The following is a 72089-nucleotide window of genomic DNA, read 5'->3' as shown; positions in this document are numbered from 1 at the left end:
GCCTGCATAACATTGTGATGTAATGGTGCTCAGCAAAGCAATGTTTAACGAGTGACTAGAGAGTGCATACAACTGTATGATGTATAGAGTTACATGATATTAGACCCAGAGAGAACATTCTAGAAGCAGCTGGTGACAGTTGATGGCAGTTGGTGACAGTTGGTAGCAGCATGCATGCCATTTACTGGGATCTGTACATCATTAAAGATTAACAATAAATGATTCATGTTTAAATATACTAGCCTGAAGATCTCATCATTGAAACATCAAATGAACCAATAATACAACATGTGGGTATATGAATTTCAGTGCCAGTGTGATGCTAGGTATGTAGGCCGTATGTCTGGCAGATCGTATCGAACAGCATGCCCCTTCCGTTGTTCACAACAGACAAGGTATAGACCATACCGAACCAGCCCATGCTTGCAAAACTTAAAACAGTGCCCAACATTAGAAGTGATTCTGTGATTGGACAACATTTGCTAAATAATACTCAGTGTGCTAAGAATTCATTGACAACCAATTTAAAATGATCAGTCAGGCTCACAGTGTGGCACATTGATGTGTACTGGAAGCTAAATATATTAATACACAGGACCCTGTTCTTTACAGACAGAAAGAACATGTACGCACATTATATCTCTTTCAGCTAAACTTAATAAGTGACAGCAATTTGCTGGTTCAGTACTCAGGACAATTCCTTGACCAATCAGGGTCTGCCTGGTTTAAATTTCAAATAATGCTTAGCAGTTAACTATCAGTCACCATCAACTGTTGCATTCTCCATGGCAATGCATCTACCAATCAAAGTCCACTTGCCAATCAATCAGCACTGTCTTCTCTTACTGTATCAATTTGCTGTTCTCCCTTATATTGTAGTCTTGTGAATTGTCCTGATGAGTGCAAGATGAAAAGCTTTGGCAAAATGTCTCTTTATTCAGCAATATGTAATTTTAGTTATTAATGATGACAAGCTCTTTTTTGGTTTCCAGTGTGTAACTTATTACCAACTAAGTGACTGCAAAGTGAAATATAAGTGAAACATTTACAGGATTTTATCAGAAAAGGAGTAACTGTAAAAAGAGGGCACATGAACTTTCAGAGGATAACAAAGAGCAGAGTTAGAGGACATCATGCCAGGCCTCCTCAGAGTCCAAAAGGCATTCCAGGGACTGAACCTGGGGAGGCTGCAGGCTTGTCCTTCAGGGCCTTGTCTTCTGTGCAGCAGTTCTGGCCTGAAAGCACTGAGAGGTGTATGTGTAGCTGCACTTTAAATTTGGCACCCAACATGAGGAAGCAGCGAGGTAATAACGTGCTGGACAAAGGAGAGCCAGCTCGTTTCCTTGGAATGCATGATTAGTGAGGTGGGATTGGGACAATATAGCATGAAAAGCCGCCATTACGGCCGGCAGGTGGTAAAACATTCTTTTTCCTGCCTGCTATCACACTTAGTGCAAATCTGGGATGATTCCGCCCATAGAGTAAGTGAAATCTGATCGAAACAAGGAGCATCACTGAAATAAGACCTGTGATTATAAAATGCTAGTTAGGCCACAGCTAGAGTATTGCATGCAGTTCTGGAATACGCACTATAGGAAGGATGTGATTGCACTAGAGAGAGTGCAGAGGAGATTTACCAGGATGTTGCCTGGGTTGGAGAGTTTTAGTTATGAGGAGAGATTGGATAGGCTTGGGTTATTTTCTCTGGAGCAGAGGAGATTGAGGAGGGACATGATTGATGTGTGTAAAATTATGAGGGACATAGATAGGGTAGACAGGAAGGAACTTTTTCCCTTGGTGGAGGCAATAACCGGGGGCAGAGATTTAAGGTAAGTGGCAGAAGGTTTAGAAGGGATGTGAAGAAGAATTTTTCCACCCAGAGGGTGATGGGAATCTGGAACTCACTGCCTTAAAGGGTGGTAGAGGCAAAAACCCTCATAACATTTAAGAAGTATTTGGATATGCACTTGTGGTGCCATGGCATACAGGTCTATGGGCCTAGAGCTAGAAAATGGGATTAGAATAGTTGGGCACTTGTTTGACCAGCACAGACTCGATGGGCCGGAGGGCATTTTTCTGTGCTGTAGACCTCTATGACTCTATGACAGGTGACCACATGCTCACTTAAAAAAAGGGCTGACCAATTGTGAGAAGTTCAGAAACCAGACAATAAAATTCAGGCAAGGAGATACTTGGAGTGGTGTCAGGACAATTTATTAAGCAACTGAACAAAGAAATGCAGTCAATATCCTAAACAAAAACAGAAACAGAAATACCTGGAAAAACTCAGCAGGTCTGGCAGTATCGGCAGAGGAGAGCACAGTTGACGTTTCGAGTCCTCATGACCCTTCAACAGAACTAAGTAAAAATAGGAAAGGGGTGAAATATAAGCTGGTTTAAGGTGGGGGGGTGTTGTTGGGATAAGCAGCCAGTAATAGATGGAGATAACCAAAAATGTCACAGACAAAAGAACAAAGAGGTGTTGAAGGTGGTGATATTATCTAAAGGAATGTGCTAATTAAGAGTAGAAGGCAGGACAGACGAGGTACAGGTAGCTCTAGTGGGGGTGGGGGAATACTAAAAGGTAGAGATAAACAATGGGTGGAAATACATTTAAAAATAATGGATATAGGTGGGAAAAGAAAAATCTATATAAATTATTGGAAAAAACAAAAAGGAGGGGGAAGAAACAGGAAGTGGGTGGGGATGGAGGAGAGAGTTCAAGATCTAAAATTGTTGAATTCAATATTCAGTCCGGAAGGCTGTGAAGTGCCTAGTCAGAAGATGAAGTGCTGTTCCTCCAGTTTGCGTTGAGCTTCACTGGAACAATGGAGCAAGCCAAGGACAGACATGTGGGCAAGAAAGTAGGGTGGAGTGTTGAAATGGCAAGTGACAGGGAGGTCTGGGTAATGCTTGCGGACAGACCGAAGGTGTTCTGCAAAGCAGTCACCCCAGTCTGCAATTGGTCTCTCCAATGTAGAGGAAACTGCATTGGGAGCAACGAATGCAGTAGACTAAGTTGAGGGAAGTGCAAGTGAAAAGCTGCTTCACTTGAAAGGAGTGTTTGGGCCCTTGGACAGTGAGGAGAGAGGAAGTGAAGGGGCAGGTGTTGCATCTTCTGCAGTTGCATGGGAAGGTGCCGTGGGAGGGGGTTGAGGAGTAAGGGATGATGTAGGAGTGGACCAGGGTGTTACGGAGGGAATGAACAGTCAATATCCTAGTTTGGATGGTTTTGGCTTCCCATTGACTTCCAACGGAATAAGTGGCTCATGACTACTGTTTCTTCCTTTCTCTCCCTATGTCTTCCTGATATTTGTGCACTGAATCTCTTTTCACTGTCCTTTTTATCCTCAGTAGCCAGGGGCTCTTCCTGTGTTGTCGTGTCCTGAACTTGTTATATGTCTATCAATGCTTACCTTAACCATCAATTGTGATCACAACCCATGTCATGGGCCCTGGGCTGTAGTCGCAATCCAAACATTAACAATCCATCCATACGTTTGTTCCAATTAACTCAAGCCATGCAGGCAGTACTTACACAATTGCAATTAATCCTTCATCTATCAGGAACTGTTAGAAAATGCACATTAAAAGAAATTCATTCGTCCATACAAAGGTATAAAAAAAGTATAAAAGAAAGATACAAAACATATAAAAAAGCTCACATTTCCTATACAATTTCACAATGGCCCAAATCCTATATAGATTAGGCACAGGTCTCTGCCCTGTTAAATTGTTTATTACTCTCCAGTTTTATGCCAATGAAACTGTTGCAATCATGTTAAATTTATGCTCCAATATTTAATCATTGAAGTGGAACATGATGCAAAAAGGCATGCTAGGCACCTACACTTGCTACTATGTGACCAACTATTTCTGCAAACCTTGGCATATCTATGTACCAATGACAAGGAAAATTGCCACTGCAAACTCTGAGTGAGCAAGGAGCTAGTTGAAAAGTTTTTCTGTCTGCAACATGCACCTCAACCCAGGCTGCAACAGCCATGAGTATGCCAGTGGGGGACAAGGCACCCAAATTCTCTGCCTGTAGTGCACTCTAGCACTACTGTATCAGCTGATCAAAGAAGTATCAAACTGCTGACTAATGTGATGGTCAGCATGACTGGTCCATTCATTTCTTTGCCCACCCAAAAACAACAGACACAGAAGTCGAACATCACTACATTGTTGTATTTGGGAAAGTACCGGGAGTTAATGGAAGCAGCATGTAGCCATCCAGCCAGCAGATCCCTGTTCCTCCCCTGCTTTTTTGCGATCTATGCAAGCTTACTAAATCCATACTTTGGGAAATGTGTAGCTGTGGTTGCACTTGCAAATACTACAGAGAGATACGCAGGTTACCCTGTTGCTGTGGACCACTGTCAGTGCTGTTAAGCTGCTTTTCCAGGCCTATAATAATAGAAAAGTAAGAAATGGTAAAACTTTGGCTACAAGAAATATCTTCATCCATACAGGTTGTTTTGCAATATATTGTGGCCAGTGTTCTGGGGTCATATGCATTTTTCTCTATCCGTGAGTATGATGAGGATCAAGACATGAAAGCAGGATGCTGTTAGCCCTGACTTTGTTGGAAGCCCATGGCTTCATCATTTCCTATTCTTGTATGCAATGATGCCCAGTATGGCCTCCTCCAAGGATTATATGGGCTTTTGTGTGATTTTTAAATTTTGGTCTATTTCCATATATTATGTACCATCACATCACACAAGCAGGGAATTCGGGGCATAAGTGGAAGAAGCACATACACATTGCAGATATATGCCCAGCCTACAGCCTATCCAGACATCAATAAATTGCTATACTTCATGAAGATAGATTGTATGATTATGATTTGATGATGAAGCCTTTGAAAAGTGTCATATGCCAATGATTAAAATTGTAAGTTGGAGCTTTAATCTGTGCCCTGATGAAGTATGATATGAATGAGATACTAAAAAGTTGCGTAAGAAGCAGCATCTGTTGTACCCTGCCCCACAAATGGAGCATTTGATCTCTGGCAAGTGACTGCTGTAGGACAAGGGTGTGGCAAGTGTCCAATCCAGGATTTCTTACTAAGCCCGATGGAGGGAGCATGATATAATACTGAGTTAAACAGAGCTCTCAAGAGGTTAAAGTTATAGAGAGAAGCAAGATTTGAAGTTGTGGTTTGGGTTTCAGATGGAATGTCTTCAGACAGTTTCAGACAACAAAAGTTAGCTTGTATATTTCAGTGATCATTCACATCTATTCAACATGAGTTTACTCAATCCTTTTTAGCTCAGTTGCTAGGGATAGTCTGGGGAGATTCCACTTTCTGCGGTCAAAATTAACAAAAAGGAAAAAAGTCTCATGTTCACTAATCAGTCATACCTAATGAAGGCTGCAAGAAGGCAGGTCTTGACCAGTGCTGGAAAGTAACATGTAGCATATCATTTTCATTAATCTCTTCTTGCCAAAGTGCTCATCGGCTTCTTCTACTGGAAGAATGGATGAGCACACGTGGGGGCATGTGCATGTTTACAGTTTTCAGTGCATATGCCAAGGAAAGTGCACTATAAAACCCCTTAGGTCACCTTTTCATATAATTAGATTTTGGGTGGGGTGAATATCATATTTCAGGATTTTTGACCATTTCGCTTTTAAATATTATTTTTAACACTCAGTTTTTAAAAGCAATGGGTATTTTAGGAGCTAAAGACAGGTACCCAGGTATAGAATGAAGCATCTTTACCCAAAGACTAAACAATAAATGATTCATTTGAGTAAATATTATTTGAGTAATTGGAAAAAAACACGTCTCACCCACATTTTTAGAAAACTCCTTAATCTTGGTCTGTGGGGGTTAAGAAGTTAACTGAGTGTTAAAAATAATATTTAAAAGCGAAATGGTCAAAAATCCTGAAATATGATATTCACCCCACCCAAAATCTAATTATATGAAAAGGTGACCTAAGGGGTTTTATAGCGCACTTTCCTTGGCATATGCACTGAAAACTGTAAACATGCACATGCACATGACATAGTCATCAAAAGGCGGTCAGGCATTTTGGAAAGAGGTAACCACAGGCAGTCGGCAGTAAAAAGTTGTGAAGAACAATGAACTACAGTAAAAAGGATCTACCCTGAACTGTCAGACAGAATGCAAAGGTAGTCCCTCCCGGTTAAATAAGATGACCCAGCAAAGTGGAATGGTGTTGCACTTTCATTACATTATATCATTAAGTATTTTTTTTTTACCAATTGAACAAAATTAAAGAAGAGGAAGGAAAAGTGTGCTTCTGACACTTGTTAGGTAGAAAATTCAACTGAAAACCAAACTGAATACAGAAGGTTCAGAGGAGAGGTGAAGAAGTAAATAAGAGGAGCAAAGAGAAAGAATGAAATGAGACTAGCAGCTAGCGTAAACGAGAATCCCAAGGTCTTCAAAAGGCATATAAATAGTAAAATACTGGTAAAAGAGGAGTAGGGCCTATTAAGGACCAAAAAAGGATTTGCACATAGAAGCAGAGGGCATAGTTGAGGCACTAAATGAATATTTTGCATCCAGTTTTACAAAGGAAGAAGATGCTACCCAGGCCATGTTAAAAGGCAAGATAAATCAGACGCTAGATGGATTTAAAATTGAAAAGGAGGAGATATTGAATAGGTTATCGTTACTTAAAGTTGATGAGGCTGGATGAGATGCATCCAAGAATATTGAGGGAAGTGAAGGTGGAAATTGCAGAGGCACAGGTCATTATTTTTCAGTCTTCCTTAGTCTCAGGGGTGGTCCCAGAGGACTATAGAATTGCAAATGTTACACCCTTGTTTAGAAAAGGGTGTGGTGGGGAAACTTCTAGAAACAATAATTCAGGACAAATGTGAGTTAATTAAGGAAAGCCAGCATGGATTTCTTAACGGAAAATCATGTTTAACTAACATGCTGAAGTCTTTTGAAGAGGGAATAGAGTGGGTTGATGAGGGCAACGCTGTTGATGTGATGTATGTGGACTTCCAAAATGCGTCTGATATAGTGCCGCACAACAGACTTGTGAGCAAAGTCATGGAATAAATGGGACAGTAACAACATGGATATGGAATTGGCTGAGCAACAGAAAAAAGAGTAGTGGTTAATGAATGTTTTTTTGTGGTGGAGTAAGGTTTGTAGTGGAATTCCCCAGGGGTCAGTGTTGAGACTCTTGCTTTTCCTGACGTATATTAATTGCCTATATTAATTGGTGTACAGGGTATAATTTCAAAGCTTAGAGATGATACAAAACTTGGAAGCATTGTGAACTGTGAGGAGGATAGTGTCGAACTTCAAAGGGACATAGACAAGTTAGTGGAATGGGCAGACACGTGGCAGATGAAGTTCAATGCGGACAAATGTGAGGTGATTGATTTTGTTAGGAGGAACACAGAGAGACAACATAAAATAAAGAGCACAATTCTAAGGAGGGTGGAGGAGCAGAGGTACCTGGGTCTATATATGCATAAATCATCGAAGGTGGCAGGACAGGTTGAAAGAGCAGTTAATCAAGCATACGGTATACTGAGCTTTATTAATAGGGGCATAGGGTACAAGAGCACGGAGGTTATGTTGAATATGTATAAGTCACTAGTTTGGCCTCAGCTGGAATATTGAGTCCGGTTTTGGGCACACCACTTAAGGAATAATGTGAAGACATTACAGAGAATACAAAAAAGATTCACAAGAATGGTTCCAGGGATGAGAAGCTTCAGTTATGAAGATAGATTGGAGAAGTTAGGACTCTTTTCGTTTCATGATGTATGTGCCTGCGCGACATTTTAATGTAAAGGTGCCCGGCAGGCAAGGGTTAATGTGGGACTGGAGAATAACACTGCTCATGTTATGATGAATAGGGTCACATGGTAATAAGCTGAGCGAACACTCTAGAAAGAAGCAGCCTACCTTCATAGCAGCAGCACCATGCATGAAATTAACTGGGATCTGTACATAGTTAAAGACTACCAATAAAGAGTCCATGTTTAAACACACAAGTCTCAAGTCCTCATCTTTGAGACATCAAACAAACCCATAACACAACATGGTGGCAGTGGTGGAATGAAAGGAAGCATTTTAAATGATGAACTCAGAACAGAATTCCAAGATATGAAAAACTAAAAGCAGCTGAAGCTGGACTAGGGAGATGTGCATCTCAGATAAAAAATTGAAGAAACAGCTGAAGAAGCTTTGCTACAGACTTGGCAGTTGAGGAATTCACCAGAGTAAGTGGAGGTCCATTGCAAGACCTCAAGTGATACTGAGTGAAAAATACCTGGTCAGGTCACAAAGATTAGTGAGCAAAAGTACAAAATTTACAAGACCCTGTGTGACGCAGTGTGAAGGGTATTGGTCAGTTCACAAGATGGTGAGCAAAACTACAAAAATTATACGACGGTGAGTGACACAGAGTCAAAGAGTGGAATTGTCCCAGATTTGCACTAAGTGCGTTAACAGCCGGGAGAAATGAAGTTTTACGTATTGGCCACAATGGTGGATTCTCATGCTGTATAGCCCTAGTCCCACAGTGTTAGTTATGCATTAATTATGCATTCCCGGGAAATACACCGGTTCAATGGCAGATGGGCTGCCATTCACCCGCTTCACCATCACCTTACTGCTTCCCCATGCTGGACGCCACATTTAAAGTGCATCTGCACACACAGCTCTCAGTGCTTCCAGTCCAGGACTGCTGCATGGAAGACATGGCTCTGGATGGCAAGAAGACTGCAGACCCCAGGTTTAATGATGTGTCCTTTGAGCAGCATTTGGATGCAGTGGAGGCCCACCATGATGTCCTCTACACCTCCTCGGGCTGCAAGAGGGGCTGCTACATCACTAACCCAGCCTGGGTGGCAGTGGCAGCAGTGGACAGTGTCATTGCCCCGCAAAAGAAGACAGCTACCCAGTGCCACTACAGGATGAATGGTCTCATCCATTTTCCAGGTTAATTCACTCTTCTCATCACTCACACTCCCCCACCCTCAGTCACTCATTTCCTTTCCCTCATCACTCAACTCCCTGGCATCACCTTCCACCTCCTCTCCGTGACTTACCAACCACAACCCTTTTCTTTCAGGGATGTCCAGGTGAATGTGCACATTCTCTTCCTTCCCACAAATTCAACCTCATCCACATTAACATCCCAACCCCCTCCTTCCCACCCCCAGGGTCCGTGTCTGCCTCTGAGACCCCACCAACCACCCTTGCCGTCCCTTCACCCTCATCGAACCCTCACCCTCCAACCCTACCAGAAATTTCTGGCCTCGTTCATTCTCACCATTCTATCATACCACGCCCACCCACAGTTCATTCCCCAGGAGGCAGTCATGGACTCATCAGAGCCCTCCCTTGCATGTTCATCTGGATATTCCCCCCTCCAGACTCCTTCCCCCATTGGAACTCCTTCCCCCCTTAGAACTCTTTCCTCCCCCTCGCACTCCCCCTGGGAACTCCTAAACCCCTCACCGCCATACCCCCCCGCCCCACCCACCACCCCTAGGCTTCTTGTTAAAGAAAAATACTTCTGGACTCTTGAAAGTTTAAGAGCTTAAAAAAATAAGTAAAACAAAAACAGAATTACCTGGAAAAACTCAGCAGGTCTGGCAGCATCGGCGGAGAAGAAAAGAGTTGACGTTTCGAGTCCTCATGACCCTTCGACAGAACTTGAGTTCGAGTCCAGGAAAGAGCTGAAATATAAGCTGGTTTAAGGTGTGTGTGTGGGGGGCGGAGAGATAGAGAGACAGAGAGGTGGAGGGGGTTGGTGTGGTTGTAGCGACAAACAAGCAGTGATAGAAGCAGATCATCAAAAGATCTGCTTCTATCACTGCTTGTTTGTCGCTACAACCACACCAACCCCCTCCACCTCTCTGTCTCTCTATCTCTCCGCCCCCCACACACACACCTTAAACCAGCTTATATTTCAGCTCTTTCCTGGACTCGAACTCAAGTTCTGTCGAAGGGTCATGAGGACTCGAAACGTCAACTCTTTTCTTCTCCGCCGATGCTGCCAGACCTGCTGAGTTTTTCCAGGTAATTCTGTTTTTGTTTTGGATTTCCAGCATCCGCAGTTTTTTTGTTTTTATTTTTTTGTTTTTATTTTTAAAAAAATAAGTGTCTGATCAACAGGGAGCCCACTAAAATTGGAAAAACATGAGAAATTCAGAGAAAAAACCAACAGGCTGCAGACAGCCTGAAGTGAAAAAAATGGTTACTGCACAGATAACCTTAAAAGAGCAATGACATTTAAAGCAGTAACTAGATAGAAAATGAGAAGAGCCAGCCATTTTTTGGTTAAGGAAAGGACTAAACCAGACCAAAGAGTGGGAGTTTTAAAGAAGACAATATTTAGTTTGCAGGAGAATTACAGGATTAAATCAGAAATCAGAAGAAGTACAAAATGGATACATTTTTATTTGTCTTTGGTTCATTTGTGGGTGAAGTGCTCCAAAGCCAATGTGTAAACAATAATCAACAACATTTGGTAAACATTAAAAGGCTTTGACAGATATTACAAACTCCAAGTTGTGGAGAGTGCAGATCCCAGAAGAAGGTTTAGCACACCCCCAATAAACTGCCAAGGGCTACAAGAGACCCCAGAGAGGGAGCAACCAAAGACTCCAGAGCGAGGGCAACATAAGTCCACAGAGTGAGGATGACAAAACACTCCAAAGTGAGGGAGACAATATCCATGTAAACGTAAGATAGTTGCTATCCCTGTCAATTCAATGAAATGCATGAGCCAAAGAGTTTCGTGCAGAAGAAAGAAGATGCTGAAAAGCAACCAATAGGCTTAAAAATAGATTTTTCTGAAAAACACTGACACAATACCCAAAAGTGCAACAGCAAAGAGCAGTGTGCAGTGAGCAGATAGTTATGAATGTAGGAAAGCTATCTGAGGTAACACAAAAGAAGCAAAATGTACAAAAAGTAAATGAAGCTGTTCTACAGGAAAATGTTCGCATCAGACCTGGACTAGAAGATGTGAAGCACAAGATTCAAGCTGAGTATATACACTTGAAAACATACGATAGACTGAAGTCTTTAATGAAACAAGCTGTTCAAAGTCTGAACAAACAAATTTGAGAGATGACATAAAGGTATCAGGAGGAAATAACAACCTTCAACTGTACAGTTGGCAAATCAAAGCAGAAGTTGGGAAAACTCAACCAGATGTACAGACAGGCAAAACAGCAGGCAGAAAAGGCATGCAAAGAAGTTGCAGTCCTGAAAGACTCCTTGAAGAATCAATATGTAGCCATGTAAAAACATGAAGAGCTAAAAAGGACATTAAATATTACTTCAGAAAAAGCTGTATTGTAACTATCAGTAGCAAGGAAACAATGCACCGAAGCCCAGAGTGTGTTTGCAAAAGGTCAATAAGAAAATAAACAGTTGAAAGAACAATTGATTGCCCTTGAAGATCAAATGCAAAAGGAATGCATAACCATTCAGCAACATGAAGAAATGAAGGCTGACATAAACAGTAGAATGGAAGAACAGCAGAAGAAACTCAAGGAGACTCTAGTGAATTACAGGAAAACTCAAGATGAAACAAGCGAGCTTTGCAAAGAAAAGAAAAGCCTGTTGAAGAATCTTCACATGCTACAAGGAGACCTCAAGACAAAGTTTCATCCTCTGGAAAATGGCAAAAAGAAGCAAAATTAATTTAATGTCACTCTGAACAAACTGAAGAACTAGTTGGCAGAGAAGACTCAGCAATGTTCCATATTCCAAGAAGAAACTGAAAGCTACAAAAAAAAGACGGAAGAGCTGAAGAACCAGCTGAATGAAAGTGAGGAAACATTGAAAGGAAAAGCCATAGAACCTGCCAAGCTGTGTGTGGATAATGAAGCCATGAGTAACACAATTACAGAACTGAAACAAGTTAAGACTTTGCCAGAGACAGACCTGGCCAACAGTGAAACCAAAATAAAAGACAAGGGAAAAGTTCTACTGCAGGCAGAGAAAGAAAAGACAAAAATTAGATTGGGAAATGTGAATCTGACACTGAAACGGAAGGAACTAGAAGAAGAAAAAACTGAGAAGGGATACATAAGCTGGCAAAATGATTTGAAAATAAAACAGCAAACAAATGTTTGGCTGAAATAGTGAAACAAGTGGAAATGAAGGTTCCATTTGTGAAACTTTCACATCCAACAAGAACATAGCGGACACCACAGAGAAACAAAATTCAAGTCCACTCAAGGAATGAATGGAGAGCACATTTCCTTCAGAAGTAACAGCACAAACCTACAGTGTCCAAAAAATGCAGACGGGTTGTTAATAAAGAGAAACATAACCCAAAGGTCAACAAAAATCAAATCAAAGGAGATAACCAAGTAAACACAGAGTACTACTACCACTCCTCCAAACATGACAGACTGAAATGTGGAAGAACTAACTGTCAAGTCTCAAGACCATCTGAATTTATATAGTCAGGGACTTGGGGTTGGGGAGAAGGAATAGCAAGTAAAGATTATATTACAAATAGTTATGCTCAGTTGGAAGGGAGGAAAGTTTCCTTTTGGAAGAAAGGGGATGTTTTATGATGTATGTGCCTGCATGCTACTGTAATGTAAAGGTGCTTGGCAGAGCAATGGTTAATGTGGGACTGAAGAATAGCACTGCCCACAGTTTGATGTATAGACATGTTCTGAGAGAACACTCTGCAAATAAGCAGCCTACCTGCATGGCAGCAGCATAATACACGACATTAACTGGGATCTGTACATAGTTAAAGAGCACCAATAAAGTGTTTGTGTTTGAACATACAAGTCTCAGGACCTCATCTTTGAAACATCAAACGAATCCATAATGCAACCATTTTCCTTCAAGAAAAGAAGGTTGAGAGGAAATTTGATTGAGATATTCGAAATCATAAGGGGTCTTGACAGAGTAGATAGGGAGAAACTGTTCCAAATCTTGAAAGAACCTAAAATGAGACGGCTCAGACTCAAAGTAATTAGTAAAGGAAGCAAAGTGATATTAGGAGGATCTATTTTTTATGCTACGAGTGGTTAGGGCAGGTTCAATTGAAACATTCAAAATGAATTAGGCTTATCTGAAAAGGCAGAATGTGCACATTTATGGGGAGAAGGTGGGGGAATGGAACTAGGTAAGTTGCTCAGTCGGAGGGCCAGCGCAAATACAATGGGCCAACTGACCTCCTTCTGCATTGTAACAATTCTGTGATTCTGTAAACTGAGCATATATGTTTCTTTGCATACTCATCTTGTTGTGAAATAAAGACATTTAATAAATCAAACAAAAGCCTCATGCCATTTAGTAATTCAGTCCACCTTCAAAGAGATTGAAGATGCATACCTACAAATAGTATGGAGATCCAGTGCATATCACGATGGTGTGTCATTGTTACACTCCTAGATACAGTTAGGAACAGAGTGTGGGAGTTAGGTCCCTTAAAGGTAAGACACTTTGAATGTTTACAGGAGAAACAGTCACCATAGAACCTGAGAAGGTATCTAGAACAAGCTCTAAGGCCACGTTTTTTGTGGACTCGGGTCAAGTCTTCAAAAATGGCAGGTAGAACACAATCCCAGGATCCTCTACCCTATTCCCATTTCCAGCAATTTTCATCAGCACGGTATAAGAGTGGTGGTAGCCAGCTTGCATGCAACACTCCCATCCTTGCCAGCTCTATTGTGGAGCTGGGCATTTAAAATTTACCTGCAATTTCAATCGTGTCTGTTCTGTTAGGAGCTGTGGTTTATCGCCTCTCATTGGAGTTGTGAACCAAGTGGAAACCCTAGTCCTGTGTTGGGGACCAAAAAAAAAAGCCTTTCATCATTCCCATTGAAATACATTGTTCCACTTGCCTTCTCATAAAGCTGTCACTCAATCACAGCCATTCGTTGTATCAATGACAAAAAAATGACTATCCACTTCACACCTCTTAATCTTGTACAAGTAAACAAACAGGCATCAAAAAAACACATCAAAGAAAGTATATATTTTTCCCAATTAATAAAGATGTCAATCAAACAAAATTTGCACTCCCCTTTCTGTGTCAATATTACCTATTGAGAGAAAAGCACATCAGACATTCATGGAGCTCAGCCAATCATTCATAATGAAGCCACCTGGAAGAACCAATGTCTGGCCATCTGTTCTAACTGCTCCTGTTGATACAATTGCCAGATTACTTCATTGTGAATGCTTGGCTGAACTCCAAGAATGACCAACACACTTATCTCTCAGCAAGCAATGTTGGCACAGCTGTAGAGGGAGTACAAGCTTTGTTTTTGTTTGATTGACATCTTTATTACCGTGTAATAATTTATTATTTCTTTGATATGGTTTTTCAATGCCAGTGTATTTATTTCCATAAGATTAAGAGGTGTGAAGTGGATTTAAAGCATCTTACTTTGATACTATGAATAGCTGTGATTGATTAACATTTTTAAGAGATTGCAAGCTGAGCAGTTTTTTTCAAAATATATTTCCAGAGCCTTTGCTTATGTTGCCAGTTTCAGGATCATTTCAAAGACTTGCCAGATCCACCGGTGGCTCATTATTTCCATACATGGTGGATTCTAGGACAGTGGGTCTGGAAGGTGAATGAGGGGCATAGATAAGGCATTAGGAATATGAGGGGCTATGAGGTATATGGGAGACATGGAGGGGGCATGGGATGGAGGGATGGTGAGAGGGAGTGAGGGCTAGAGGGCCTGACAGTCATGATTACAACTAGGCTCTTATCCCAGTAAATGGAGGCAAGCCTTGTAGCCTGCCAGCCTCCCCATCCACCTGTCTCCATTGCCACCACAGCCTGCCTCCAGAGGCAGTGTGCCTGACTCCATCCTGCACCTACCTCCTGGGAATGAAAATATAGCAGGCAGGGATCTCCTTAACAGAGACAGGTTTGGAGAGTCAGGAACTTTCCCAACTCATGCTTCCCATTTCCTTCATGAAAATCTGGCCTTAAATTTTCAACAGAGTTCTTGGCATTGGAGAGCAGTAAATACCAAACGTGTCAATATTTTTGCTATGGCTTAGTTGTGTGCCAGGACACCTGGTGAAGTTCAGTTTTTTTATTGTTGTTTCTTTATTGTGCCTCCCTTGGAAGAAGGGTTGGAGAGTTAGAACCTGACTATTTCTGAGGATGGACAGGGTGGGAAAGGTAGGGTTGGCAATGATTAATGTATCTTAGAAATACATTTTGCAGCCTTCATTACTTTCAGTTTCTACTAACAGTACTCTTTTTTCCTAATTGAACTGAATTATCTGTAGGTTGTAAACACCACCCAGAAACTCCTGTTCAGATTGTGTAATTGCATCTTGAAGAATGAGCTTTTGAGTTCCCACAAGAGCTCTGGCTCTGAATTCTGGGCCGACATCCAATGGGACATTTGCTTCCAGTGATTGTGGGCGTGGATGATGCTCCCTTTCACTATATGTGCTATGGGAGCCTATAAAGCTCTCCTATCAAATCAGGCTACTCACCCTATTGGCTGGTATTAAGGTGGTTCCAGCCAAGGAAGGACCATGGCCTGTCAGATTGTTAACAGCCTGAAAACATGGACGATGATGAAAACATGATTTTTTTTTAAAAATCACCTTGTAAAATTTGTTTACGACAGAGAGGGATTCTAAATAACAACCATTTCTTATGTATATATTTATTTGTGACCCTTAAGGAATGGCTCAGTCTGTCCCAGAAGATAATGCAGGGCTTTGTTGCCACCAATCTTACATGACCAAGCATTCCTCCACAATCTATTCTCTGGACAAATAAACACAAGACCTGGGTGAGGTGAGATGGAAGAGGTAACAGCAAAATATTCTCAAGAAAATAAATAAAATTGTGGAGAGGCAGGTGCAAGTTACATGGCAGTGATGTAAAGCAGGTGGCCAATTACGAGCAAGGATTTGATACAGTGAGGTCAGTGTTTGCCTACCTGTCAGTTCCTAGTGTTTAGATGAGAGTCCACACCTTAAGTAGATTTTTTACCACACCCCTAGTCAAGTCACAGTGGCTGAATTGGGAACAGCTTCAAAAATATTTCTAGACTCAGTCTCTACCTACTATCCACTTATTTATGAATTATGTCCTTCCACAATGTTTTTAAATAGCCAGAAGGTACACTCACCAAAACATTTAGTTTATCTTTAAATAAATAAAGCATTAGTTATATTTAAAGCCTATGCAATACCTAAAATTATTGTTTGTTTTATTAGTGTATGAATGCTTAACATATTTTTATGACAAAGATATTAATCTGTTTATTGGAGGTTGGCCCTCCATTAGTATGTGGTAAAGGGATGTATTTTCAATGTATTACTGGTTCATTCACTAATAGCAAGATCAGTAATTTCCTGATTTATTTATAAAATTTAATTTATACTGTCATTTATTCACTCAGGAGACATGTTGATAATCTTTTATAAATGACATGCATATCAACACTTACAAATATATTGCAATAAAATATTAAACAACTGAATATAACCACTGTTGAGAGAAGCCTCAGGATTAAAAACATCTGCCACTTGTACAAAAGTAGAAGGGCAAAAGGTGAACCAAATCTCATGAGGTGGTCACCAGATGGTTGTTTTTGCTTTGCTTATGTGACAATTTGATAGATGCACCTTATCTGTTTATCCTGTTGTTATCTACCTTCATATTTATTTTCAATCAACTTCCAGTCAGTTATCTTATTTCAACCAAAAATATCAATGATCATTGCTATCAGTCCCTCCTTAAGCAATGTTTTGACAGATGACATTGATACAAAGGGGACAGGAAACAGTCCTATTCACCCTATTCCATGTTTGTTTGACTACAAATGCATCTGAGCAGGCTGCAGGATATGATGAGCATTACTAGAGGAAAGTGTGGGTTAATGGAATCAGTTTCTGCCAATGATCTACGGCTGTGGTCTGTAAACATGTCATTGCTATGTTACAGTGAGTGAATAAAAGAGCCCATTCCACCAGACTGCTGGCAGCTCCAGATCACAGCATGTGCATTCCATGTATTTTGCCAGCATAGCTGATGCCATGTGCCGTTGTGAGGTCAACTCATTAAAATAACAACTGCATGCGTCCAGTGCACATTGGGCCAGTTTCAAGGAGCCCACTGCATGTGTGGAACAGATATCAAGTGAGCCAGTGGGCAGAATTTTTCATGCCTGCTGGCATCGGGCGTGCTCAGCAGCTTGAGGGGACAAAATGACGAGAAGGCCAGAAATCGGTTTCATGACGTCATGAAACCAGTTTGCGATCATCTGCTCAGCCCGTCAATGGCGGGCCATGTTTCCTGCCATTGGACTTCAGAAACCTCATTGTAATTGTAGTAATTATGGTTTTGTTTAATGTGTAATGTACTTTTAAGTATAATACTTGTTAAGGAAGATCACATGATTTGTAGTAACCAATAGGAGAGTAGCGCAGGCTACCACAGCAGACAGTGTAGAGACAGAGTTGAAGTTGAAAGCACACATGTAGTTGCTGCTGAGTATATTCTAAATAAGCTTAATGTTTCCACCCAAGAAGTGTCGGCAGATCAGCTCTAGCATCAAGAGTAGCAACTCGGCCATGCTAACAACAAACTGGCAATGAGGATAAAACAGAAGGAAGCAAACTAAAAAGACATTGGCGCTATACCTCACCCAGTGATTGTGAGTAGCAAGCTCTGTTAGAATCAAAGAAGTAATCCCCTCTCAAAATGCTGCAATTTAGGAGAATAGATCCTTTTGAACCATCCAGAGATGATTGGTCTCATTACATAGAACGCCTCACATTCTTTTTTCAAGTGAACAAGATTATGGGGGAAGAGAAAAGGCGATGGATCCTCATAAGTACTTGCGGGAGCAAAACCTATGGTTTGATTCAAAGTTTGATGGTACACAGTGCCCCAGATTTGAAGAATTTCGATGAATTGGTGGACCTCATGAAGGGTCATTTTCAACCAAAGCCCTCAGTCACAATGCAGGGGTTCAGGTTTAATTTGTGAAGTAAAGCCCTGGGGAAGACAGTTGCCTACTACATGGCAAATTTGAAGCAACTAAAGGAACATTGTGAGTTCGGAACCACTTTGAACGACATGCTCAGAGATCATTTTGTGTGTGGAGCGAAAGAGGACACTATTCAGAAAAGATTTTATCCAAAGTGAATCTGGATTTCAAGAAGGCGGTAGAGATAGCGTTGGCCATGGAAAGAGATTCAAAAGCAAGACGGGGGTGCAAAATGGCGCTCCCTCCAGATCAGGTGGGAAACCCCAACCAAAAAAGGCACAAAAATACAAGACTCTGCCGAGAAGCAGGAAACAACCCCTGGTAGCCAAAGAATAAAGAAAAGTAACTTAGCAGTGAAATCAAAGAATAAATATAACAGAGATGGAAACAAGCAGTTTTTTAGCAATTGGCAGTTTTAAAAAATCAAATGCTACTATTGTCACAGAAATGGACATATAATGAGGCAATGCAAGGAAAAATTCAAGCTGACTTGTAAACAAAAGAAGCCCAATGAAATCTACAATGTACACTAGCCTGAAACAACAAATTCAGACATTTACTCATTGCTTAATCTGAAAGTTGGAAAGACAGAACCAATATTTGTCACAGTAAAAGTAAATGGCAAACCTGTTAGAATGGAAGAGGACCTGAAAACCTCCATTATAGTAACTGGGGAACATATCTTCAAATATCTGAATAATGGTGAGCATCAATTAAGTTTAGAAGAAACAATTGCCAAGCTCTAAACATATACGGGTGAAGACATTCAAGTAAAAGGTAAAAGCAGAGTAACTGTCCATTATGGAAGCCAATCAGCACAACTGCCAGTATTAGTACTGAGAGGCAGAGGGCCAAGCCACCTAGGGTGAAATTGGCTAAGGGAGATCAACCTTGATTGGCCACAGAGATTCCAAAAGGAAGCTAGAAGTGTTCCTGCTTTGAAAACGGAGTGTGTAAGAACCCAACAATCTGAAGAAATGCAGGCTGTCTTAAGCCAAAAACTGGAAGAACAGCAGAAAAAACTCGAAGAGACCCTGCTTTATGACAGAGTTCGAAATGAGGATAGCAACCTTCACAGAGAAAAAGAAAACCTGTTAAAAGACCTTCACATACTACAAGATTCCCTTGGGTCAAAGTTTGTACCTCTGGAAAAGTATGAATTGAAACAGATAGAATTCAGCACCTCTCTGAACAAACTGAAGAATCAGTTGGCAGAGAAGACACAACAATGTTCAATTTTCCAGGAGACAGCAAACAAATACAAAAAAGAGATGAAAGACCTGAAGAATCAGCTAAATGAAGCCAAAGAGGCTTTGGAAGCAAAAGTCTCAGAATTTTCCAAGAAGCAGACAGATAATGAAATTTTGGGAGACTCAGCCACTGAGCTCAGACATGTTGAGCTTGCGTCTGAGAGAAGTGTGGCCAATAGTGAAGTCAAAAAGAAGGCTGAGATTAAAGTCTGTGCTAGAAAGAAGAAAGCACGTAGAAAGAAGGTGGTGGCCTGGGATGGATAGCAAAATAAAGCATTTAATGAAGCACTGTGTGCAATGTCACCAGCTGCAAAAGTTGCCAGTGACAGCTCCATTACACCCATGGGAGTAGCCAGGTGGACCCTGGGTGCGGTTACTCATTGACTACATTGGACCTTTCCTGGGAACAATGTTTCTTGCTCCTTGTCGATGCCCATTCAAAATGGTTGAATGTATATGAAATGAAGTCACCAACGCCGGCTGCTACAATTGAGAAACTACGTCAAAGTTTTGCCATTCACAGACTACCAGAAGTAATCATTTCTGATAACGGCAGGGCATTTACGAGTCCTGAGTTTAACGGTTTATCAGCCTCAACAGTATCGCTCATGTGAAAACTGCACGGTATCACCCTTCCTCAAATGGACTGACCAAAAGGGCGGTTCAAATGTTCAAATCAGGCATGAAAAAACTAACTGGTGATTCCTTGGCAACCAAGCCAGCACACTTTCTTTTTCATTACAGGACTACTCCTCACAACAACAGGTGTCATACCTGCGGAGTTATTGTTGAAATGCTATCTCAGGACGGGATTAAGCTTAATAATGTCAAATTTAGAAGGGAAGGTGGAAAGGAGTCAAGGAAGCGAGAAAACTAGACACGACTGGCATAGCCGTGAGAGGAAATTTACTGTGGGAGCGACAGTATACGTGAACAACTTCGGAGAAGGACCAAATTGGTTTCTGAGTGGACTTCTATCTTACCCCATGGAGGTGGAAGGCCGGATCATCCATAACCATGTGGAACATTTAAGAAAGAGAGAGACAAATTGCCACAAATTGGTTCCACCAGTGATCATGACCAGGTCTGTATTTCCTGTTGAGGATACTCAACCCAGGGCAGACATGTCTGATGTTCCTGTAAGATTTGAGGATACAGAACTACAAGTGCCCACCGAAGCACCTGATGTTCAGGCAACTCCAGAAAAGGAGGTACCTGACAGAGGACTTGAAGTTGTGGAACTGCAATGTTTCACATGTACCAGGAAACCACCTGAAAGACTGAACTTGTAAATTCCTTACCCAGTGTAAATATTATGTTGTCTTGAAAAATATGTAGCTGTAAATATGCTATGTATAGCCAAGCTAAAAGGGGAGGAATGTAGTAATTATCATTTTGTTTAGTGTGTAATGTACCTTTAAGAATAATATTTATTAAGGAAGATCACATGATCTGTAGTAACCAATAGGAGAGTAACACAGGATACCTCAGCAGACAGTGTAGAGATAGAGTTGGAGTTGAAAGCACATGTGTAGTTGCTGCTGAATATATGCTAAATAAATTAAATGTTTCCAGCCAAGAAGTGTCTGCAGATCGACTCTAGCATCAATAGTAGCAACTCGGTCACCCTTACAACAGTAATACATCTGCATATCATTGTAAGACTGGAATCAACACCCCTACCCCCACTGGATTGTCTGCCCATGTCGGCATGATTGCATGCGTATATAAGACATGCACTTGACGGGCTGCACTTTGAGGGAAACTCGCAGGTGAGTGCACAATAACATTGTGTAGCGCTCACCTGGGTCACCTGTTGGACTTCAAACTTGAGGCAACTTGTGGGGGGAAAGGTGGGAGTTGCAAGTGCTGCCCTACAGTTGAGGTGACTTCGGGAGGGGCAAGGGCTGCCCTGTGGTTCAGACGGATGGAGGGCAAGAGCTACCTTGCAGTTGAGGTGACTTTTTTTTTATTCATTCACAGGATATGGGCTTCGCTGGCTGGGCCAGCATTTATTGCCCATCCCCAGTTGCCCTTGAAAAGGTGGTGGTGAGCTGCCTTCTTGCGCCGCTGCAGTCCATGTGGTGTAGATACAGTTTGGGGGGGTGAGGGAAAGGGCTGCCCTGTGATTGAGGTGACTGGAGGGTGGGGGCAAGGACTGCCCTGCAGTTGAGGCGGTCTGGTTGTGGAGGGAGGAGGAGAGGGTGGGGGGCCTGCCCTGCAGTTGAAGGTAGTGCACAAGCATGTCCAGTGTTGCGGGGGGAGCGGCCATGCATTAGGGAAACCTTGTATAAAGTGACCATACCTCTGTAGCTGAGACAGTGCAGGCACAGCCATATTGACATGTGTGGAGTTGGGCCTCTAGCTTTTCTGTCCACTCAAGCAACGCAGAGGCATGAAAGTGCCACCAAGTGCCCCAGAGCTTTTTACCCCCCAGGCACAGACTGCAAACTAATGAGCATTTAAGTGAACTGCAGAACAGTTGGACAACTAGGCACATTGTACAATCCCCTTGCTAAAGCTGGCTGCAGAGCAGTCACTGGTGGAGGCGCTCACAGCCCCTTGCGATGTCATAATCCATGTCTGGACTAGTCTCCCCCATGGTTCAAGCTAACAGTGCAACCTTGCAATGCGGGTTAGGAGAATGACTGCACCAGAGCTGAGGGCACACCATGCAGTCCAATGGGCAAGGCTGTCACCAATCGGTCAGATGGAGTAGGGTGGAGGTGGTTGGGGTTTTGGGCAGCCATGTAGCACACTAAACTCTGGCCATCTAAGTGCAGCCAGCACTCTCTGGATGTGTTAAGGGGCCTTCAGACTTAACCAAGAGATGTTCTTAGTACACCCATGCTAACCCACAAGTGTCTCTTTCACCCAGCGGAAGGAGTACATCAGGAGCGTGGAGCCTGGTGAACTAGTTGTATGCCTCATGGCGTACAGAGAGCAAAGATGATGCAGAAGACAATGATGGAGGCGCCTGGCTGTGCAGTCGGAGGAGCAGCACCCGCAGGAAGAAGAGGTGCCTGGGGCTCCTGCCCATGCCCCTGAAGAGCCACAGTGAGCTGCTGTGGTCAGCACCTAGCTAGACACAGGGTCTATAGATACCGCCTTTCATTCCTGCAGATGACCAAGAACCAGTGATACTGAAGATTGCGCATGTCTAGGGAACTGATTGGTCACATCTGCCAGCTACTGCAGGATTTGGCACCATGGGACATGGAGGGTATCCACTGCCCATGGCCATGAAAGGGACTGTGGCACTCAACTTTTATGTCAGTGGCCCCTTTCAAGGCTCCACAGGTGACCTCTGTGGGAGCTCACAAGCCTCCACCCACAAATGCATCCATGAGATCATGGGTGCCATTTTCGCGAGAGTACACAATTTTGTGTATTTCACCTGGGACCAAGAGAGCAGGGATCCAAGAGCGATTGGATTTGCCCAGATCGCAGGTTTCCCATAGGTGTAGGGTGTGGTTGACTGCACTCACATGGCACTCAGATCGCTGTTGCAACAAGCTGTCAACTATATCAACCACAAGGGCTTCCATTCGCTGAATGTGCAGCTCGTGTGCAACCACCACAAATGCATCCTGCAGGTCTGTGCAAGGATTCCTATATTCTCAGTTGGTCACAGATCTCTGATGTCTTCCAGGGTCCATGGAGGCTGCAGAGTTTGCTCTCTAGGGAGTGAGGGTTACCCACAGAGGACGTGGCTGATGACACCAGTACGGTGGCCTCAGACTGCAGCAGAGTGAAGGTACAACGAGGCTCGTGCTGCAACTCACAACTTGGTGGAGCGAACCATCAGAATGCTGAAAATTATGTTCCGGTGCCTGGACTGGTCTGGTGGAGCCCTGCAATATAGTCCACAGAGGGTGTAACACATCAGTGCTGCCTGCTGTACCCTTTACAACCTGGTGCTGCAATGAGGAGAGGAATTGGCTGAGGAGGAGATGCAGGAACTGGAGGTCTTTAAGAATCATGGTTCAATGAATTAGCCATTAAGTTTATGTAGCTTCCTGGAGGTAGCACGCAAAGAGCTTAGGCAATCTTTTCAGTTTTCATGCATGCACAAGAATGTTCATATAGCTGAAGGGCAATATTTTGCTTCCATTTAAATATTTTTTAATGTTGCACATAAATCTTCCAAGCTGGGACCAACAAGCTACCTAAATGCCGACATAAACATGGGGCATAGATTCACACAAGGCTGAGCACTTGAATGACATTAACTATCCTGTTCCAGATTTCAATATATGCCTGCTCACATACAAAGGCTCCATACTAGAGATGAGAATAAGCAACAATTGGATGACCCAACTGAATGAGACCTTCCCAACTAACTCCGGCTGTCTTGATGTGAGGAATTAACCCTACAAATTTCAGGATCAGAGATTGTAGTAAGAAGGGAGGCAGTTGAGTCCATTGTTCCCCCAAGCCCAGCACTAGTGGCATCTTTTGCTTTTTACTCTTTTCCTTCTACTTTCACACAGCCACATAATCATACACTGCACCATGGCAGCATGAATCACGGGAGATAATTTTCAACTTCACTGCCTGGGCAATAACAGATTGTGTATCTATTGTAAAACTTGTATGACTTTTATCCCATTGATTTCAATGGGTGAACGATTTGTTCTGCCACATTGGTGGGAATCCATATAATGGCAGCTTATCCACAATGCCAGACCTTGTCAAAGGCTTCCAGCATTTACATGACTAAGTATGGCTGCCTATTCCAGTGGCAGACTCAGATGCAATTTTTTATGTCATTCATCACATGCAAACCTGGCTATTGAGTTTTTCCAGCCAAGGTCATGGATAATGATGAGGATCAGGAAACTAGCCTAGCTTTTTTCCCTTTTCCAAGTCCAGAAACACTGATACCAATTGTAGTACCATGACCACCACTCTGATTTATAATCAGCTAACTCAGTACAGATTAGGGATGTAACATGAAACCACCTGGCCTGAAAATGATTCCATTTCACCTTATACAGTGTAATAAACTACTGAGTAATTAGAAGAAAAATCTTAATTTCAAATTATTTAAGTGCTTTCCTTGAGTTTTTTTTTCTGAACATTGTTCCTAAGAGACTGATGTATTTGATACTGCTTGTTACAGGAGGAATGAAATCAACTATGAGAGAAGTGAGTTTTGCCATTTAGTGATTTTTCAGTCATCGGCTGATTTGTGTTGTGCTTTTCGTAAATTTGAGGGTGTGAACTTTATGCATGTTAGCAGGTGACATAAGCCAGTGCTATCCTTTGTTCCTTTTCCTCAAAGCAAAATTATAGTTCAGGATATGAATATTACTATATACCTTCTTGTCTTGCTGTAATGTGATAACAGTGACCTGACTGAAAATCCCTGTAGCAATTACATAGAAGTGTTTCTAGAAAGGAGCCTAATATATGTATGAAGTTTTTCTGATTTAAATTTATGATACTTAGGTATTTCCTTACCAGATGTTCAATGAATTAGAAGTAACTTTATTGAGTGTAAAAAATTAGTAACAATTGGACTATTAACCCATTGCCCCCACCATCCTAATTGCTCCTTCCAACAGCATTCTGTTTTGGTGGAAAAACAGTCTGGAGAGGGCAGAAGGTTAATCCCATGAGCCTCACTAACTGCAGCAAATGTTGGATATATTTCTGGATTTCTTCTTTTCATCTCTTGATACCGTACATAAAGAATGCATCTTTGCTAACAGAAACATCAGCGTAGACAGTTACCAACATTATTCAGGTTAACAAATACAGTTTATTTGCCACAATTGGTCTGGAATGATAAAACATGAAAAATATTACGTGTCAGCTTAGTTATGGCTGAAAGACTTGACCTTATCATCAAGCTGATGTTTAAATACCAAAGCATATGACAACAATGTAGCAATTACAAAGGCTGTTAATCTGAGCTCCTATTACCCCTGCCACACTTCAAACCTGGAGCTGGGCAGCTGGTGTGAGTTCACTGGAGCAGTACTTTCCCACAGTCCTGGGATTTGACACATGGCTCTTAGACATTCCTCAGCCTCGAGAAAAAGGCAGTGTTTGGCCTTGACTCAAGACAGAATGCTGCGAGCTGGGAGCTGCTGATTAACAGGTCCCGCCCTTGGCAATCTTGTGCTTAAAACTTGGAAAGGAGGAGGCTGTTTTCATGACTCAGACTCAGTGGTAGTTATTTACTGGCAATTATTAGTAACCCTTTAAGTGTAGAATCATACTGCAACAGCTGGTTTTCTATGATAGAAAAAACAAATGTTGAATTATCATTTAATATAAGATATTATATTCTCATTTTAAGGGTATTCCCTTCTAATGTTACCTCATGTCTAACCTTCCACTCTAAGATCTTTGGATATAGCATTTGAACCAATAATAACATCTTTCACTCCTCCTACCATTCCCTGTTCATACCTCTTTAGTCTGGTTATTATCCTGCACACAGAACCAACATTGTTTGTGATGTATTATCCTGCCTGACCTCCTTGACCCATTGTAGCATTTGACCATGGCATCCTCCTCTATTGTCTTTTCTCTGTGGTACACCTCCATCAGACTGTTCTCACTTTGTTCAACTCTTATCTGTCCAAATTTTTGGCAATGGCTTCTCTTTCCAACAACCCCCAAACCCCCTCCCCCCACCTCACCATGGCCACTACAGAGGTACTCCAATGTTCCATATTTGTCACCCTCCTGTTCCTTGTCATACATGACATTTTAATGATGTTATCAATATACACAGAATCACAGAATGATTACAGCACAGAAAGAGGCCATTCAGCCTATCATGTCTGTGCTGATTATCTGAAGCAGCAATTCACCTATTACCATTCCCCAGCCTTTTCCACATAACCCTGCATATCTTTGCTTTTCAGATAACAATGCCTGCTTGAATGCCTTAATTGAACCTGCCTCTACCGCATTCTCAGGCAATGCATTCCAGATCCTAACCATTTGATGAGTGAAAAAGTTTTCCCTCATGTCGCCGTTGCTTCTTCTGTCAATTACCTTAAATCTATGCTTTCTGGTTTTTGCTCCTTCCACCAATGGGAACAGTTTATCCCTATCTACTCAGTCCAGACCCCTCATGATTTTGATCTATGGAGCCAGCTTTTATAGTTGTGCCGACAAAACCCTCACTTGAGCTCTCTGCCACAACCTTCAAACGTCATGACCAATGCTGTGCTATCAGATTGCTTGTCAAATCAAGGATAAACTCAGAACTTTCTCCAATGTGACTCTCATAAAATTGAGGCCATCTTGTTTGGTTCCTACCAAATTCTTTAACCTTGTCCTTTATCCAGCCCCTCTCAGTTGTTCCCTCAGGCTGAACCAGATGAGCACAACATTAGTGATCCTGTTCAACTGCACTGAAGTTCAAATCCCATATCCTAACTCAAAGATGACTTTTATGATATTACTCTTACTCATGCTCATTGCTGTCCCCAGACTTGACTTCTCCAATGTCTTCCTCACCAGATTTTCAAGTTTCACCATATATTAATTCCAACTCATCCAAAGTCCTGCTGCCCACATTCTGTTCTTACTCACTCATTGCTCCTATATTTACACTTGGCTTCCCAAAGCACTCAATTCAAATCCTCATCATTATTTACAAATTTCATCACCACCTCCTACCAATTTACATCTGCAACCTCTTTCAGCCTGAAATCTCCAAATCTGGCTTGTGGTGCATTCCTCTTTCCTCTACTTCATCATCAGTGCCAGCACCTTCACTCATCTATGCCCTACTTTTGCCATATTAAAAGATGGCTGAGTGATGAACTGTCACTGTGAATAAAATTGAAGGTAATTTTCAGCTTTATCACTTGGGTAGTCATCTGCCAGAGCAGACAGTAGAATCTGAAATTAGCAGAATCAAAATTGAACAATTACTAACAACAGGTCCATTCAACCAGGCTGCCAACCATTCAGCAAAGTTGAAAATTACCCTCAATAAGTTTCAAGTTCATCGACAACAAACCAACTTGGAACCACAGCATTTTCAAAGAGATTAAAAGGGTTTCTAAGACAAAGGACTTTCTGCATTTTCTGTTTACTAGCTAATCTAATAAAGATTATGAGCTAGAAAACAACCAGTCCCATAACCAAACTAAAATGAGCAATTTTAGTGAAGTTTAATTCAAGTTAAGTTTACACATAGTTTTACTCTCCATATACTTTTAATGTTCCACAGGCAAAACAAGTGGTTAAAAAAAACTGCTCCGAAGACTCTGCCAATGATATACAGCCACTGAAAAATGTTTAACGTCAACCTGAGATGACTTTCCCTCCATGTTTCAACCACACCCCTGTCCTCTCTCTCTCTCTCTCTTTCTCTCTCATACAAACATATGAATTAGGAGCAGGAATAGGCCATTTGGCCCCCCAAGCCGGCTCCGCCATTCAATATGATCATAGCTGATCTGATTGTGGCCTCAATGTCACTTTCCTGTCTAGCCCCTATATTCTTTGGGCAGAATTTTCCAGGTCCACCCACCGCCGGGATCATTCGGTCCCGCTAAAAGTCAACGGACTTTTGGCTGCATTGGGTCCTGCAATGGCAGGCTAGGAAAATTCCAACCCTTGACTCCCTTATTAATCTCTCTCTTTCTCTCTCTTTCTCTCTGTCTCTAAGGATGTACCTCACCTTTGTTTGAAATCTTTCGGTTGAGCCTAGGCACTGAATGCGTGGAGATTTATGGCACAGGCTGCTCCATGACACTACACTACCTTATCTTTATACCTATATATTTAATTCACAACATTGGGAAATAAAAGTTGCCAAAGAAATTCCCTCCAGCTGTTGTTTACTTGTGACTGAGATTTTATTGAATTAAAGTTTTACACCTCCTTTAACAGCAAGGAAGAAACAACTGACCACAGGGTGTTATTTAATTAGCACTGTGTCCAGTCATAAAACTGCACTCTCCCTGTGTACCTTGTTCTCTTGTATGTTCAGCCAATTTACAGTCAAATTAAAGTAAAATAATATTAAATTTCCAAGATTCTGTACAATGTTTTCACATGACTTGATATTTTCTGTAAAGTTTGAGACGACTACTTTTGTATACATTGTAGAGCTTATATTAAAATCTTATTATGGAAAATCAAGTTCTTTTCCTTGAACTTCAATATTCCTCACTCGCACTGCATTATGCATGAGAAGATCATGGATATACTATCCCTCCTCCTAGTTCAGTGGTAAAGCTAAGAGTATCACTAAACCTAATTTAAGATCCTGAGGGGTCTTGGCAGAGTGGATTTGGAGAGGGTGTTTCCTCTTGTGGAAGAATCTAGAACTAGGGGTCACAGTTTAAAAATAGGAGGTCACTCATTTAAGGCAGAGATGAGGAGAATTCTTATCTCTGAGGGCTGTGAGCCTTTGGAACTCTCTTCCTCAAAAGGGAGTGGAAGCAGAGTCTTTGAATATTTTTAAGGCAGAGCTAGATAGATTCTTGATAAACAAGGGGGTGAAAAGTTAACAGGGGTAGGCAGGACTGGAAGTTCCAATCAGATCAGCCATGATCTTATTGAATGGCAGAGTAGGCTTGAGGGGCTGAGTGGCCTACTCCTGCTTCTAAATCATATGTTGTATGTTCTTATGTACTGCCCAAGTTTAGATTTGCTAACTCAGCACAAATGAAGGATAGAATCTAAGACATCCCTGATCCAAATGGCTCAGTTCCATTCTGGGTACAGCATTTATACACGAAGCCAGGAAGAAATGTTTGAACTTCTATGATGCAAGCTTCAAATGTTGTATTAAGTAATGCTAGTATGATGTATCTGAGGTAACTTTGTGGGATGCACTTCATTGATGAACAACACTTATGACCTTGCGGCTGACAATGAATCATAATAGATATTCTATTCATCATATGTCTTTTCATAGAGCAAATAAACCATAATTAATTCCGGTTGTGGAATTGCTGTTATAGCTCATTGCCTTGAGTGCAGAATTTCTCAGTAAATCAGGAGCAGGGTATCTATTTGTTTTCTTGTTTGTTTTCTCCAATCCAAGATGCCCACTATCATGTCCTCTACTTTCTTAGACAAATTGGGTCATCAGTGTTTGCGTAGTTGTCATCGATGCTGTTCCATAATTGACCAGAAGGAGGTGAAATACAAATAGGATAAATTTGCCTAATCTAACCATCTGTGAAGCAAACTTTTCCAAATAAAGGTCAGGTTGGTGCAACTTGCAATGTGGCCGCGAAGCCCCTTCATGTGTCTCGCAGAGTGATTGATGGAAATGCTGAATGAAGGCTCAGTGACTTTGAAGATTTCTTTGGGGCCCTGCTCCTCCAATCATCCAATCACAGCCTGCAGCCTGCTTTTCTCCCACACTTGCTGCTGGAGCTCTGGTCCAAATGCAGTCGCTTTCCCCGGCTGCCAGTGCTCTGGCCTGGCTACGGTCACTTTCCCCCAGCGGCTGGTGCTGTGTCCTGGCTACTTTTGACCTGCTATATCCCGGTTCCTCCAACAGTCTCCCAGCCCTTGGCCTTCCCATCAGCGGGCACCTGCATTTGGGCACCGCTAGGCCTCAGGCCTTGCTCCAGCTCTCAGTACACCCACTCCCAAAGTGATTTCATGAATGATGGTGAGTAAGTGAGTGTGATGGTGTTTTAGTGAGTGTGAGGCTGGGTGAGTGAGTGTGCAGGTGGGTGAGTAAGTGCGAGGGAGGGTGAGTGAGTGGGTGTGTGAGGGAGGATGAGCGCATGGGTGAAAGAGGATGGGTGAGTGAGTATGACGGTGGGTGAGTGAGAGTGGGTGAGTGAGAGTGAGTGAGTATGAGTGAGTGAGTGAGAGAGTGTGAGTATGGGTGAGTGTGTATGTACGCGTGCGTTTGTGAGAGAGAGAGGGTGAGCATGCGTGCATATGTGAGAGAGGATGAGCACATATGCCTGTGTATGCATGCGTGTACGTGTGTGTGTTTGTGTGTGTGAGAGAGAGGGGTGTGAGAGGGAGAGGGGAGAGTGTGCCTGGCTCACTCCCAGTCTCAGCTGCAGCAAGAAGTGGATCAACTCAACAATTCTCTTCGCTAGCTCTGTGTTTGAAATATCACAGTACATATCCTTTTCTCTGCATCTGCTGACAAAGTGATCTATGTGTTCTGTAGGCTGTGTCAAAATGACATGAGCTCTAGTCGCTGAATACAGAAGTTTAGTTTGATTATGAACCAGTCTTCCAATATGGTCCATATCTTTTGGGGATCCTTTAATTCTTCTGCTGTTAATCCTTAATGTGCACAGCCTGTGCACATTACCAATTGCTAGGTGAATTTTTATGGTGTGCTTGTAGGGATCAGACACACCTGAATCAAGAAACCATTAGTCCGTACATTATTTAACATTTTGAATTTGAAAGGAGGCCAGCTGCATCCCAGTTCAAACTGGGGAGTTTTATAGGCATTCTGACAATATCCCTTTGACCTTCCTGCTTGTTTTATTTAATTTATTGTTCAGCAATTCCTGAAGCTGCCTGTTATGATTGCAACCTGCCCTGGCCTGATTTTATTACTTTTTTGGGGTTTTTTTGTGTGACTGTCCCTTGCTCACTGTTGATACAACCACACCGTATTCACTCGCCTTTCCTGACTGAGCTAATCTGGTGCTGGACCTCTCAATTTGCTGTCCCACTCACTGAGCTGACAGGCTATGTGCAGCAAACTCACCACGAGGGATCCATCTGCTTACCAGCTCTTCATCTGAGTATAATCCCAGCCTGTCTTTTCTGTGCAGTCAACATACTGCAATTTTAACACTCTCCAATGCTGAAACTCTGTTGCCATCTGACCAGAGCGTCAAGGATCGTCTCATGACGTGTAGCATGATCTAAGGCTGTTCACCAGGATATACCTGTACATAATTTTGCTGCCACACTGTTTAACCCCCACTGACAATCATTTTGTGTTGTTATAATGATATAAAGGCACAAATCACTCATGAAAGACTGGGTAAACATGTTATAGGTTCATTTATTAAGGCTAGGCACGCGGAAACGTTTATATATAGGTAGAAAGCGTGAAGACATCAACAGCAGAGTTGTGTATGTGTGTGCTCTGCTCAAAAGCAAAAGTGAAACTAAGATTGGATCGCATGACACACTTCCCTTCTAGTTATGTCATGCTGCAATCCCTTAAAGGCACATTACAACAGGAAAAAAGGGAGAAATTCACATAAGGAATCCAAGGAATAGAGCTTGGGCTGGGTGGATTTTGTAAAGCTTCAGGAAGGCGCAGAGATAGAAAGGTCTTGACCATGGATCTATTTAAACACAGGGATGGAATTCTTTATTTTAAGTTGTTATATACAGAGATAGTGAGGGCATGATCATGGAGTGATTTAAGCACAAGGATGGGAATTTTAAATTTGAGCAGTTGAGTGATTGGCCACTGTAACCAGTGATGATGGGCATGAAGCTCAAGCAGGATTGGGTTCAGGTAGGATACAAATAGCAAAGATTATATCCAGAAGTACTAGAAATTTTCAGCAGGTCAGCCAGCATCTGTGAAGAGGGAAGCAGAGTTAATGTATCAGGTTGACGTTCTTTCATCAGAATATAAGAGCTGAAGACTCTGGAGGGGCATGCAGATTGAAGGCTGGCCAGGCCTCCATTGCAGTGATCAGTTCACAAGACAAATGGTATGTTTGAGGGATCAGTAGCAGCTGGGGATGGAGTGGAGGTGGGTGATGGGGGTCAAAGTGAAAATCCTTCAGTATCTGCAGCCATTACTGGCTCAAATAAAGATTGGTGACCATTCATCACTGCCCCAGGATATCACTGCAGAAGTTCCCCAGGAAAGCATTTCAAGTTACACCATCATCTCTGCTTCAGCAATGACCTTCCATCTATCATAAAATCAGTGGAGCTGTTTTTGGCGATTCCATAATTTTGAGCTCTATTCACAAGTCCTTTGGTATTGAAGTAGCCCGTTCTGGCCTACAATAGGACCTGGATGGCACGCATGCAGGCTTATTTTGAAAAGAGGCATGTAACATTTATGCCACATAAGGGTCAGATAATAACTATCTTGAACAATTGAAAGCCCAGCCTCCTGTCCTTGACCTTCAGTAGCATCATCATCACTGAAGCCTCCCACTATCAACGTCTTGGGCATTGACAAAAACCTTAACTGGATCAGCCAAATAAACAATGTAACTGTAACAGGAGTTCCCTAAAGCTAACCAGGAAAGAGCAACATGCTTGATCACTGCTCCTGCCACTTGTGCAATGGGGCTGCAACAGGAGGCACTGCAGCAAATCACTGTCATCTTGGTAGCATCTCCCTCCCATGTAAATTTAACCACTGAGATGGCATGGGAATACACCATCCTGATTGGGCATATATTGCTGTTCTTTCAATCCTGATTCATTATTCTAGAATTCCTGACTTAACACGATGTGATAGGACCAGCAGCTCAAGGATTGCAGTGGTTCAAGAAGAAAACCCACGGCCATCTTCTCAGGGTGACTGGGATCGACAATAAATGTAACCTTTGCAACCTCACCAAATCCTGAGAGCAAATAAAGCAAAATATTAGAGGTCTAAATAGGCAGCTTTTTGAAAGAGAGTGAATGAAGTCAGCAGATTGAACAGGAGGTTATAATTCTGCTTACTAGCTATAGGATGCAGCATTTTGTTCAATAAGTACATTTTAATATTGAGTACATTTAATGAATGGAAACTTAGCAGTCGTTGTGAAAAAGTATCCGGCATCTGCATTTTTAGCCTTTAAATGATTCATGGTTCCACAATCTCAAACAATCAGAAATTATTTGGGGTATATAGTCAACTTTATGTGGTCACTGGTGACATCAGGAGTATGGACTATTAGTGAAGACCTTCAAATATCAGAGATGCCCAATTTTGCAAGTCTTGGATTTTTAAAATGACTGAATTGGTCAGAATTACAAATTAAAAACAGCCCCTGGAATTGAATGTCTGTAAATGCCATATCAATTTTTCAACAAGCATCATTACAGAAAAGCTCACACATATGGCTCACACATAATTTACAATTTCATTCCCAGCAAAAACAGGTATTCCAGTCGGTAACCATAGGTTTGCATATGCCAGCTTTAATGCCATAGAGAGAGTCCTGTGGCACGTAACTCAGCTCCTGACTCCCCTGGACTAGCCATAGAAATACTGCGGCTACAAGAGCAGGTCAGAGGCTAGGAATCCTGTGACGAGTAACTCACCTCCTGACTCCTCAAAGCCTGTCCACCATCTACAAGGCACAAGTCAGGAATGTGGTGGAATACTCCCCACTTGCCTGGATGAGTGCAGCTCCAAAAACACCCAGGTAGCTTGACATCATCCAGGACAAAACAGCCTGCTTGACTGACACCCCATCCACAAACATTCACTCCCTCCACTACCGACGCACAGTAGCAGCAGTGTGTACCATCTACAAGATGCACTGCAGGAGCTCACCAAGCCTCCTTAGACAGCACCTTCCAAATCCACGACCACTACCATCCAGAAGGGCAAGGGCAGCCAACACATGGGAACACCACCACCAGCAAGTTCCCCTCCAAGCCACACACCATCCTGACTTGGAAATATATCACAATCCTTCACTGTCCCTGAGTTAAAATCCTGGAACTCCCTTCCTGATAACATTATGGATGTATCTACACCACATAGATTGCAGCATTTCAAGGAGGCATCTCATCGCCACCTTCTCAAGGGCAATTAGGGATGGGCAATAAATGCTGGCCTAGCCAGTGATACTCACATCCCATGAACAATTAGAAAAAGACAATTGATCTTGCCCTGTGAAAAATTCATCTCCTGATAGCTTAATGCTGAAAATAAATCATTTGAATGTATTAACTGGACACCTTAGCAATTAAATCTCGTTCATCACATCATTAAACAAGATCCATCAGTGCTGATGAACAAAAGCAGGAAAAATTTCATCTAATTGTTATTTTTAGCAAAGTTATGAATAGCCATTTTTGTACTTTAACTGGACATGCTGACCAGAGGGAATCTTCCTGTATTTGATTGTAATGTATAAAAAAATCATCAGAGGGAGGTAGGAATTCTCACCCTGAAAAGATCTTGAGCCCAATTGTACCTGCTGTCCTAGCTGAGATTAACTCAACAGATCAGAAATTGAAATGATAAACTTTTATGGTTTAGTGTTACACCGCTCAGTACCTTTATCAAAACAAATCTCGAAGTTAACCTTTGCAAATATTATGATCAACTTTGAATAATTTAATGGAACCAAACCAGAATGAATGTTATGTGCAAAAATATAGACCAGACTTTTTCCCAAAGGTGGTGGCCCTGCACCCACTGCCACCCCTCCACCCACGCTGAAAGGCTGGGGTCAAGCCCACCTCCACAGGGCTAGGAAAACCTCCACTTGATTTAGTGGATGTCTGACTGTTAATTGGCTCAGGTTTGGCCTTTGCACCCATGAAGGCCAGCAGCTCTCCAGCCCCAGCAGTGCTACCGGAAACAGTGACTACGCCAGGGCCACAGCTAGTCCCCCAATAGGAGCATTGTTGGAAGCTGGACACCAAGGTAAGTGGGGCGGTTTCACTGGGGTCGGTCAGACAGGTCTGCGCAAGGGGCTGGGGTCTATGATCAGGTGGCTGGACAGAGGAAAAAGGGTGGGGGAGGGGTGGCATGGGTATCACCATTGGGTGTGCCTCTGTAGGCACAGGGTACCTTAACAGGGGGGAACCCCCAGCCCATAGCCAGGCTACCAGGATATACCAATGGCAGTTGGAGGAGGCCTTTTAACTGGCCATTAATTAGCCACTTAAGGGCATCAATTGGCCCAGGATGGGTGGACCATGTAACACTTACCCTGCCACTGGTAAAATTCCAACAGAGGTGAGTAGGCAATGGGACAATGGACTCAGTGCCCCCTCCAGCCCTCCTCCCCCCGCCATGTCTCCCGATTTTACACTCCTCCCACCTGCCAGCCTGATCCCAAAGGTGCATTAAATTCTAATCATAGTTACTGACAATGAAATGTGGTCCTTGAGCACAAATCAGGCAAATGGGGTTATAATTTTCCCATTCTCTGAATTGGCAAGCTGCCCACCAACAATTATTGAGGACACAGCAGCTGTTGATATACAAAAATACCTAGAAAAAAGTGTTTGTGGCTGTTTGTGAATGGCCTCCAGTGACCCCTTTCAGTACCACTACTTAGGCTTCACAAGACCAAGTATCAATGGGCAGATCATGCATTATGCACCGGTAGAAGCACTGCCAAGTATGTGTCCCCTGTTTTAGGCTAATAAGCAGGAGAAGGACCTGGGTGTTACAGTGCACAAACCATTGAGAGTCTGTGATCAATGCTCTTCAAATATTGCAAAAGTGAAGAATGTTGAAGTGTATTTTCAGGGCAGTTAAATACAAAACAGGAAATACTATTCTGTCTCTGTTAGGTTCTCGTCAGCCCTCATCTGGAATATGTGTCCTGTTTTGGTCCCCTTGCATAGTATAATATATACAGAAAAAGATCAGAGGAAGGCCACTGTTTTGACACCAGGTCTAAAGGCCTTCAGTAAGTATCATAATTGTAGAAAGCAGGGACTTTTTATTCTAGAAAAGCATAGGCTTCACGAAGATTTGATTGAGGTCTTCAAAATAATTAAATGATTATATTTGGTCCATGTAGGTAGGCAATTTGATTAGATGGATTTAGGTTAATCGGGAGGTGATGAGTATGAGTTATGTAAGCATAGAACTGAGTTAGATATTAGGAGGCTCTTCTTTTCACAGTTGATAACCTCTGGTACAAGTTATGCAGTAAGTGAAGATTCATACAGTCATTCTAAAGAGCCAGATGGGTTCCTGCGTATTGGCAACTTAACTGCATATAGAAGATTAAAACGTCTCTCAGTCACTGTGGTCTCCTAGACCATATTTGATCACCTTCAAGGGTCAGAGAATTATTTCTCAGAGTTTTTTTCCTAAATTGGCCTAACGTTTCTTTTATCTTTTCTTTTAGTCCCTCCCAAGGGATTACATGGCTGGTGGGTAGAGGGCAAGGGCAGATAGGGGTGATAGAATGTAGACGTTATACTATAACATTACGATAGCTATATGGACCAGCTGTCTTTTTCTGTCTTTTGTTTCTAAATGTTCACATATTTATCTTACTATTGCCTTCGAGAACGTTTTGCTAGAGAGATTAATTACAAGCTACTAGAAATAGATCATTTACTTCAGCCCTCTTTATTTATGAAAGAAAAGGAAAGCTTTATTTATCTAGATATTTCTACAGCTTTCTTTGTACAACATAAAATATTCAATATGACTTAAGCACAGCAACATGCTTTCCACATTGTGAGAACATTTTCTCAATTCTTTTTAAGCATGGCTTAATACAACTGAAGTACCAGTGAATTGGTCATGTTCTGACTTTATAAATTGCAAATTGGCAATTAGGATTTCCCAGTCAACCTCAAACATCCTTTTTTGTTTAATATCCAAATTACTGGATGATTCTTGGTGGAGATTAGAAAAAATCAAAACACTGAAAAAGTGTTGTGCTTTAATCCTGATGCTAGACTAGTAACAATGCACAGAAATCAATAAGAAGTGCATGGCTGCCTTCAAAACCCTTGACATTGTCACTTCCTGAGTAATTAAGAGCTACTACAGTTCCATGTCAGTTGCAAGGGCTAAAAATATAAAGACCCTTTTTCTGTAGCTTTAGTCAAGCCCTATTCAGAGAAAAGAAATAGAGGGAGTTTGTTCAGAGGCCAGAAAGGGGAAGATAAAAGGGAAAACTATTTTTTAAAAAAAAAACTGTAGTCTGTCCATGACATGGGAAAACCAGAGAGAAGAATAGTGGGCCTGTTCAGTTATTTTCTACCTGACAGATAATTGTGGTGGAAATACTTGAGAAAGGTGAGTAGCACAGGATAAAAAGAATAGAGGCCAAATGAGGGTGTTTGCATATGAAAGTGATGGTGTGTTCCAGAGAGCTGTATCATTTATTGTATGATCTTATCTGGCGCGTGCCTCAGCAGCCCTTTCCCACAGTCTGCATGCTTCATTGCAGAAGGCTTGGCTGGATGAAAGCAAGCTTGAGGCTTAGACTGTCATCATTGCATTGCTGTGTAGCTATGGCATAATGCTTTTCGATAAAGAATACATTTTAAAATTTGACAAGGCCAACGTTTACATTTTTAAATACCTGCTTATAGGATTAGGATCCTTTCTCAGAACAAACAAGGCCATGAAAACATTTTTTGACATATTTTCAAGGGCAAGCATTTCTTATACATTAATATGCCAAGCAGTGTGCGAAGACTTGCCTTCTCATAAGATCTTACTAAAACTAAATTTATATTTGGACAATATTTTGCTGTGTACATGTTTATTATGAACCCATTACATATTACTTTTTCTAGTTAGTGCCAATTATCCAGGGTTACATAAAAGTTGTACAACTTACGTGGCATAAATATGGATCATGCAATTGATTGCACATTAACCTCTTTATTTTGCATCAAATGTAAACAAACACTTTTGTTAAGAACTCACAGTTTTAAATGAGGCTTTGTGAATTACATGATGGGTCATAATTAGCTTTCAGGTCATAAATTAGTTGTAATTCATTTATACTATGTAATTTGTGAAAACCATAAGAATTTGCTATTTGGTTTTGGTAACTATTGTGACAGTTGTTTTTTTTTGATAAAATAATACATATACTTTCATTTACCACAGAGAATGCTTTAAATTGTTTTATGGAACATTATGGTATTCATCTAGTACCAACTGCAGCTAAACTCATTGCTTCATTATTTTTAAATGATCTTGGTTCAGGCAGATAAGTTGAGCAATAACATTCTTGCTAACTGCAAACAAGAAAGAGAACATTGTCACTGTATATCCCAGGGCCACCAGAAATTTAATTTGGTCAATTTAACAAGTTTAATTTTTCACAGCTTCCAACAAGCAGCTATCTCTCCTCTAATAGAGGGTTTTATTCCATAAGACTTATTTTACAACAAAACTCTGCATGATCTGGATGTGATTCCTTTGCCTTTGAAAAGCTAAACTCTTCTTTGACAACCTTGTGGATGATCAAAGGACAGCTCAAGTGAGGTTTCAGCCCACTCCATTGAAGACCCTCAGCTCCAACTTCAAGGCATGTCGTAACCTTCATCTGTGTGTCATATGGATGTCAAGTCAAAATTGTCAACTGTGGCAATCACATCTTTTTCCTTCATCTCACATAGAAATAAGTAAAGGGCTATTTAAATAAAGGGTTACATGCACTAAGCAATACAGACTCAATAAATGTAATTTATCATCTTGAAATGTACATTATCTGGCATGTGGCAGCATATTATGCACAAACCTCTCCCGTGGAAGCCCTCATAATGTTAGAAGTTTTTTGTTACCGTTTGCTGAACTAGCTGACCTCAGTTTGTGCAGCAGCAGGCATACTGCCATTGGCCTCCCTTTGCTTGGGTCAAGGAAGGGAAACTCAGCCAACGTCTATGCTCCTAGGTATTATTACGATGGCTCCTGATCAAAAGTATGCATGTATAGATGTTACCTGAGACTATTACCATTTCCATAGAGTAGCCAATGAATCGAACATATCCGCACATAAAATGATAAAATGCATAACACCTGTCAATTTCTTATTTAATATTTAGTCCTAAATTATTTCACTGATATTTTAGGCCCTCTCAAAGCATTAGTTTCATTGCTTGTCTTACGTGCTAATTGATACACAAAATTGAGAAACGAGCATCAGCAGCTGAGAGGTAACAACGTTATTCCTGGACACCACTATGTTCAATTAATAACATTGTAAAAACTATCTGTAAAAAATAACCCAGGGCGACAGCCATTTGATTTGCATTCTCCCTGAGTGAAGGTATCCAGCCTCCACAAATATTGCTGGAAAATGAAATAACTTGTGTCGAGAATCATGGATACACGCTTATTTTCCAATCTTCATAACACAGCAATTTCATTTTTGGCCAGCTGTATGTCTGGCAGATGCATCTGACATCTATCATCATATTTAAAATTCTCTAAAACAAGCCACTGAGAAGCTTCTATCACTCAGGTTTATTTTTGCTTGCTGCAGTGAATGTCATGTCTCTATCAGGACAGCCCATTTTCCTGAAAGTTTAGGAGTCGGTTAATAGGGCTGAGGTTTAGAGTCCCGTATGCATGAAAAGAGGTACTATTGGAGTTTAAATAGGTAAAAGCATTCCACTCACCTTTGAAGACACTTGGTAAGTTTTCTGTTTCATGTCCTACCAGAACCATCCTACCTGTTATGGCTTGGCTTGCAGGGTTATCTGGAACTGAACAGGAGGAATCCCTTGGCCTGTGACAGATCTATTACTGCAGGTTCCATTAGTGAACTAGGTTGGCTAGTCAGTTATCAACAATGCCCTGTTGTATCACAGACTTGTGAGGTCAGTGTTAAGAGTACTGAAACTGCAATGAAGGGTTGACTTGATTACACACTTCCATCACCAGGCATGTCATCAAGGCATGACTCCAAAGGTACTTCTACTTACTTCTGTCCTTCACCCAAGGAGGATAGTTATAGCACATTGAGGGGAGTCAGCAACCTTGTTCTGAGAGATTATTCTGGAAAATAGTTTATCTTTTAAGACATTAATTTAGCATTTTAATAAAATCTTTATCAAGCAGATGAATGCAAGACTAAGGCATGCAAAGACAGTTAGGGCAGCTTTCACAAATCCATGAGACTGATAAGACTGAACTGAAGACACCCTTTCAGTTGAAATAATTAATGATAACTAGTCTAATAACCCTTCATATATATACTCACATTATATATCAAAATACATCTGCATTTAATGTGAAGCACTTAATGAGAGTTAAAATATTAAACATTTGTTGCTGGTACCGTCGTCCTTTGGAAATCAGTAGCTGATTGGTTGCTGGCAAATTAGATTGCATTACAAATCATTTAAACTGTCGCTTTTCAAATGGAGCACATTAAAGTCAGGAAAATCTTGAGTCTAATAATAATGAACATGGTTTATCTTTTCACAATACCTCTTTGTAACGTTAATTATGAATATGTGCCATAGAGCCCAAGGCAACTGTTACTTTCCCAGGATAATTAAAGTCACTTAGTTATTAAAAACTGTGTGTTACTTTTTTTATTTTACAAAGTGCCTGTATTGCTGGCTGAATGGATTATGCAGTACACATAGAGTAATTGAACAATCTGTGGGAAAGTCTGCCTCAGTTGTGTGTTCTTTCAGAGTAATCTCTGAAAATCCCTGATGACTGGATGATTTAATAGGCTGCTGAGTCCCTAAATCCTGCCTGTCTGTCTTCCAAAGTAAAAAAGAAACACTGTGTGGCATTTCCTGCCAGACCGGACTTGAACCTGAATTAGGCTGTAAGCCATGGTAAGCCAAGACCTAGTACCACGTTCCCATGAATGCCAATGCCCCTCCCCCTCCTCCCAGAAAAGAAATTCAACTAAGTAAAAAAGAAAAAAGTTGGTTGCTTCTAATATTGTATCCTGTTCCTTTATTTTGGTGTTCCTCAGTCCTTCACTTTAATTAGCCAAATGTGATGTGGGTTGTAGAATTACATTCAGTCTGTGAAGTTGCAACAAATTGGCAAAAATGCAATTCCAAATTTTAGGTTGCAATATTGTGGTGTAAATCAAGATTTAAGTTTATGGTGATTTGAGAGGCAATGTAATACTGGTAATTGGTATTATCTGGATATTAGATTCTTTCCCAGGAAGCTATGGTGTCACACTGGTAAGTAATGGGAGATAAACAGGAGTGTTGCAGTGGAGAGTGGAGTGGGGAAAACACAATGTCAGAATGGAGGGTATTGGGAGTGGGCACAAAGGAGTGCAGTGCCAGCAATGAGTGGCCAGAGAGATACAGTGCAACTTAGGGAAAGGAGTAGAGATAATGCAGCATTGGTAGGAAGAGACATTGTGCCAACACAGGAAAGGGGAATGGCACCCAGCCAATTGAGGAAAAGACCCAGGGATGAAATTGATCAACACCAGTACTAAAAGATGGCAGTTAGTGATTGGCAGGCCATTTTACTCAGTGTACAATTTCATTTCTTTATCATTTTCCATAGTGCCAACACAGGAAGGGAAAGAGTGCTAATATTGGGTGTGGTTGGTGGTGGTGGGAAGGGGCACAGTGAAGCACAAGGAGGAGAATTAACACAGTGCCAACATAGGCAGGAGGTCAGACACAGCGGCATCTTAAGTAAGGGAACAGACACAGTGTTGTACAGGATGCAGGTGAATGCCAGAGAAAACATACCTACCTGCCCTTTTTATGGTTGCCAATGCTCTTGGATTGCCTGCTATACAGCTAGAATGGATGATCAATTCCCCAGACATTCCCATTGGCAAAGCAGGAAAGAAGTATTTTCACGTTTTGGATTTTGCTTCTGAAAGCCCAAACTGTCATTGCCGCTCTTTGCCATCCTATCTGCCTTTGTGGAGCTGCAAGTGCTGCCAATCATCAGATATAGAGTACCCCACCTCCCCCGCAAGAATATCCATCTTGGCTAGCCACTGGCTCCGCCCCTGTCACCATTGTGGCCACCAGAGAGGCAACTTGCACTGCTTCCTGTAAAGTTACAGCAGTGAAGTAGAACGAGGCATGAGGGAATTCACAGTGTATGCAGCAGCCTGTCTGCTTGCTTTATTGCCTTGAGCTGATAGGAGCAGGATGCTCCATACCTAGTGAAAGGGCCAAGTGTCAAGGAGGGCATTGTCTCCAGCTCGGAAGACAAGTCCAACAACGATAGTTTTGCAAGTTAAGTATTAGATTCTCAGGTTACCAACATAAAAAAATATACATTGCCATCCTTTAACTTTAATTTCAGCATGATCATGCTCAGCACAATTGTTTCAAAGTATAACTTTGAATGGAGGTAATTGGCATCTCAACATAGCACAGATATTAAGATATTTATAATATTGCAATACCATTTTAAGACTACACCAAATGTTATGTGACCACTGGGCATCCAGAGGCAACTCTCAGATGAAGAGCATATACATTTTGAGTCACTAGCAGTGCCCCTCAGGAAGACCCCAGAAGAGGGATCAAGGGGGAATGGGAGGCAATCAGAAGCAAGAGAGGAGGCGAAGCAGGCCCCGGTTCTGCAGTGGAGCCTGGGAGAGCTCTCCTGCACCTCCTGGTCCACATTCAGGTAAAGATGTTGGGAAAAGAAAACTATGCTTTTGCTGGTGGCCTCCAGCAGCCCCTTCAAGGACATGTAATGCTTGTAAACCACATTTTCCAGAATGCAGTTGGCCCAGCATCAGTTGCATCCAGAGCAGCCCAATTTTGTAAAAGGACGAACATCTGTTTCAGGAGTGGACTCTGGACACCTCTTTTTCTGTTTTCACCAAAATGGCGGCTTGCAGTGCATAATGAGTGCGCACAATCCGTTCATAATATTAAATGCTTTGGGCCTGAAAATGTATTTGGTGCAATCAAATTTCTGGGTCTATATGTTAGAATCACAGCCAGGAGAGCAGGTATTTATCCATGACAAGATATCTGTAAGTCATACACTGGGTGACAGATGGTGCCTTGACAAAAACATGTGTTTACAAGACATTGTAAAAAGGGGCTCATTGCACACAAACACAGAACTATGATGCGAGAATGCTCCAACTATCCTGTCTTTGTTACATAAAGAAAGAAGGTTACTTAGGAAGACAAGAAAGTCATTTATCGTTTCAAACGTATTGAAGGAGTTTGAACTGAAGGAATTTTGCAGACTGCTGCTTGTCTAGATAACTCACAAATGTGACATTAACATAGAAATGAGCAGCATTTAGTGCTATTAATGTATCATTAAATGTATCAGTAGTGACATGTTGACCAATAAACTGAAAACATATTATACACCACAAAGCAGTTTGAGTTCAGGTGAACTAAGAATGTATAGAATAATACCCAGGGTAAAGAAAAGTTTTCTGATTATGTTTTTCAGTGATATTATGAGAAAGATTATTCTATATTCCTGATGCTTCCTTCCCTATTAGTAAATGAAACACATGATAAGATGTGCATTGGTTTTGCAGAGGTAAAGGCCCAAAATTTAACTAGAATATTTAAATAACAGTTTCTTGAAATTGCATCATTATGAAGCTAATCATATTGCATTTTCAGTACAATAGCTCTAAAGAAAATTGTTTGAAACAATCCTATTTACATTGCACTAATGTAATGTTCAGTCCTCAGCAACTCATTAGTACATGAAAATAGAAAACAGGATTTTCTATGTGGGGCAGGACCCTGATGTAGATTTGCTTAACACTTGTTTTCTCAGGGAGTGCTGGGTACCCATTTACCAAAACATTGGGTGGAATTGTCCCAGATGTGCACAAAGTGCGAAATCGGCTGTGAAAGAAGTCATTTTACCCATCAGCCGCAATGGCAGGTTTTTGCACTGTATTGTCCCATTCCTGCCCTGCCTCATTAATAATACATTCACAGGAAACACTCTGGATCGCTGGTGGGCTCGGATTTGCCGTGACCTCAGCTTCCTCACTCCAGGTGCTATATTTAAAGTGCACCAGAGCACATGCCTACTTCATGTCTTCAGACCAGGACTGCTCCAGGAGACAGATGGTCCCAAAAGCAAAGATGACAGCAGCCCCCAAATTTAGTGACACCTCTCTGGGGCACCTGCTGGATGCAGTGCATGGCCGCTGTGATGTCATCTACCCTGGCTTTGGCCACATGAAGTCCACCAGTGTCACCAATCTGGCCTGGGAGACTGTGGCAGTGGCCGTCAGCACCACCGAAGCACAGAGGAGCTCAGCCATCCAGTGCAGGAAGAGGGTGAATGTTCTCATCTGTTCTGCCAGCATAAGTCAACCACCTCATCACTCTCAACTCACATCTACAGGGATCTCACACCTCAGCGAACAACACCACTAATTCTCACACACACACTCACATCTCCGTCAGACTTATATCCTCAGGAGCTCATATCCTCATCCCATCCAAGGCTCCACTCACCACACAGACATTCCACGCAGTGCCCTGTGTCCTGCTCACACTCTCTCCATCTGTTTTCAGGCAGGAGAAGCTGGCTCATAACAGCAAGGAGAGGTCCCAGGCCAAGGGGTGGAGTGGCCCTCACTCACTTTGAGGAGCGTGCCATCACGCTGACTGGTAAGGATGTGGACTGTGCCTGCGGCAACAGTGAGGTCGGCGTTGAACACCCATCATCCCTCTCTTAATGCAACTGTGAGTGCTCTCTCTCCTGCCTTTGGCTTGGCTGCCATGCACTAATTACCTCTACTTTGGTTCACAGGAAGCTCCGCCAAATGACCGACACCCTCAGACAGCCTGTCCCTCAGTTCCATCCATGTCCTCACCTCCAACCAAGAGGACACATCCTCCACTGAAGAGCTGGACATAAGCAGCCTGGAAGACCCATCACAGCACTTACCCACTCCTTCCACCAGCGCAGAGATACACACCTCGGTGGGACCTAAATCTAGAGCAGACTCAGGTTCACAATCTGGTGGTCACCGCCCGGGTACACATTTGCAGCAGGAGGAGACAGCTTCAGCTGTGCTTCCTGGCACTCAGAGGACTGCAGAGGCAGAGGCTATGTGAGGTCTGAGTCAGATGACGAGCCCCTGGATTCAGCCTCCCAACTCATCATGGAGAGTCAGCAGAAGGCAGGGGAACGTCATGCAGAACTGTTATGGAGCAGCATGCAAGTTGGAGGAATGTGTCCACTTGCTCTCTGATGAAGTGGTGCCCACATGTTCACGCATGGAGGTCTCCATGGGAAGGATGGTGGACACCATGGAGACCCTGGTCCAACAGAACATGGAGATGTGCGCAGACATGCACTCATCATCAGTGACACCACGAGCGAGAAACTGAGCACCTCAACATCCCTCCAGGTGCTCCTTCCCCTCGAGGAGTCAGGCTAGGGCCATCGGGCACCCGAAAGGAGGAAGAACAGCAGCTGTAACCCTTGGGTCATCCACTCAGGAATCTCAGAGACTATCTGCTCCCTCCAAATCCTCTTTGCCTGTGACCCTCCCCCCCCCCCCCCCCTCATCTTCTGTCACTGTAGTGGGAGCAGTTGGTCCATAGAAGGACAACCAAAGCAAGCCGGGGCCCTCATGTTCTCGGATCTTCAGAGGACACACGTCAAAGTCATCAGAGTCAACAGGGCTAACTATTGCACAGGCTGTCTCCACCCCTGCTGCAGATGCCAGGACAGCACCTAGAAGTGGTAGGCCTAGAAAAGTTAAGAAACTTGATCACAAGTGGTTGAACAGGTAAACACATTTTATCACTTTATTATCTGAAAATATGTGCACTTTCACTGAATAATGTGTAATGTTGTCTTTCAGCTTCATTTACAAGCTTCACGAGTCCCCCCACCAGCCCCTACCAGCCACACCCCTCCCTCCCCCACCCCACCCCATTGCAGTTCAGCTGCATACAGCCAGACCACTTGTGATTCTGGAGGGAGTAGTGTGTGTGTAGCAGGGCCTCTTGGAGCCTCGTGCAGGCACTCTCCCGCGCACACGGAGCCTTCATCCATCACACTTATCTTACCGTCCTGAGTATTTTCAGTGCTGCCTACAGTTCTCTTTCAGTTGTCCACCTGAGTTGACCTGCATCTCCGCCCACCCACTGACCACACTCCCATGCATCACCTGTGCCCATCCAACACGAGGTTCCGCTCACTTTTGATTTCAACAACAATGGTCGTAGTGAAGTTCTGGATCAGCTTCCCCATTATTTCCCCTTCACCAGTCATGCATGTCCTTTCCCCATCATTGTTGATGCCTCTGGCATTACCTTCCACCTCCTCACCTTCCACCTCGCCACTTACCAGCCCAAACCCTTGGGCAGAATTTTACGCTTGGGCACGCGTCCGACATGCCCGAGTGTAAAATGATGCGCAATGATGCTCAATCCATGAACAGGATGCAGTTTCCTAAAGCAAGCAAATGTTAAATAAAAACTTTATTTTCAAATTAAAAACATGTCTCAGCTCATGTGACGGAGTCACATGAGGGGACATGTTTTATTACATTTTTATTCTCTTCATTTTTTTTTACACAGCGCTTCAATCTCCCTGAGGCAGCTCCTTGCGGGCCTTAATTGGTCCCCACCCGCCCCTGCCGAGTACCCCCGTCAAGGGCAAAATTCTGCCCCTTGTCTTTACGTGTACGTGAACATATATGTTGCCTACCTTCCTGAGCATCCCACCTCATCCACATTGACCTCCCCGACCTCCTCCTTCACACCTCCAGAGTCCATGTCTGCCTCTGAGTCCCAGCAGCCACCCTAACCATCCCTTTTAGCACTACCAACACACTTTCACTCTTCTGGCCCTTTCTGCACCCTCTCACAGTCACCATTCCCTCCTACCACACCCGCCCTCACTTCGCTCCCCAGGAGGAGTCATTTACTACACAGACCCCTCCCTTGCACATTCACCTGAACATCCCCCACCCCTTACTTTCTCCTCCACCCTTACTCCCTCCTCCCTCCAGATACATTCCTCCCCCTGGACACCTTCCCCCTTCCAAACTCCTTCCCCCTCCAATCTCCCTCCCTTATACCATCCTCTCCCCTTATAGCTACCTCTCCACTTACTGCATCCTTCTCCCTTTACACCTTCCTCTCCCATGCTCCCTCTTCCCTCTCCCAACCTCAACCCCCAACGCCTTCATTCCCCCCCAACTCAACCTCACCCCGCCCCCTCCCCCACCCCGGAACACATCTTCCTCTCCCACTCACACCTAGACCTTCCTCTTCCGCCTCTCACCGATCATCCATAGTGGCCAGGACTGTGATGTTCCAAAACAGACTCAAGTCATCAATGGCTCCAGCATCTTCTTCTCCTTGGATATTTGCAATTTGAGCAAGGCCTAATGGTAAGCCATCACACTTGTCCAGTCATTTTCAGGGCTAGCGTGTCTTCCTGCTGGCATAACAGAAAATCTGGCATGGGGTTACGATTCCGGCCAGGCCTTACTTTGCATCCCATTACCAGGGTGCAAATTGGATTCATGCCGGCCTCCAGTGGGACTCACTTCATGGTGGACATCATTGGATGATCCTGTTCTGCTTTCACGCTGGCTGAAACCAACTTTTTGCCGTTCTCGCCATATTGCCCCCCCCCACAACTGCCATAACGCCCGAAGCCAATGAGGCTGGAAAATTCCTGCCATTGTTTCACTGCCATTTTCAGCTGCCAGATGCTTTTTAAGCAGGGCATAAAACAGCTGAAAATCACTCCAAGGTAACCAAGAAGGAAGCTGAATGATTAAAATGTGGGGCCAAAACCTCAAAAGTTTTCAGAATGTTGTATGCTCTCTGCTTAATAGGTCGATTATTACTACAGAGCACAAGAAAACACTTTACTTCTAGAAACACCACCATTATGAGAAAAGATTTCTGTGGCTACACTGAATCGTCTTTTATGAAAATTCTTAATTTTAATTTACTGTAGAATCATGCAAAAGTTGACCTTTTGTTTTTTAAATTAAATTTAAAATGTGCGGAAGTTTGCATCTGTTTCTTTTCAACTGTCTTCTACTCACAGACAGCTTCACAGTTCTGGAATGTTACTGCTTATGCCATCCTGGAGTCATTTAGTCGGAATCTGTGCTTGGGATTATACCAGTCAGACAGTTTTAGAGCCTGTGGAGCCACTAGATACCACCTGTTATATACGTTTCAGTTAAAAATATTTGTCAACCGTCCCAGCTCCAGATTCTCACATGCAATGGAAGGCAATCATTTCAATAACTTTCCTGTCTAATGAACCATTTTCACACAAGGTGTTTATTGAAAACGTTACAGCTTTGATAGGCCTAGAAAAAGTGCAATAAGTATTTATACCCTCTATTTTTAATTGATTTGTAACTGACAGAATGCTTCTGTCAGAATAGCCTTTAATGTCAAAAGCCATCCTCATAGTATGGCATTTTAAGTAAATGTTACTTATTATAATTTCCTAGTTAGGTTTTTTTACGTGCAATATTTTTGTAAAATGCTGAAATATCATGTGAGCTGCTGCAATCAATCTTTGGAGCTGCCCTTTGTTCACACTAAGTTAATTGATAACACTGAGTCAAGTAGGAAACTGATAATTAGAATTATATGTTGTTAAATTGTGCATGCTAAATGAAATGCAGCTATGCAGGTACAATTTCCATGTTTGCTTCCTTAGTTTTTATACCCCTTGTGCATTTGTTAACTGTAATGCTTGAGCTACACATGGCCAACACATCTTACTTCATCATTTCAAAGCAATATGGGGGCCAGCTGGCTCACTATCATGAACCAGCATAATTCGAGCATTCAAATAGTCCATATGATGAGTATGCTTCTGTTATAATTCCAGTGGTCAAGACTCAATTAGATAAAAAAAAAATGTGTAGGTAAGATTGTGCCATCTCACTGCAATTTATTCCATAAAATGTTGTACAGCGTAATACAACTCAGTTTGATAATCCATAGAAAAAGCTCCATGGGTGGAATTTTCCCAGAATTGCACTAAGTATGATAGCGGGCGGGTAAAATGGAGTCCTACCCGCTGACGAAAATGGCAGGTTTTCATGCTGTATCGTCCCAAGCCCACCTCATTATTTATTCATTCCCTCAAAATATGCTGTTTCCATGGTGGGCGGGGTCTCACTCACCATCACCTCGCTGTTGCATCATGCTGGCTGCCATCTTTAAAAGCCAGCCGCCAGCAAAGTGCTCATCACCACTAGCTCACCACTGCTGCCCGGGTGCCAACAAAGGAAAAAAGACTGCAGCCCCCGGCTTCAATTACAGTGACTGTTGGATGCCTTGGAGGCCCACCAGGATGTGCTCTTCCACCACTCTGGCCACAGGATGGGCAGCAAAGTCACCAACCCAGCTTGGGAGGTGCTGACAGCAGTGGTCAGCACAAACACCTGTAGAGGAGGACAGCCATCCAGTGCCGCAAAAGGACGAATGATCTCCTCTGTTCCACCAGGATAAATCACTCTTTTCATCACTCCCAACTCACACACTCACAAACCCATCACACACCCACAGGGCCCTCACTCGCTCCCAGTTCAAGGGACATCACCATTCACTCCTTCCCGTTCACCATCATTCTCCTCTTCCCGTCCATGGGACCACTCACCACCTGCAAAGGCCAGGCATACTTATCATCTGGCCTGGCAGGCGTCCTGATACACTCTCCACATCTCTATCCATGCAGGACAAACTGGCACACAGCAGGAGGGAAAGGTTGGAGACAGGTGGAACGATGCTGGAGATCAAAGTTCTGACACAATTCAAAAACAGGGCCATCCAGCTGGCAGGCAATGACCAGGACCGGGCCTGAGCTGGTCAGTGCTGCTCTACCAAATGAGGGTCCAGCAGTGCAATATCCATTAGACAATCATGCTGTGAGTGATGTGCTCTCTTTCATAGGCCACTGCCATGTACTAATTATCTTCCCTTGCTTTTGGAAAGAGAAGCCATTGCAGGTGATTCTCTGCAAAGTGTGTATAGATAAGAATGGACCAGTGCAATCCCGCCCAGATGGTTGGAAGATTATGGTGAAGAACAAGGAAGGTTGGTTTACTTTGATCGCAGTTACATAGGATATCATTTGTGACTCTGGTAAGAGCCATTTTGGTTCAGAGACGGCGGCAAAAGCCTAAGTGAAACATGCATTTCTGGGGAAGATGGGCATGTTTTTGTGAAGCGACATCACATTCAAGAACTTTGGAGAGGAAAGAGAGTTTGGAGGTGGATAGTAGTTTGCAAGATTGGAGATGTGAAGAGTTGTTTTTTTTGAGAAGAGTGATGACAGCAAATTTGGAGATAAGCGAGCCTTTGCCTGAGGAGAAGGAACCATTAACAGTGTCAGCCTAACATAGAGGACAGGAAGGAAAGTTGGGTGGTCAATAGTGCAGTGGGAATAGGGTCAAAGGACGTTGCCTTATGGACAAGGTGAGCTCGGAGAGAGTATGAGGGGAGATAGGAGAGAAGCTAGAGAAAGGGCTAGGATTGAGGGGGTAACCTAAGAGAAAGTTTCATCTGGTAGGCTAGGGGAAGAGAGGAATGTGGAAGAGGCAAACAATGGATGGTCTCAGTCTTAGAAGTTCAGGAGCTCGCGCTTGTTGGAGGTGAGGGTGGAGAAGGCAGTGGCGATGAATTTGAGAAGACGCTCCGCAGTAGAGAACAGAAACCATCTTTGCCTTCCAGGATAATCCTGGAATAGTGGGCAGTTTTAGCAGACAAGAACAGGACTCAAAAGTGCTTTGTATGGTCAAACCAAACATGGCGGTGAATGGCTAAACCAATTGTCCGTCATATCTATTCAAGTTTGCGTCCCTTGGACTTCAGGAAGCAAAGGTGGCAGCTGGTCAGGGGAATGCCCATGGTGTGTGAGAGTAATTGTTTTAATGAGGGTCAAAGCTGTTGGTGAGGATGTAGTTGAGCAGGTCGGAAGCCATAGAAATGATGTGGTGAATGGAGGGCCGAAGGTGAGACAGTAAGTGCAGTGTAAATGAATTGGGAGAGCGATTTTCCCAAGGCAGAAACAATAGGGAGTAGCTTTGGAAGGAGGATGTGGGTAGAAAATTATACAAGCTGGTGATGAAATATGGCCTTATCTGTGATTAACAATATGATTAGAGATGCCATGTGAGATAGCAATGTCAGGGGATGGGTGTGATATATGGTGGGGACTTTATATGGAGGGAGACATTAAAGGGAGGATAGGAGGGAATGAACTCAGAGGAGGGAGAGCATGGTGATTTGAGCTGAAGGTTGGAATTGCTGAGTGTGAGAAGTTACTGTGAGGGAGGAAAGCAGCGACGATATCTCATTGAGAAACTTTTATGGTACGTGGTGGGCGATTTTAAATGAGAGATGCAAAAAGTAGAACAAGATGAGATGCCCAAAGGAGGAGAAAGTTCCAGAGGAGCCTGGGGATAGACCAATGTGTGATTTGGTGATAAAAGTCACACTGCCGCCTTGATGGTCTGGGTGAGGCAAGTGATGAAAGGTATAGCCAGACAAGAAGGTTTCAGTTAAGGTGAGGTGTCATCGCCTCTCTGCAGGGCTTCTGTTAAGGCCATGATATTGATGCGATGGCAAAGTGGTATTGTCACTGGACTAGTAATCCAGAGACCCAAGGTAAGGCTCTGTGGACCTGGGTTCGACCATGGCAGATGGTGGAATTTGAAATCAAAAGTCTGATGATGACCATGAAACCATTGTCAATTGTTGTAAAAACCCATCTCGTTCACAAGATGGAAGGAAATCTGTCATCCTTACCTGGTCTGGCCTACACATGACTCCAGGCCCACGGCAATGTGGTTGACTCTTAAATGCCCTCTGAAATGGCCGAGCAAGCCACTCAGTATCAAACCACTACAAAGTCTGGGACGGACCACCTGGAATCAACCTAGGCACCGGAAACAACAACAGCAAAACCAGCCCTGTCGACCCTGCAAAGTCCTCCTTACTAACATCTGGGGGCTAGTGGCAAAATTGGGAGAGCTGTCTCACAGACTAGTAAAGCAACAGCCTGACATAGTCATCCTCATGGAATCATACCTCACAGATAATGTCCCAGACATCACCATCCCTGGGTAAGTCCTGTCCCACCGGCAGGACAGGCCCAGGAGAGGTGGCGGCACAGTGGTATACAATCAGGAAGGAGTTGCCCTAGGAGTCCTCAACATCGACTCCGGACCCCATGAAGTATCATGGCATCAGGTTAAAAACGGGCAAGGAAACTCCTGCTGAGTACTACATACCACCTTCCCTCAACTGATGAGTGTGTGCTCCTCCATGTTGAACACACTTGGAGGAAGCACTGAGGGTGGCAAGGGCACAGAATGTATTCTGGGTGGGGGACTTCAATGGCCATCATCAAGAGTGGGTCAGTAGCCCCATTACTGACCGAGCTGGCCGAGTCCTAAATGACATAGCTGCTAGACTGGGTCTGTAGCAGGTGGTGAGAGTACCAACAAGAGGGAAAAACATACTGTCCATGGCAGTATCGGTAGGAGTGACCACCGCACAGTCATTATGGAGATGAAGTCCTGCCTTCACATTGAGGATAGCTTCCATCATGTTGTGTGGCACTACCACCCTGCTAAATGGGATAGATTTCAAACAGATCTAGAAAATCAAGACTGGGCATCCATGAGGCACTTTGGGCCATCAGCAGCAGCAGAATGGTACTTGAACACAATCTGTAACTTCATGACCCGGCATATCCCCCACATACCATTACCATCAAAATGGGGTCAACCCTGGTTCAATGAAGAGTGCAAGAGGGCATGCCAGGAGCAGCACCAGTCATACCTAAAAATGAAGTGTCAACCTGGTGAAGCAATTCACAGGACTGCTTGTGTGCCAAACAGCATAAGCAGCAAGTGATAGACAAGGCCAAGCGATCCCACAACCAATGGATCAGATCTAAGCTCTGCAGTCCTGCCACATCCAGGCGTGAATGGTGGTGGACAATAAAACAACTCACTGGAGGAGGAGGTTCCATACACATCCCCATGTTCAATGATGGAGAAGCCCAGCATCAGTGCAAAAGGTAAGGCTGAAGCATTTGCAACTGGAGGTCCTCAGCATCACAGATGCCGCTCTTCAGCCATTTGGACTCACTCCACGTGATATGAAGAAATGGCTGAAGGCCCAGGATACTGCAAAGGCTATGGGCCCTGACAACATTCCAGCAATAGTACTGAAGACTTGTGCTCCAGAACTTGCTGCACCACTAGCCAAGCTATTCCAGTACAGCTACAACGCTGGCATCTACCCGGCTATGTGGAAAATTGCCCAGGTATGCCCTGTACACAAAAAGCAGGACAAGTCAAACCCGGACAATTACTGCCCCATCAATCTACTCTCCATCATCAGTAAAGTAATTGAAGGGATAGCAAGTGCTGTCAAGTGGCACTTGCTTAGCAATAACCTGCTCACTGACACCAAGCTTGGGCTTCGCCAAGGCCACTCAGCTCCTGACCTCATTACAGCCTTGGTTCAAACATGCACAGAAGAGCTGAACCCCCAAGGTGAGGTGAGAGTGACTGCCCTCAACATCAAGGCCACATTGACAGAGTGTGGCATCAAGGAGCCCTAGCAAAACTGGAGTCAATGGGAATCAGGGGGAAAACTCTCCACTGGTTGGAGTCATACCTAGCACAAAGGAAGATGGCTGTGGTTGTTGGAGATCAGTCACCTCAGTTCCAGGACATCACTGCGGGAGTTCCTCAAGGTAGTGTCCTCGGCCCAACCATCTTCAGCTGCTTCATCAATGGCCTTCCTTCTATCATAAGTTCAGAAGCGGGGATGTTCACTGATGCTTGCACAATGTTCAGCACCATTCGCGACTCCTCAGATACTGAAATAGTCCATGTTCAAATGCAGCAAGACCTGGACAATATCCAAGCTTGGGCTGACAAGTGACAAGTAATAGTCGCGCCACACAAATGTCAGACAATGACCATCTCCAGCAAGAGAAAATCCACCCATCTCCCCTTGATGTTCAATGGTATTACCATCACTGAAACCCCACTATCAACATCCTGGGGGTTACCATTGACCAGAAGCTGAACCCGAGTAGCCATCTAAATACTGTGGCTACAAGAGCAGGTTAGAGGCTAGGAACCCTGCAACAAGTAACTCACCTCCTAACTCCCCAAAGCTTGTCCACCATCTACAAGGCACAAGTCAGGAATGTGATGGAATACTCCCCACTTGCTTGAATGAGTGTAGCTCCTACAACACTGAAGAAGCTGGACACCGTCCAGGGCAAACAGTCCACTTGATTGGCACCACTTCCACAAACATTCACTCCCTCCACCACTGACACACAGCAGCAGCAGTGTGTGCCATCTACAAGATGCACTGCAGGAATTCATCAAGGCTCCTCAGACAGCACCTTCCAAACCCACAACCACAACAGCCTAGAAGAACAAGGGCAGCAGGTACATTGGAACACCACCACCTGGAAGTGCCCTTCTAAGTCATTCACCATCCTGACTTGAAAATATTTCGCCATTCCTTCATTGTGGCTGGGTCAAAATCCTGGAACTCCCTTCCTAACAGCACTATGGATGTACCTACACTACATGAACTACGGCAGTTCAAGAAGGCAGCTCACTACCACCTTCTCAAGGGCAACTAGGGATGGGCAATAAATGCTAGCCCAGCCAGTGAAGCACACATCCCATGAATGAATTTAAAAAAGCACCATGTCTCATTCAATCCTCTCCAAGCACCAGCTCAGATTCCATTAATTGGGATAAAAAGTGAGGTAGAAGCAAATGCACACAGAGTGATTTACACAACACTTGTGAGCAAAAGTTGAGGCAGTGGAAAGTGAGGCTCAGGGCATAATTTACTGAATGGCAAGCTCTGCAGATCTCAGAGGCCCATCCTACACAAAGGAGACTTGTTGCTGTGCACCAACCTGCATAGTTGTTGTTGCAGGTATGTGTGAGAGAATGGCCAGATGTATTAGCGGTCTACTATGGAGCAGGCAGTCTGTTTATGCTGCAGAAAATGTTCAGGATTAAAATTTAGAAAAAGTTAAGAAATCAATTTTACATGAAAAAAAATCTTAGCTTGTTTTCATTTTTAATTCTGTAATTTAAGAACCCAAAAATAAAGCAAACAGGCCATATCTGTAGGGCCAGGATTTTCAGCTTGGCATGCGGGTGGACAAGGGGAAAATCCTGCCCTAGATTATGAACAAATCTGTAAGGTTAAAACTGCTGTAATATAAAATAACCTTCAATAGCTCTCATCTTATCCTGCATACATCTATTAGGTTATTGTTTTCTTTCCAAGTAAATGGACAAGGGAGTTGATGTTCTGTCCTGAGGTCCCTGCCATGGAATCTATTAGACTCTTCGTATGTTGAGTTAATAATGCCTAATGCAAAACCAAGAGTGAAGGTCATGGAGGAGGTGATGTAATGGCCATTTAGCTGAACTTAAAAGCAGGAGCATTGTAATGTGAGATTGGAAGTTGAAAAATAGAGACATCTGGAGAGTTGAGCTCAGCACAATAAAGTGTACACCTTATGCAATCACATCCTATGTAATATCAATGTTAACCATGAGGACGTTAGTTCATTTAATCTTTATGAAACCTTCAAGTGCCTGACTGCATGTCAAAATCATTCTTGGTATACAAATGCAGGATGGCCTCCTTTGTCTATAATATTGCAAAGAGCACATTCCTACCATAGAGTCTTTGCATTGGGATCTGTGTCACCAGTTTTGATTGAAGCTCAGATTAATATAAATACAGGCTATAATTTGGTATAAATACAGGCAATGGGTTCTTCAGTATCCTGCAGCTGCAAAATGCTGTTAAAATCTCTGTAGAGACTGATAACTTTCAAAAAGATATTTGCACCCCAGTAACTGACTGAAAAGGTCACATGACTCGATTTCAAGTTTTAAGGCTTTTACTGTAATAAACAAATTAAAAGCAACATTGACCAACACTTTTTGAAGGTAACTTGGACTTTAAACTACCATGTTCTGGGTAGAAGATGGTGGCATGGTGATAATGTCACTGGACTAATACATAGAGGTCCCAGTCTAATGCCCAAGTGGACAAGGATTCAAATCCCACCACTGTTGCTGGTGGAGCATAAATTTAACTAACAAATCTGGAATTGAAAGCAAGTGAAACTATCTTCAATTGCCATAAAAATGCATCTGGTTCACTATTATCTATTAGGGAAAGAAATCTGCTGTCCTTAGCTGGTCTAGCCTACATGTGAATCCAGGCCCACAGCAATGCATTTGACTCTTACCTGTCTTCTAAATAGCCCAGCAAGCTACTTAGTCCAGGGGCAATTAGGGGTGGGCAACAAGTGCTGGTCTTGACAGTGACGCCCTCATCCCATTAACGAATAAAGAAAAAAGACGTGACTTTGAACATGACAAACAATTCCAGACCTCAGTTTGCATTTTACTCTGACACTTAAAGTGTCACTTGATTCTCCCAAAGTTGGTCCAAAGCTATTTGCCATTCCTGATGGCCTGCTTCCTTTTTCCTTTCGCAGCTGCATAACCTACAAACATATGAACATACGAATTAGGAGCAAGACTAGGCAACTCAGCCCCTCGAGCCTGCTCCTCCATTCAATAAGATCATGGCTGATTTGATTGCAACCTTGACTCCACATTTCCAACCGCAACTCCATATTCCCACCTACCCCGATAACCCTTAATTATCAAAAATCATTGACTTCTGTCTTATAAATATTCAAAGACTCTGATTCTACGTCCTGTTGAGAAAGACAGTTCCAAAGACTCACTACCCTCTGAGAGAAAAGATTATTCCGCAGCTCTTGTCTTAAATGGGCGACCCCTTATTTTTAAAAAGTGACCCCTAGTTCTAGATTCTCCCACAAGAGCAAACATCCTCTCCACATCCACCCTGTCAAAACCCCTCAGGATCTTATATGTTTCAATCAAGTCAGCTATTACTCTTCTGAACTCCAGCAGATACCAAGCCTAGCTTGTTCAACCTTTCCTCATAAGACAATCCTCTCATTCAAGGTATTAGTCTAGTAAACCTCCTCTAAACTGCTCCCAATGCATTTATCACAGAATCACAAAATCACACAGTGCAGAAGAGGCCCTTCGGCCCATCGAGTCTGCACCGAAACGTGAGAAACACCTGACCTACCTACCTAATCCCATTTACCAGCACTTGGCCCATAGCTTTGAATGTTATGATGTGCCAAATGCTCATCCAGGTACTTTTTAAAGGATGTGAGGCAACCCGCCTCCACCACCCTCCCAGGCAGTGCATTCCAGACCATCACCACCCTCTGGGTAAAAAAGTTTTTCCTCACATCCCCCCTAAACCTCCTGCCCCTCACTTTCAACTTATGTCCCCTTGTGACTGACCCTTCAACTAAGGGGAATAACGCTCCCTTTCTATTTACTTCTTTCCATAAATAAGGAAAACAATACTGTACTCCAGAGGTGGTCTCATCAATGCCATGTATAACCAAAAAATAATATCTCTACTTTTGTATTCAATTCCCCTTGCAATAGACAATAACATTCTATTAGCGTTCCTAATTACTTGCTGTACCTGCTTACTAACCTTTAGTGATTTATGCAGTAGGACACCCAGATCCCTCTGCATCTCAGAGCTCTGCAATTTCTCACTATTTAAATAACATGCTTCTTTTTTATTCTTCCTGCTTAAGTGGACAATTTCACGTTTTCCCACATTATACTCCATTTGCCAAATCTTTGCCACTTAACCTATGGGGAGGTGATGACGTAGTGGCATTGTCGCTGGACTAATAAGCCAGAGACAGAGGATAATGATCTGAAGACCTGGGTCTGAATCCTGCTATGGCAGATGGTGGAATCTGAATTCAATAAAAATCTCGAATTAAAAGTCTAGTGATGACCATGAAGCCATTGTCAATTGTTGTGAAGACCATTCTGGTTCACTAATGCCGTTTAAGGAAGGAAATCTGCCATCTTTCTGGCCTACATGTGACTCCAGACCCAGACTCTTAAATGCTCAGTTGTACCAAACAGCTGCAAATGGGACTAAACCTATGCAGTGGCAAACTCAGCTCTATTGACCCTTGCTAACATCTGAGGGCTGCCAAATTTGGGAGAGCTGTCTCACAGAAGAGTCAAGCATCAGCCTGACATAGTCACACTCACATAATCATGCTTCACAGATGATGTCCCAGACAAATCCAACCCTAGGAATTACTGCCCCATCGGTCTACCCTCCATCATCAGTAAAGTAATGGAAGGGGTCATCAACAGTGCTATCAAGTGGCACTTGGCTAACAATTACCTGCTCACTGACACCCAGTTTGGTTCCACCAGGGCCACTCAGCTCCTGACCTCATTACCACATTGGTTCAAACATGGATAAAAGAGCTGAACTCTAAAAGAGGTGAGAGTGACTGACGTTGACATCAAGGCCACATTTGACCAAGTGTGCCATCAAGGAGCCTTAGCAAACTGGAATCAGGAGGGGAAACTCTCCGTTGGTTAAAGTCATACTTAGCATAAAGGAAGATCGTTGTGGTTGTTGGAGATCAGTCATCTCAGCTCCAGGACATCACCATTGGAGTTCCTCAGGGTGGTGTCCTTAGCCCAACCATCTTCAGCTACTTCATCAATAAGGTCAGAAGTGGGGATGTTTGCTGATGATTGCACAATGTTTAGCACCATTCATGACTCCTCAGATACTGAAGCAGTCCAAATGCAGCAAGACCTAGACAATATTCAGGCTTGGGCTGACAAGTGGCTAGTAACATTCATATCACAGAAGTGCCAGGCAGTGACCATCTCCAACAAGAGAGAATCTAACCATCACCCCTTGATGTTCAATGGCATTACCATCACTGAATCCCCCACAATCAACATCCTGGGGGTTATCATTGACCAGAACCTGAACTGGGCTAGCCATATAAATACTCTGGCTACAAGAGCAGGTCAGAGGCTAGGAATCCTGCGATGCGTAACTCACTTCCTAACTCCCTAAAACCTGTCCACCATATAAAGGCACAAGTCAGAAGTGAGATGGAATGCTCTCCACTTGCCTGGATGAGTGCAGCTCCCACAGCATTCAAAAAGCTTGGCACCATCCAAGACAAAGCAGCCCACTTGATTGGCACCACATCCTGAAACATTTACTCCCTCCACCACTGATGCACAGTTGGAGCAGTGTGTACCATCTACAAGTGTGCAGAAACTCCCCAAGGATCCTTAGACAACACCTTCCAGACCCACAACCACCACTATCTGGAAGGACAAGGGCAGCAGATATTTGGGAACACCACAACCTGGAAGTTCCCCTCCAAGTCACTCACCATCCTGACTTGGAAATATATCACTGTTTCATACATATTGCTTTGTAGCCTCTTTATGTCCTCTTCACAACTTACTTTCCTACCTATATTTGTATCATCAGCAAATTTAGCAACCATACCTTTGGTCCCTTCATCCTAGTCATTTATATAAATTGTAAAAAGTCGAGACCACAGCACTCATCCCTGTGTCACACCATTTGCTGCATCTTGCCAGCCAGACAAAGACCCATTTATGCCTACTCTCTGCTTCCTGTTAGCTAGCCAATTTCCTATCCATGCCAATATGTTACCCTACACCATGAGCTTTTATTTTCTGCAATAACCATTGATGTGTCACCTTATCAAGTGCCTTCTGGAAATCTAAGCACAGTACATCCACTGGTTCCCCTTTGTCCAGAGCACATGTTACTTCTTCAAAGAACTCCAATAAGTTTGTTAAACATGATTTCCCTCTCACAAAACCATGGTGAATCTGCCTGATTAACTTGAAATTATCCAGATGCCTAGCTATAACATCTTTAATAATAGCTTCTAACATTTTCCCTACAACATATATTAAGCTAACTGGTCTGTAGTTGTCTGCTTTCTGTTTCCCTCCTTTTTGGAATCAAGGAGTTACATTCGCTATTTTGCAATCTAACGAAACGTTCCCAGAATCGAGGGAATTTTGGAAAAGTAAAACCAACATACTAACTATCTCACTAGCCACTTCTTTTAAGACCTTAGGGTGAAGTCGATCAGGACCCGGGGACTTGTCACCCCACAGCTCTAACAACTTTCTCAGTTCCACTTCCTGGTGATTGCAATTTTCCTGAATTCCTCCCACCCTTCCACTTCCTGATTTACAGCTATTTCTGGGATGTTACTTGTATCATGCAAAGTGAAAACTGATGCAAAATACCTGTTCAATTCATCTGCTATCTCCTTAGTTTCCATCATTAATTCTCCAGACTCACTTTCTATAGGACCAATGCTCATTTTGTTAACTCTTTTTTAAATGTCAAAAGAAACACTTGCTTTTTTAAAATATATTTCAGGCTAGCTTTCTCTCATACTCTGATTTTTCCCTCCTTATTAATCTTTTAGCCATTCTTTGCTTTTTTTTAGTATTCTCTCAAATCTTCTGATCTGGGACCCATCCTTGCAGAATTATTTGCTTTTTCTTTAAATTTGATACTATCTTTAACTTTTTTAGTTAATCACAGATGGAACCCTTGGAATTTTTCTTTCTCGTTGGAATGTATTTACTCTGTCTACTCTGAAATATTCCCTTAAATGTCTGCCACTGTATCTCATTTGACTTATGCCTTAACCTAATTTGCCACTTCACTTCAGCTAGCTCTGCTTTGATGCTTTCATAACTGCCCTTATTTAAGTTTAAAATACTAGCCTTGGGCCCACTCTCCCTCAAACGTAATGTAAAATTCTGTCATATTCTGATCACTGCTACTTTGGGGCACCTTCACTATGAGGTCATTAATTGATCCTCTGCCTTGTTGCTCAATACTAGAACACAAACAGAATTACCTGGAAAAACTCAGCAGGTCTGGCAGCATCGGCGGAGAAGAAAAGAGTTGACGTTTCGAGTCCTCATGACCCTTCGACAGAACTTGAGTTCGAGTCCAAGAAAGAGTTGAAATATAAGCTGGTTTAAGGTGTGTGTGTGGGGGGGCGGAGAGATAGAGAGAGAGAGAGGTGGCGGGGGGGTGTGGTTGTAGGGACAAACAAGCAGTGATAGAAGCAGATCATCAAAAGATGTCAACAACAATAGTACAATAGAACACATAGGTGTTAAAGTTAAAGTTGGTGATATTATCTAAACGAATGTGCTAATTAAGAATGGATGGTAGGGCACTCAAGGTATAGCTCTAGTGGGGTTTTTTTATATAATGGAAATAGGTGGGAAAAGGAAAATCTTTATAATTTATTGGAAAAAAAAAGGAAGGGGGAAACAGAAAGGGGGTGGGGATGGGGGAGGGAGCTCACGACCTAAAGTTGTTGAATTCAATATTCAGTCCGGAAGGCTGTAAAGTCCCTAGTCGGAAGATGAGGTGTTGTTCCTCCAGTTTATGTTGGGCTTCACTGGAACAATGCAGCAAGCCAAGGACAGACATGTGGGCAAGAGAGCAGGGTGGAGTGTTAAAATGGCAAGCGACAGGGAGGTTTGGGTCATTCTTGCGGACAGACTGCAGGTGTTCTGCAAAGCGGTCGCCCAGTTTACGTTTGGTCTCTCCAATGTAGAGGAGACCACATTGGGAGCAACGAATGCAATAGACTAAGTTGGGGGAAATGCAAGTGAAATGCTGCTTCACTTGAAAGGAGTGTTTGGGTCCTTGGACGGTGAGGAGAGAGGAAGTGAAGGGGCAGGTGTTGCATCTTTTGCGTGGGCATGGGGTGGTGCCATAGGAGGGGGTTGAGGAGTAGGGGGTGATGGAGGAGTAGACCAGGGTGTCCCGGAGGGAGCGATCCCTACGGAATGCCGATAAGGGGGCTAAAGGGAAAATGTGTTTGGTGGTGGCATCATGCTGGAGTTGGCGGAAATGGCGGAGGATGATCCTTTGAATGCGGAGGCTGGTGGGGTGATAAGTGAGGACAAGGGGGACCCTATCATGTTTCTGGGAGGGAGGAGAAGGCGTGAGGGCGGATGCGCGGGAGATGGGCCGGACACGGTTGAGGGCCCTGTCAACGACCGTGGGTGGAAAACCTCGGTTAAGGAAGAAGGAGGACATGTCAGAGGAACTGTTTTTGAATGTAGCATTATCGGAACAGATGCGACGGAGGCGAAGGAACTGAGAGAATGGGATGGAGTCCTTACAGGAAGCGGGGTGTGAGGAGCTGTAGTCGAGATAGCTGTGGGAGTCGGTGGGTTTGTAATGGATATTGGTGGACAGTCTATCACCAGAGATTGAGACAGAGAGGTCAAGGAAGGGAAGGGAAATGTCAGAGATGGACCATGTGAAAATGATGGAGGGGTGGAGATTGGAAGCAAAATTAATAAAGTTTTCCAAGTCCCGACGAGAGCATGAAGCAGCACCGAAGTAATCATCGATGTACCGGAGAAAGAGTTGTGGAAAGGGACCGGAGTAGGACTGCAACAAGGAATGTTCCACATACCCCATAAAGAGACAGGCATAGCTGGGGCCCATGCGGGTACCCATAGCCACACCTTTTATTTGGAGGAAGTGAGAGGAGTTGAAGGAGAAATTGTTCAGTGTGAGAACAAGTTCAGCCAGACGGAGGAGAGTAGTGGTGGATGGGGATTGTTCGGGCCTCTGTTCGAGGAAGAAGCTAAGGGCCCTCAGACCGTCCTGGTGGGGGATGGAGGTGTAGAGGGATTGGACGTCCATGGAGAAGAGGAAGCGGTTGGGGCCAGGGAACTGGAAATTGTTGATGTGACGTAAGGTGTCAGAGGAATCACGGATGTAGGTGGGAAGGGACTGGACAAGGGGAGAGAGAAGGGAGTCAAGATAACGAGAAATGTAATACTTGGTCCAGCATAGCTTGCTCTCTGGCTCCAAAATGTGCTGTTCGAAGAAACTATGCTGAAAACATTCAATGAACTCTTCACACAGGCTACCTTTGACCATCTGATTTTTCCAATTTATATGTAGATTAAAAGCCTCCAATCATTATTACCATATCTTTCTCACAAGCTCCCATTATTTCTTCCTTTATACTCCATCCTGCCATGTGGGTACTATTGGTACTATTCCGCAAATGATTTCATGCCTTTATCATTTCTCATTTCTACCCAAACTGCTTCTACATCCTGGTTTCCTGAATTTCGGTCATCCGGCCATATTGCGCTATTATCATCATTAATTAACAGAGCCACCCTTCCACACTTTCCTAGCTTCCTATCCTTCCTAAATGACATGTACCCTTTAATATTCATCCTGCAGCCATGTCTCTGTAATGGTTATCAGATCGTACTTATTTACTTTGAGCTATTAGTTCATCTATTTTGTTTCGAATGTTACATGTATTCAGATACAGAGCCCTTATTTTGTTCTTTTATTATTTTTGTAACCTCATCTTCTGATTAATTCTTAGACCTGTACTCTCTATCCCTTCCTGTTATGGTCTGTTTATCATTTTCCATATTAGTACATTTTGCTCTTCCTTTGTCTCTACTCTTTGATTTACCACATCTTCCCAAATTTGATCCCTTGCCCCCACTATTTAGCTAAAAATGCTTTCTACGTCCCTACTTATGTGGCTTACTAGAACACGGGTCCCAGCATGGTTCAGGTGTAGACCATCCAAATGTTACACCCCACACTTTCCACTGTACTGGTGCCAATGCCCCATGAACCAGAACCCACTTCTACCACACCAGTCTCTGAGCCACACACTCATTTCTCTAATCTTATTTGCTCTATGCAAATTTACGTATGGCTCAAGTAATAGTTCAGGGATTTTGCCTTTTCAGGTTCTGCTTCTTAATTTGGTGCCAAGCTCCTTGTACTGACTATGCAGAACATTTTCATTGTCCTGCCTCTGTTGTTGGTAACTACACGGACCACAATGACTGGATCTGCCCGCTCCCACTCCAAGTTCCTCTCCAGCCTTGAGCAGATGTCCAAAACCCTGGCACTGAGTAGGCAACTCAGCCTTCTGGGCTCTCACTCTTTGCTGCAGAGAACAGTGTCAATCCCCCTCACTATATTGTCCCTTACTACCACTACATTCCTTTTTTCTCCACCCACTTGAATGGGTTCCTGTGCCACAGTGCCATGGCCAGACAGCTCATCTACCCTGCAGCCCCACTTTCATCCAAACAAGCTCAAAAAACCCCTAACCATTTGCAAAGGCTGCATTTCTGCCTCTGGGTTTCCTTACCTGCCTCACTTGCAGTCACACCCTCCTGTCCCTGACCACTGAATAAATCAGAAAAAGATGAATACGCGGCTTAAGAGTTTGTGCAGGAGGGAGGGTTTTAGATTCCTGGATCACTGGGACCATTTCTGGGGAAGGTGGGACCTATACAAGGGGGACAGTCTACATCTGAACCAGAGCGGGACTAACATCCTTGTGGGTGGGTTTGCTAGTGCTGTTGGGAGGAGTTTAAACTAATTCAGCAGGGGGAGGGGACAAAGAATGTTAGCAGAATAGGGACATATCATAATAAAGTAAAACAATGAAGTCAGAGGGAGTATTAAGTTTCAAGGGAGTAAGGCGAGGTTGGATGGCCTCTATTTTAATGCCAGGAGTATTACAGGTAAAATGCATGAAGGTTAAGGGTGAGGATTGACACGTGGAATTGTGATATAGTAGCCATCACAGAGATGTGGTTGAGGGAAGGGCAGGATTGGCAGCTCAACATTCCGGGATATAGAATCTTCAGGTGAGACAAAGGAGGTGGGTAAAAGAGAAGGAGGCATTGCATTATTAGTTAAGGAGTCATTTACTGCAGTAAGGAGAGATGATATCTTGGAGGGGGCATCGAATGAAACATTGTGGGTAGAGCTTAGGAATAAAAAAGGGGCAGCCACATAGTTAGGTGTTTATTATAGACCCCTAGATAGTCAGCGGGAAATTGAGGAGCAAATATGTGCACAATTTGTGGAAGTGTGTAAAAACAATAACAATAGGGTAATTATATCAGGTGATTTCAACTTTCCCAACATTAATTGGCATAGACATAGTGTTAAGGGTTTGGATGGAATGGATTTCTTGAAATATGTACAGGAGAACTTTTTAGGTCAATATGTAGAGGGTGCAACTCGACCTCCAGCTCGATGATTCTGAGCCGAAGCTCCTCGAGCCACAAACCCTTACTGCAGACATGTTTGCCCAAGATCACAATGGCATCCAGGAAAGCCCACATGCTGTAGCCATGACACATCACCTGTCCTGCCGTCCTTTTATTGTTTTAATTAACTGCTTAATTATGTTACTCAATTAACGATTTTCCTGTTTTATGTATTTTATTCACCTTACCACCAATTTGTGTACTATTTTAAACCTTAGGCATAGACTAGGTCTTAACCACTTACCAGATACTGATCAGGTACTCACCAAACAGCTGGCTTCTTCCCTGCAGTAGAGTAAGAGCCAATTCCTACAGGGTGAAAAAGTTAGGAAAAGCAAAGGAGCACCATACCTCCCATACCTCCCTCTCTCGTCCAACTTCCAGCACCCTTGTTCAAAGTTGCACTGAGAGGCCTATATTTATATGCTCTCAAGCTAAAAACTTAGCTCTGCCCAAGGTACATAAAAAGCAATTTAAGATAGTTTCCTTAATTAACTAACTTCAAATGGTCTCCAGTGGAGGGCTTGTATGTCCTTGCTTAAGCCTGGGTGAAATTTAGAATTTAAACAGTAAGTTTCAGTTAGATGTTCAATGGTAAATACAAACAAAATTCAATTTTCAGGAAGAGATTAAAATTCCCTCACTCACCCAACTCCCAGCACTCTGTTCAAAGTCACACTAATTTCTAAACTCAGGATTTACTTTCACTGTAAGGATTACCCTGGAGATTCCTTCCTCTAGCCAAAGCTAGATAAAACTTTCAGCCTTGCTTAAATCCTCATTAACCTGGTCTCTTCAACCTGAGCACAAGCTCCAACATGCACTCTTTTCTCCCCTTCAGGAAATCAAGGCATCATGGAACACTAGCAAAACTGGAGTCAATGGGAATGAAGGGGGAAACTCCCCGCTGGTTGGATTCAGACTTAGTACAAAGGAAGGTGGCTGTGGTAGTTGGTGTTTGGTCATCTCAGTCCCAGGGCATCGCTGCAGGAGTTCCTCAGGGTCATGTCTTAAGCCCAACCACCATCAGCTGTTTCATAAATGACCTACCCTCCTTCATAAAGTCAGAAGTGGGGATGTTCGCTAATGTTTAGTACCATTCGCAAGTCCTCAAATACTGAAGCATACTCAAATACTGTGCCCATACGCAGCAAGAACTGAACAACATTCAGGCTTGGGTTGATAAGTGGCAAGTAACATTCTCACCACAGGTGCCAAGCAATAACCATCTCCAGCAAGAGAGAATGCAATCATCTCCCTTTGACATTCAATATTATTACCATCACTGAATCCTCCATTATCAGCATCCTGGTGTTACCATTGACCAGAAATTGAACTGGGCCCACCAGATAAATACTGTGGCTACAAGAGCAGGTGAGAGGGTGGAAATTCTACAGTGAGTAACTCACCTCCTGACTCCCTAAAGCCTGTCCACTTTTTATAAAACCTGACATGCCTAACACTTTGTTGTGAGACTTGGGGACAGTCTACCCATAGCTATCACTGATGTTCTTACCATTATCTACAGGTGTGAATATTTTGCACCTTCTTCCCAGTAAATCAACCCGGGCCCCTCCTTTACCTTTAACAACCAATACACCCAAGCTTGTTGTTGGGCAGAATTCAGGTTACATGACCCCCTTCATTCTACCATTTTACCTTAAGTTAAAGAGGCAGTCCCAAACCATAACAATCTTATTACCATGAGGATGTTTCCCCCTGTGAGGGAGACTATAACTTGGGGACACAGTTTAAGAATAAGAGGTCTCACTTTTAAGATGGAAATGTGGAGAATGATTTTCCCTCAGAGGATCATTAGTATGTGGAATTCTCTTCCCCAGAAAGCAGTGGAGGCTGAGTCAATAAAATTATTTAAGCCAGAGTTAGATTGATTTTTGATAGACAAGAGAGACAAGACAGATAAATGGAGTTGAGACCACAACCAGGTCAGCCATGAATGGCGGACCAGGCTCGAAGAGCTGAATGACTTAGTCTTGCTCCTAAGTCCTGTGCTCCTAAATTTTTATAAACTTCGTGTTTCTAACAACACTGCTGGAATATGTGGATGTGGACTTTCATAGTGTCATTGATCTCCTGTGGTCAGCTCTCATGCAGATAATTCTAAGTGAAGTCCTGCATTTATTGTTCGATGGGAGTGTGACATGTTGCAGATCAGGAGCACAAACACTGGCTGCTGACTTCATTCCTTAGCCCAGAGGAGCTGTAGAAATTGTTGTTATCCCTACCAACATTTTAGCTTAGGTAAGTCCATATAGGTCAGAAGCAAATATGATTCTTTCCTGGTCTGTATGGCTCAGTATCACCACCAGTTGATTCATTCCTTCATTATTAGCTTATTTATGTTTAATGCAGTTTAAATGCTATACAACTGCTCAAAAAATGACCTTCCTCAGTCACATGCACCTAGCTCCTAATCCTTTTCCTCTGTTACCTAGGTGACTGCATCTGTCACAAACAGGAAATTAAAGATAAAAACAAAAAAACTGTGGATGCTGGAAATCCAAAACAAAAACAGAATTACCTGGAAAAACTCAAATTAAGATGTTTAACTGTATTACAACCCCCCTCTCCATGCTTTTAACATATTATACTTCCCATTTCCACTGATAGCTCTATATCCAGTATGATCTAGCAGCACTTAATATTCAAGAAGACGCTTCAAGAAGGTAGCTCATCACCACCTTCTCAAGGGCAATTAAGGGTGGGCAATAAATGCTGGCCTAGACAGCAATGCCCACATCCCATGATTAAATAAGACAAAATTAATTACATAATTAGTTACATAATTAGTAAATAGCGGTCCTTGAGACTTTGATTTATGTCACCGTTATGATCAGGTGAGGAGGGGTAGAATGGTTCCCCTCTTTTCCCACTCATTGTTTCACCACAACAGGGTTTTTTTTTAACAAGTGATATGCATATCAATTCAGTGAGTGTTTAACTGTGTGCTGTGACTGTAAAAGACACAAACAGACAAGTTTCCTTGGAAGTTTTTAAAAAGAATAGGATAGTATTCATTGTACATAAAATAAGTAAAAAAAAATTAAAATGCTCCAACTTTCACACATGCATGTATTCCGAGTTTCACACATATACAAACAAACACAAGTAAGTTACAGAGGCGGAGGACAGATTAAGCAATATTTTTCAGAGTCTAATAAGAGTTAAAGATATATGTGCCTTGTAGATTGGTGACTTGTATAGTTTACAGGCTGAGCTCAATAACCCATCTGGATTTGGCATTGAGACAATGCAAATATGTTGACCGATGATTTATCTGTTCTTATGCAGTCAGTGGCTGCTGGGTTGATTTTTAAAATATGTTCCATGGCAGGTGAATGGTCAAACATCAGACAGTGCTCAAATTTGCAAGTTAGATGGCGATGGAGAGAGAGGGGAAGTCCACTCAGGGGTCCTGTTCCTTTGGTGTCTCCTCAGTTTCTGACTTGTGGCCTGGAGAAGAGCAATTTCTTAAACACAAAAGCTTTAGTCACATCGGGCGGAATCCTCCCAGATTTGTACTAAGTGCAGTAGCAGGCAGGAAAAAGGGTGTATTACCTGCCAGCCAAAATGGCGGCTTCTCCCGCCATATCATCCCAATCCCGCCTCATTAATCATTGCATTCCCAGGAAACACACCATTTCAATGGTGGGCCAGCTCCGATTCACCCACCTCACCATCACCTCGCCGCTTCATCACGCCGGGCGCCACAATTAAAGTGTAGCCACGCACACACCTCTCATTGCTCCAGCCCAGGACTGCTGCAAAGAAGACATGGTCCCAAAAGGCACAAAGACTGCAGCCCGCTGGTTTAGTGACACATCCCTCGATCACCTTTTGGATGCCGTGGAGGCCTGCCATGATACCACCTACCCCCATTCTGGCCACAGAAGGGGCAGCAACATTACCATTCTGGTTTAGTAGGTGATGGCAGTGGTGGTCAGCGCCAATGCTGTGCAGAAGAGGTTGGCCATCCAATGCAGACAGATGATGAATGATCTCATCCATGCCACCAGGGTAAGGCAACCATCCCATTACTCTAAACTCACACACTCAAGCCCATCTCACTCACTGCCAGCTAAAGGGACATCACCACTCACTCTCTCACACACACCTTCACATCTCCATCTGGCCTTATCTCCTCTGAAGACTGCCTCCTCTGCCCTCATCATCTTCGGGCCACTTGCACAGATCAATTTGAGCCCCCACACACACACACCCAGGGATACCCCCCCCCCCCCCTAATACAGCCCGCATCCTGCACAGATCAGGAGTGCAAACACTGGCTGCTAACTTCATTCCTTAGCCCAGAGGAGCTGTAGAAATTGTTGTTATCCCTACCAACATTTTAGCTTAGATAAGTCCATATAGGTCAGAAGCAAATATGATTCTTTCCTGGTCTGTATGGCTCAGTATCACCACCAATTGATTCATTCCTTCATTATTAGTTTATTTATGTTTAATGCAGGTTAAATGCTCAATAAATGACCTTCCTCAGTCACATGCACCTGGTTCCTATTCCTTTTTCTCTCAGTTTCCTCGGTGGCTGCATCACAAACATGAAATTAAAGATGTTTAACTGTATTACAACAACCCCCCATGCTTTTAACATATTATACTTCCCATTTCCACTGATAGCTCCATATCCAGTATGATCTGGCAGCACTTAATATTCAAGAAGACGCTTCAAGAAGGTAGCTCATCACCACCTTCTCAAGGGCAATTAAGGGTGGGCAATAAATGCTGAAGACTGTGTGCAGTTTTGATCTCTAAATTTAAGGAAGGGTATACTTGCATTGGAGGTGGTACAGTGAAGGTTCACTAAATGGGATGACTATGATGAGGGGCTAAGTAAATTGGGCCTATATCCTCTGGAATTTAGAAGAATGAGAGGCAATCTCATTGAAATTCAAAATTCTGAAGAGGTTTGATAGGGTAGACGATTAGAGACTGTTTCCACTGGTTGGGGGATCTAAAACATGGTGGGGGGAGGGGCACAGTTTCAGGAGAAGGGGCTGATCACTTAGGACTGAGATGAGGAGAAATTACTTCACTTAAAGGGTTGTGAGTCTTTGGAATTCTTTGTCCCAGAGAATTGTGGATGTTCCATTGTTGAATACATTTAAAGCTGGGATAGACAGGTTTAGGTGTCTCAGGGGATTAAGGGATATGGGGAGTGGGCAGGAAGATGGAATTGAAGCTCAAGATCAGCCATGATCATATTGAATGGCCGCGCAGGCTCGACAGGTCAAATGATCTACTCCTGCTCCTATTTCTTGTATTCTTATGGCCTTATGTTAAAATAGTGCCTGAATTTTAACCCAGGAATATATGTTCCAATAAACCAATATTCCTCTACCATGTTCAGATAATACTGCATTGTAAGGGTGCATAAATGATGGAGATTTGATATTCAATGTCAATTCAAGGTGGTCAATTTAAATGAAAATTTAAACATAGAAATATCGAAAATTTACATCACAGAAGGAGGCCATTCAGCCCATCATATCTTTGCCAGCCAAAGAAACGTTACCTAGCCTAATCACACATTTAAACTCTTGGTTTGTAAACTTCTAGGTTATAGCTCTTCAAATGCATATCCAAGTATTTTTTTAAACTGTAGTATGTCTTACCAATACAGCCAAGTTCATTCTGCACCCTAGTGGTTCTGTTATTGTTAAATGCTGACTTTTTTAATATCCCCCAGGTTTCTGCCTCTATGACCCTTTTAGGCAGACACCCACCACACTCTGATGAAAAGATTACTCCTCAACTCTCTCCTAAAACTTCTTAATTACTTTAAATCTACGCCTGCTGATTATTGACCTCTCCACTAAGGGAGATAGGTCTTTCCTATCCACTCTATCTAGGCTCCTCATAATTTTATAAATCTCAATTAAAATCTCTCCTCAGCCTGTTCTGTTCCAAAAAAAACAACCCCAGCCTGTCCAATCTTCCCTCGCAGCTGGAAATCTCTAATCTTGGCAAAGTTGGACTCATGAAGTAAGGTTTGGTTTTGCTGTATTTTTATTGTTTTCTGAATTTTCATAGAAACAAAATATTTACAGCTCAAGAGGCCATTCAGTCTGTCACATCTGTGATGGCTCTCTGCAAGAGCAACTCAGCAAGTCCCATGAGCAGGAAAAACTGCCATTATAAGAGGTAAGTGATCATCATATGGGGTACTACACAATTTGGCTTCGTACGGCAATGAAGAGCACTCAGTTCAAAACTTATTACATGAATATGCAAACTTCACATACACACGGTTTAAATTTCTAGGGGTAGAAATTAGTCTTGGCCTGTTCCCAGGCTTTGCACACCCAAAGCAAGGGGCCTGAGGAATGATAGAAATGGTTCCCTGGGCTTGATCTGAATAATCTGCTTAAAGGGAGATGTCAATTTGAGGGCAAATGCCTCATCAACAGCAGTCCAAAGGGAAGGGGGTGCAATTAGATCAGGTAAGGAAAATTGTTGGGGAGGAGACATTGGTGCAATCATGACAACTCTAAAATCAGGCAGTACTCAGCCTTGATTGGCAGCCATGGGGACTACTGAAGAACCCTGCACAGAAAAGGCTTAACAGCAGCCCCTCATGGAGATGAGCAATTTGCCAAAAGGGTCCTTTAACAGACAATAGGCCCTAATTTACATTTCAAGAAGCTTACAGCCTGTTTTAGGCTTCTACCCACAATACCTATAAAATGAATCGATGAGTTACGACCAATGCCTGCAAAGATCAGCTGTAGTTCATCCCAACGCTAAAGTGGCATGACAATTTTAAGACAAGGACATTATATACGAATTTCTATCCCCTAGTATCCATTCAAATAACATTCCTTTCATGTAAATTCTTATAACAACAACAATGTTTATATAACGCCTTTAAAATAAGTCAAGGTGTTTTCAAAAGTATAACAAAATAAAATATGGCATCAAGTCACAAAAGGAGTTATTAGGTCAGATGACCAAAAACTTGATTTAAGGGGTGTTTTAATGGAGGAAAGCAAGATAGAAAGGCAAAGTTAGGGTTGGAATTCCAAAGCTTAGACCCCATGCTGCTAATGATACTACTGGCAGTTAAAATCTGGGATCTTCAAGAGTCCAGAATTAGATGAGTTCTCAGACGGGGGCTGGGGGAGATTGCAGAGATAGAGTGGTGTTGTACTAT

Source organism: Carcharodon carcharias, chromosome 2 (assembly GCF_017639515.1).
Source record: "Carcharodon carcharias isolate sCarCar2 chromosome 2, sCarCar2.pri, whole genome shotgun sequence".
NCBI classification, from domain to species: domain Eukaryota; kingdom Metazoa; phylum Chordata; class Chondrichthyes; order Lamniformes; family Lamnidae; genus Carcharodon; species Carcharodon carcharias.
The sequence above is the reverse complement of the archived record's forward strand: the minus strand, read 5'-3'. Positions refer to the sequence as shown.